The sequence below is a fragment of the Amblyomma americanum genome, chromosome 10, assembly GCF_052857255.1.
Source record: "Amblyomma americanum isolate KBUSLIRL-KWMA chromosome 10, ASM5285725v1, whole genome shotgun sequence".
NCBI classification, from domain to species: domain Eukaryota; kingdom Metazoa; phylum Arthropoda; class Arachnida; order Ixodida; family Ixodidae; genus Amblyomma; species Amblyomma americanum.
In genome coordinates, this window is record NC_135506.1 from 83,868,828 (window position 1) to 83,920,211 (window position 51,384).

The 51,384-nt window shown below is 46.9% G+C and overlaps 1 protein-coding gene across 1 annotated transcript; it reads left to right on the top strand.

Annotated features, from left to right (window-relative positions):
- The first annotated feature begins 1,244 nt into the window (after positions 1-1,244).
- Positions 1,245-19,100, top strand: LOC144108488 (uncharacterized). The gene is made up of 3 exons (XM_077641709.1): positions 1,245-1,313; positions 8,482-8,637; positions 18,861-19,100. Exons 1-3 carry the CDS (start codon positions 1,245-1,247, stop codon positions 19,098-19,100), a joined length of 465 nt encoding a protein of 154 aa, XP_077497835.1.
- The last annotated feature ends 32,284 nt before the right edge of the window (positions 19,101-51,384 follow it).

A 51,384-nucleotide genomic window follows, 5' to 3' on the forward strand; every position in this document is an offset into this window, starting at 1 on the left:
CCATCATTTCTTCTCTCCCTCAGACCCTTTACCACAAACGGCTACCTCCCGTTTCTTTTGCTAATCACTGCATTACATTCGTATGCATAGCGCCCCCTCGTTTTCCTTAATATCCTCCTGTCAGTTAAAAACTAACTGGCCTAACAACCTTGCATTCTTTAGCAACTCTCAACGGTGAGCTATTTGTAATCGTACAGTGAAACTTAGCGGACTCTACTGCCGAAGAGGTGTGCAAGAAACAGGAGCCAGGAAGATATTATAGCAGGCGACTCAATAGTTTTCTTCAGGCGGAGGCCCAACATCATATGGACATGAAAATGCGTTTTCAATGCGGAAACAAGTTTATACAAAAAATGGGGGAAAATCTGCGAATTTTGCTTCTGAAGTTTTTAACCAGTCGTTAAGAACGTCCTATAGCAGAAAGAGATTAGCTGCTCTGCGCAGCGTTTAACGCTCGCATACGGGGCGCAGACGGCGCTTACACCCAGAATGACTCAGTCACTGGACGTTTCTTTTTTTTTCTTTTGCACATAACAACTCCTCATGCTCGTTAAGGCAAGGAAATTCTTGAGGAAAAGCCAGATTTACAAAGTTCAGTGCATTGTGTGGGGAAGGAGTAATGCGCCGTAAGCTGGACCGGAAAATGCAGTGATTTTATACTTACGCTACTCAATATTTACTTCTCTTTGTGACTGACTGAATCTACACCACGCCTACCTTTGCTTCTGGTGACTGCGTACAGCCAAGCGGCAAAAGAGGTGTGTCGTCTAGCCTATTACAAAAATCAAAACCGAGCTAGACGAACTTCGGCAGGAATGAAATTACTATAACATGCCTGCCCAGCTGGATTTTATAGTGCGAGAATCAACCAGCTGGAAATTGAATTCACGATGCCGTCTGCGTTCTTGAGACTGAACACTACATACAAGCGCTGACAATAAGAAAGGAACAGCGAGCACCTTTCGCTGTTTTTCGCTTATGCGCCTGTGGGCCTGTTAGTCTCTGAAAGTTTGGAAGCCAAATTTTTGAAAGCCCTTTGTTTCAAAGTGGTACCATTAATACAATTTGATCCACAGCCCTTCATCTTGCTTCTGACTTGACTGCTGTGCCTGTCTTGAGGATCTTTTCAGCCTGCTACCTTGCCGCATAATCTAGTAACTCTGCACTACGGAATATTGCCTGAAATTTAACCCGTAACTGCTCCAATGCCAGGTCTGGAGCGCGTGGTGATTGACTGCGGCCTCATGCTGGAAAAGACGCCCGGCCGGATCCTGGAGGTTCTGTGGTCGTCCGTCACCCCAATGCTGCTGACGGCAAGAGATAGGATTTTCCTCATTAAATATGCATATATAATATACCAGTTGTTTCGCGTAACTTAAACAAAGGATTTTTAAAAAGTGGAGTACCGGAGCTAAGTGAAACTAACGACATTTTGTGTCCGGTCGTGTGGCGTTCCTCGGATTACGTTTTTAATTCCGCTTGAATAGTTGATGAATTTGACAAATACAATATTATACATTAAACAGAAATTTTCTGATATTCACTTTAGGAGGTTCAGAGAGAATGGATCAAGTTTTTTGTAGCAGCGTACTATCTGCCGCAAGTTTGCGGGACCTGCAATGCGTGGCGGAGCTAAGCAAAACTGCACTGCTGCACCATCTGCGCCATAGAGCGTGGTGTCGAGGCTCACGGCACGCCTGCGGCTGCAGTACTCGTGAGTGAGGCTCGACACCATGCTCTGTGGCGGCAGATGGCGCAGCAGTGCAATTTTGCTTAGCTCCGCCACGCATCGCAGGTCCCGCAAACTTTTGCGGCCGACTGTACCTCGTACGTGGTTCTTTTTCTCGACATTTCAAGAAAGCCCGCGATATATTCAAAAAAGAAAACAGGTGACTGCGTTCACGCGCTGCCATATTCGAGCGCTTTAAACCGTATTTTCAACGAACGAAACGTGCTCGCTGACGATGCCTCAGTGAGCGGCCGCCGCTCATTTCGAAGGGCTGCAAAGTTATAAAAATGACGGAATAAAAACGAAGGCTACCTTCACATACGCCACTTTACTGCTTTTACTTCCTTTTTGGCTTTTATATGCAATGGCTGAGTAGAAACTCCGTCCGAATCGGTTGTCGGTGGCGTGCATGTCACTTATCGCAGATCACGGTACGCGCTTTCCGCTTTCACAAAGAATGTGCCGACGCACTTTCGAGACTATGCTGAGAGCCGCGTCGGCCAGTCACTCAGAGGCGTTAGCGCGCACGCTTCGTTCGCTGAGGACACGCTGCGCTACAATAGGACACTGGGATAGCTAGACTCGTCCAGTCGACAATGGAAGACACTGCAAGAGCGGCCTAATGAGGTTTTTTTTCATAATTAGCGGGCTTCCTTCAAATGCTGGAAAAAAGAACCACTCAAAACATACGTTGCCAAAAAATATTAGATTAATTGCTTCGTAACCCCATCTAAAATTTAACGAACTGCATGCGATGCTTAAGTGACTATGAAAATTTTTCTTTAATAATCTACGCTAAATACCTATTTACACGAAATTTAACATTCACTCGCAGGAGTACCACAAAGCGGGAAACCACATGTCGTTGTTTTCACCCAGCTCCGGTGCGCCACTTTTCTTAATCCTTGGTTCAGCTTGTGTAAAATACCCCGCATATTGAGCCTTACATTTTTGGCTTGCGTTTCGTTCCTAATTTCACTTCAAATTCGGGTGAAAATTATGCTCTCAAAAAGAAAAACTTCCACAATTTGCGGTATCGCGGTTGGTGTTCTTGCAGTAAGCATAATTGACTTAATTAAGACCCATTATAGGCACTTGTTCCACACCGTTGAACATTCGCATTGGCTATCTGCGACACTTCTGATTGGAGCATGGGAAATAAGAAAGGATCCACGAGGCCGCAATTAACTATACCCGTTTCCAACCTTTGACATGACACTGGGCGATAATACGGCTCGCCGTAATGAACGCAACAATTTGTCCTGCAGTGCAGGAAGGGAAGAAATTTCTCGAGTGTGTTTGATGCTTTTGCTTTGATGTCACGGGAACAATCCCACCTTCAAAATTCAGTGAAGGTACGAGTATCATTCTGCTATTGTTTTTGCCGCCCGTACGCCTAATCAACGTGGATATTTTGGCATGAAAGCGGCCCAAATCTGCACAACTTTTCTTTGTGTGCCGAAACACATCAGTCGGTATCCTTCCACATGCCTCTACATGTCGATACGTCTGGCTCATCTGCTTTTGAACGGATCGTGATTGAAAAAATTTGATGAAAGGTCGTCGCGGTTGCTCAGTGGTTATGCCGCTCGGCTTTTGTCAGGAAAGATGAGGGCTCGATCCCGAATGCGGCGGTCGCACTTCGATGGAGGCGAAATGCTAAAGCCGGTGTACTGTGCGATGTCACTGCACGTTAGCCAGATGGTTAAAGTTATCCAGAGCCCTCCACTACGACGTCCCTCATAGCCTGGGTACGTTCAACGTCATTCGATTAAATTTTGATAGTGTTTAAAGACCGCATTGTGTTTATGGATGCTTTACAGCATTTTCTAACACAAGAAATTAAGTAGCTAATAAGCGCTGCCTTCCTAACGACGACGGAAAATGTGAAACTCCGCGGGTGAACCAAAACCGTACTCACCTGTCAATGTTCCAGTTGCCGTTCTCACCGAAAAAACACGTTTTCAGAAATGGAACCACATTTGTTTTCATCACGTGCTTTCGCGACCATCGTCGCATTAGTTGTTCAATGTTGCTGTCATCTACATACAGAAAGCGAATATATGCAGGAATCCCAAATTTTTCTTCGCATTTTTATATACCATGTGCAACCTCTGCAATATCAAGCAATGTGGAACCAACGCTTTTCATTACTATCATCAGCCCATCCAAGCTCAATGCAGTGCAAAGGTTTCTCGAATATCTCTCCAATCAACTCTTTCCGTTGCCAGCTGGGGGTCACCCTCTTTCCTCAGGCTACTTAATCTGATCTGCCGACCTAACCTTATGCCACCTTCTGCTACGCTTGCCTTCTGGAATCCATTCCGTTACTATTAATGCCCATCATTTTTCGTGTCATCGCATTATATTCGCTGCCCAAGCCCATTTATTCCTCTTGGTTTCGACTAGGATGTCATTAACCCGCTTTTTTTCTCTGAACCACTGTGCCTTCTTCCAGTTTTGAACATTGCACCTATTGAGATTCTCTTTTTTTGGCCGAAAAGCATTCGGTGCTGAAAAAATACAATTTGCATACCTCGCCACTTATATCCCTGGTCTTTGCGACAGGTGCGATGTATCTGAAGCGTTATGGGTGCCTTCCTCTCGTTTGAGAGTAACAGCCAGTTTTTTTTATTACATTTTTGTCGAGGGATGCGATTCTTTAGTGACCAAGCTGCAGATTCGGCCAGGACTATAAGTGGTATTACCTACACAGAAGACGTTGTGGGGAGCTGCCCTGCAGCCCCCTGAGTTTGCTTTCCCGCGAGGCACCGTGCAGCGGCAGTCTCACCTCGAGGCTGAGCGCATTCCCTTGTCAGTTAAATTAACTGGCAAGAGAGGGCGCCAGCATCGCCGCGTGGGAGACTGACGAAGCCCGCCCGCGGGAGAGGGGGTATGGGGGCTTCGGCGGGGATCGTCGGCGCGGGCGGACGTGTCGCTCGCGGCTCCGCTCTTCGCCGGCGGGGCGAGGAAGCGACGGGGAGACAGGCTCCCGTACTCGTCCCGTCCGGCCTTCGGAGTACATATCCCTTGCCCTAGCGCGGGCGAACACTCGCTCGGAACCTTGCTGGTGAGTCGGACGTCCTCGATTCATTAGTGTACCTTGTTGCTAGCTGGCGTTATTGTTTCTGTAGCAATAAATGCCTGTTTGTGTCAGCCAATGTGTCGTTCCTTTGTTCCCTCAGAGCAAGGCCCGCCGTGGTCGGTGAGCGCTTGGTAGCGTACGCGATCACGGGGTGGGGTCCGGGCGGCTTTGAACCGTGTCAGCCGCGATTGAGTGGGGAGAACGTACTTATCTCCCCAAATCAAACCCCACATCTGGCAGACCAACGTGGGGCCTGCTCTTGAAACATTTACCGACTGTCGGTTCGGTTCGAGGAACGCTCTTTGTCCGGACTTGGCAAGTGCTAGGCCTGGAGTGAATTTTGATCGCTAGGGCCTGCGGCATGCTTTCTTGAGTGCGAGGTGTATTGCGCTGCAGCATGTTTGCACTTTTCGACATATTCAGCACATTTTTTCCCTGGATATTCTTCGCGAGAATCACTTGGTCCGCATCGAGGGAGCGCGAGGCCTAGCGCCCGCGGAGTCGCCGAGCCCGAAGCGAGTGAGTACGGAAGCCGCGTGGGTGGTCCGAGTTTCTGTATATATTTTCTCTACTATCTCTTTTTCGACTCTGGGAGCCGGGCGGCCTGGGGCCACGGGTGCCGCTACGAGCTCGCTGGTATTGCAGCTCGGCACCGGGCGCTCCGACACCGCCGATACGGTGGGCGTCGACCGCTCAGAAGCTGATTTCTGCAGTGAGCGGGGTAGGACCAACCCACAAAGCTGACGTCTCCTCGCGGCTGCGCGCACATAACCCGTTTCGGGTCTTTGTCGTGGTCACAGTCATTGTCGGAGGGGTAGTTAGGCCTGAGGCTTTTCGGAGCTGCCTGCACCACGTAAAAGAGACACGATCACCGGACCGTGTCGTTGAGAGGGGGTCACTTTGCTGCCCACTCGTATTTGTTTTTGTAACCTCGCACGATCTGAGCAGTCTCGTTCATCTCAAGAAAGGGCTTTGTTCACTCGAACTTTGCGTTTGCACAGCCGCCGACACGTTTTGCTACCGAGTTAGGCATTGTCCCACGAGGCTCTCGCGGATGCCGTTTCCTCTCCCGTGACCTACGTTAAAGGCACGCCGAGAACGTTTCGGCAATTTTGCAGATCCGGTGGAGCCACCCAGGCTTGCTGTCCAGTGCACATCGTCTGCTGCCACCTGCTGCGACGGAGCGGCCTGTATCCTGTTCGCCGCATCCATCCGGGGCAGCTGTGGCGAGACCCGTCAGGAGTCACCTCCGTCTGCTGCTGCTGCCCTGGCGACTACTGCAGAATCATGGCCTGCAGTTTTCCCACCGGCCTTCGATTCGCGGGCCTGCGGACACGGTAGTCCGCGGGCCGTGCGAGTCGTCCCAGCGGAGACCTTCACGCCACCTTCGGAATACCTCGGAAGTCTGCGTGTACGCTGTCGGCGTGACCTCCGCTGCATGACGTGCCTCAATGACATGAAGACCAGGAGACTTCTCCATAGCATGTACTTTCAGACGCGTGGGTCTATTTGAGGTTGGGGGGATGTGAGGACCTGCCCTGGAGCCCCCTGAGTTTGCTTTCCCGCGAGGCACCATGCAGCGGCAGTCTCACCTCGAGTCTGAGCGCATTCCCTTGTCAGTTACATTAACTGGCAAGAGAGGGCGCCAGCATCGCTGCGCGGGAGATTGCCAAAGCCCGCGCGCGGGAGAGGGGACATGGGGGCTTCGGCTGGGATCGTCGGCGCGGGCGGACGTGTCGCTCGCGGCTCGGCTCTTCGCCGGAGGGGGAGGAAGCGACGGGGAGACAGGCTCCCGTACTCGTCCCGTCCGGCCTTCGGAGGATATATCCCTTGCCCTAGCGCGGGCGAACATTCGCTCGGAACCTTGCTGGTGAGTCAGACGTCCTCGATTCATTAGCATACCTTGTTGCTAGCTGGCGTTATTGTTTCTGTAGCAATAAATGCCTGTTTGTGTCAGCCAATGTGTCGTTCCTTTGTTCCCTCAGAGCAAGGCCCGCCGTGGTCGGCGAGCGCTCGGTAGCGTACGCGATCACGGGGTGGGGTCCAGGCGTCTTTGAACCGTGTCAGCCGCGATTGAATGGGGAGAACGTACTTATCTCCCCAAATCAAATCCCCACAACGTATAATACAGCGCTGGACGTGGGCATCAGAAGCCCATCAAGGTTGTGGGAGCTTGCATGTAGGGCCAGTGCCAGTATTACGCGCTTCCGCGCTGGTAAATAAATCTAAAAGCCGGATTTGCAGCATTTAATATGATTTATTCAATTTGTTCATTTACTGTAACGGCTATTGCGGTCCTCACGAGAAAAGGGGGGGGGGAGTTGCCTAACTGGAAAGAACGTGTACTTGAACGAGCATTTGCACATAGGAAAAAATGATACAGCACAATGGAGCACTCTGTGGTAGAAAACCACATAATTGAATGGATGTTTCATAGCCATATCCTATTAAAGTAACCATTAAAAACATGTGGGACACTTAGCACGCCTGAAGTGTGGAATGCAAGAGCACTATAGATCAACACCAATGCTGTTTTGGTGCGTTCTGCCTTCTCTTCATTCCTTTTTTTCTTCCCTTTCTTGATTCTTCAGTGGGAGGCTGTGATGAGGCGACCAGGTCACGCGACCTCTCTCTTCAAATCAATAACCAACCTCCGAGTCAAATGGGCAGATTGTTCACGACGAAATGGGCAGGTTTATTTATTTATTTCAATACCTTCAAACCGCCCGTCGGACATTGGTGTAGCGGGGCTTAAAAGTAAAGTGTTCTTTAAAAGCACTGCTGCACTTACCAACACAGTCAATGTTGCAAAGGAGTACTGAAGCAAGAAACACCTCATATGCATAGAGATATGGATACATGCATGTAAAAGTTTTAACACAAGCATTTTAGGAGTCATATGAAACACCGCATGCAAAAACATTCGACGAACAAAACATGGTGCAAATTTTTTAACTGCCGGTCGTTTACGGTTCGCAGGTGTGTTTTAAAAGCATTTGGAAAGTCACTCCTCAAAATGACTATTCTGTTTGGACGGCTGTTCTATTCGCTTATTGTGCGTGCAAAGGAAGATGACTTGAACAAAGGAGTTCGACAAGCTATTTCTCTAATTTTGCGACTATGGTCGCTTCTTTTTTAAATGTATTTTGGAGGTTTTGAGGCAACCGTCCCGGTCAAAGCCAATATTTTCATTTAAAATATCGTCTAAAATGTTATCCCGAAGACGGCGCGACGGAATTGTAAGGAATCCCAGTCAAGCTGTCTTTTTAACCTACTTACACTGTTGCCGTGATCGCGACAGTTCAAAACGAAACATGCTGCGCAATTCTGTATGCCTTCAAGTTTCTTAAGAACATTTTTTGATAGTTCCCTCCCACCTGGAGCATATTACAAGGCCGAACGCACATTTAAGACCGGATGTAAGGAAGTCAACTGACCTCTCAACTCAGTGGGCTAGTTGCCACCTGCCAGGGTGGGCAGATTGTGATCATCTAACAAGGTCACGCGGCCTCTTTCAACCGATCAGCGCATTTCGTGTCACAAGCTGCAATTCTTGCGGAATGTGGACTCTAATGTTACAGTATTAAAATGCATTAGGTCAAGCATGTTAGCGTAGAACCTGAGCAAGTTTTTGTGGCATCATGAGGCCACGGCGTGATCTGCGCAGATCTGTCTGCTGGTGGGCCTGCTGTTCCAGCCGAGTCCCACGTTCCGCGACTACGAGTATTCAATGCCGGCCAGGATCATCGCAGAAGCTGTGGCGTTCGTGGGACTGACATTCGTGCCCTCCTATGCGTACACCGTTCTGGCAGCCAACGCTTTCGTGAGTACATGGTGGATGTTAGATTGTTCTTAACGCGTTGACTCAAACATCGCTTTTCTGTTTCGTGGAATGTGCACAATGATATTTGGCTTCTCTAAACGGGCACCAAAGAAACAAGAACTCAACATGTAGTTGCCTTTAATTGCAGTTAACGCTTTCGTTCCACTCTAGTACTATAGCGCACACCGGAGTGTTGATATTTGCACTATTTTTAAACACTTGTTGGTTCTTGTATTTCATTGGCTCCCGCTTTCCGTTTGAATTTGTTTCTGTTAAGGCGAAAGCCTTTAATGGCTCATGCTCGCGATCCTGTCCGTCCGTTACGCTCTTCAGCAACTCGATGAGAAAAAAAAATCTTTCTGCACGATGGGATTGCAACCACCATCCTTCCGTTCAACAGCCGAGCGTGCTAACGACTACGCTACTTTATGCCAACGCACATTTAGTTCTCCTTGTCTAGGACCCTGGAGAGTGTTTGCAGAAAGACGTCCAATCAGTCGCTTGACTCCCACACGCCCTCCAGTATCTCTAGGTTTTAAGAGTCGCAAACAATTGTGTACTTAATTAACATCTTAACCACACATCAGTGACACAAGGAACGACACTGTGCTAAAGGCTTTCGCCTCACCGCACTTTAGGTCAACAAAGTGACCTGAATTTTTTTGCGATTTTCTCTTAATTTTGTAGTTATTTTCTTTATTACCTGGTTTTTAATCTTTGCATTTTCCTCCCTCCCTTCTATCTAGCTCAGTGCAGTTGCGGCCAGTGGCAGGTTTATTTTTTTTGTGTCTAGGAATGTAAATTTTTAATAGCATAGTTCGAATGCACATGCGTCGAAGTACAGAGTAAAAATTGAAAATTTTTACATATCTGCCCTAGACACCATTTCAACCTTTCATCAGGTTTGTATTTTTTGTGCTATTCACGCAGACGTATTAATGGGTAAGCACTAATCCGATAGATGCCATCCCCGAGAAAAAATTAGATATCACTGTGGCTATCTGCATTAGATGAATGCGAAACCGTTGACGCCTCCTCGACACCCGTCACCTTTCAAATTTGGCGCCATGGATGCTTTCCCGTCCATTTTATTCTTCATATTTTTCCATTTCCTTAATTACTCACCTTAACTTAACCAGGTTTACCCTGATTGTACCCTCTTTTCATACGAGGAGGAGTTAAACTTTATTAAAGAAAAGGTCTTTGGCGCGGGTTGGGGTGACGTTCCCCTCCCCGCGGTGGCACCTCTTCTAGGTCGGACGCTAGGTGGCCGACCGACGATGTCGCTCGGCGACCTCTTCGGCCCGCTCCGTGACTCGGAGTTGAACCTCTGGGTCCGAGCTGAGCCGCGCGGCCTCACACTGCGATTGGGTAGAGAGCTACATACTGTTCGTCGGCTTGTCTTGAGGACATGAGTATAGCATGTGGGGTGTGTCTGCCTTATGGAGCCCACAGAGAGAACAGATGGGGCTGAACTGCTCTGGGAACCATATGGAGTGCATGTACAGATTAAAGAAAGTGTTTGTTTGGAGCTGCCGCCAACTGACTTGTTGTGTTTTACTTAGAGATCTATGTGGGTCTGGGAAGATTTGTCTTTCTTTCTTGAAGTGGGTCGTAATTTCGTTGTAGGTCGTCATTCGCTCCTTGGCCGACCTGAGCTCTGGGTAACGCACCTCCCGGTTAACTACGAATCCTCGGTCAAATTGGAGCGCCGCCTCGTTTCCAGGATGGCCCGAATGGGCGGGGACCCAGATCAATGTGATCTGGCGGGTATTGGAGATTTTTTGTAATATATTGATGGCTGCTGAGTGGGCCTTTCCTTTGCAAAAATTTCGAATTGCGGTTTTAGAGTCGGTGATGATGTATTTGGCAGTGCTGGAGGTAATTGCTAAAGATATGGCAGCTTCTTCGGCCTCCTCCGGAAATTTTGTTTTATCGATTGTCGCCGATACGACGGGAGAACCTCGATGATCGACAACTGCCAGGAAAAAGGCTTATCTGTCCGCATGTTCTGCCACGTCCACATGCGCCGTGTCTTTCTGAACTGAAAATATTTCGTGAAGTTTTTGTGCCCTAGCCTTTTTTCTGTCTGTATCACAGTGTGGATGCATGTTTTTGGGCAGAGGATGAACTATTGAGTGTTCGTGCACGGGTCTTGGAATTGGCAAGGTGTGTGCACGGATTCGTTCATATTGTATTCCTGCCTTCTTTAGGATGAAACGTCCCGTTTCAGTGCCTGATAGTCTTTCGTATTGTGCGGTGAGGTGTGCTTCCATCATTTCCGCTAAGGTGTTATGAATTCCTAACTGTATTAGTTTTTCATTTGGGTCATGACGAGGGAGGTTCAGCGCAATTTTGTAGGATTGTCGAATTAGAGAATCCACTTCGTCCCTTTCTCTGACAGTGAGGGTGACGTATGGTGTGGAGTAGATGACTCTGCTAAGAATGAAGGCCTGGATTAGTTTCCTGGTCTCGGCTTCTTTAACTCCTCCTCGCCTATTCGCGATGCGTCTGATGAGGAACGAGATTTGGTTGACGGTGTTTCTGAGCTTCTTAATTAGTGTGTCGTTTTTTCGGTTTGACTGCATCAGCATTCCCAAGAGCCTTAGTGTTTCCACTTCTGAAATGGCTGCCCCTTCCGCGTATATTTTGATCTCAGGCGCTTTATTTTTTTTTTTGACGCTTTGGGTGTAGGATGAGGAGTTCAGATTTTTGGGGGGAACACGCGAGTCCCGCGGCTTGTGCCTCTTCAACTACTACATCTGCCGCTTGTTGTAGCGTATCTTGTATCGTACCGATACTCCCTTTGGTGGTCCAAAGGGTGATATCGTCCGCGTACAAGGAGTGTTCTAGGTCTGGAATTTTGGCGAGTTCGCGTGCCATTTTGATGAGGGTTATATTGAATAAGAAGGGGGAGAGGACCAATCCTTGCGGCGTTCCTCTGTCTCATAAAGTGAAGGTGTCGGATTTGATTGTGCCAATTTGAATTTTAGCCGTTCTATCGGAGAGACAGTCCTTGATGTAGTTAAACGTTTTTTCGCCTACATTCAACGGTGAAAGAGAATCTAGGATTGCTTTGTGTTTGACGTTATCAAATGCTTTGGTTAAATCTAGAGCTAGGATTGCCCTTGTGCTCCTTTCTTGCTCCTGAGATAGGACCTCAGTTGCTAGTCTGAGCATCGTATCCTGTGTTGATAAATATGGTCTAAAGCCGACCATAGTGTTTGGATATAAATTCTCTTTGTGCATGTGAGACTGCAGTCTGTCGAGTATGACGTGCTCAATCATTTTTCCTAAGCAAGAAGTAAGCGATATAGGTCTGAGATTTTTGAGCCCGAGCTTTTTGCCCGGTTTTGGTATGAATTTAACGATGGCGTGTTTCCAAGACGTTGGGAGTTTTCCTTCCCTCCAACATCCGTTCGCAAAGTCCGTGAGGGCTGTGATGGAAGCGTCGTCTTGGTTTCTGAGTGTCGTATTGTTAATGCAGTCCTCTCCTGGAACTGATGTCGTGCGTATCTTAAGGAGGGCTGCTCTTATTTCCGCCATTGTTATCTCAGCGTCCAGGATGGGGTTAGTTTGTCCTTTATAATCGGGTAGGGACTGCGTCTCTCGGGTTGTGCAGAAGTATTTCTGCTGGAGCGTGTTTATAATATCTTGATCCGTGCCTGGGTCTGTATTTCGAATTTTGGTGATTTCCTTTTGAGTTGTAGCTTTGTTCGATTCCGGATCAAGGAGATGCCGCAGAAGATTCTACGTCTCTCTCGTGCTTAGATTGCCATTTATATTTTCGCAGATATGGTTTCACCGCTGTCTCGCGAGTTCTGCGGAGTGGTGTTGAATATCTTCCGTGAGTGTGACTATCCTATTTCTAAGCTTTTTGTTGTATTTTTGCTTAAGCCATCTTTTTTCTAGGCTTTGTCTTGCCTCCCACATGTGTGTGAGGCGGCTGTCATTCATACACCTAGGTCATGCACTACGTCTTTAGTGGCCTTTCCCACGTCTGATAGGAGGGTTTGTGTCCACTGTGCTAGGTCTGCGATCGGTTCCTGATTTTGGTCACGCATCGTCCTAAATTTGTTCCAGTCAGTGATTCTGTTTTTTCTGGGTTGAGGTTTGGCATTGCCAATGACGATTTTTGACATTATGATATAATGGTCACTTCCTAGATTTTTTCTGGTGTTGCTCCAGCTTAAGTCTGGGAGATTTTTGCCCATCGTGAGGTCTGGACACGTGTCCCTGTTCACGCTGTTGCCTATCCTGGTAAGCTGCATGGGGTCCGTATATTGGGTTAGCCCTCTTTGCTGGATAAAATCCATTAGGGCCGGGCCTTTCCTGGATATTGTTGCGTGTCCCCATTGCGCGTGTTGAGCGTTGAAGTCGCCCACAATGAGGATTGGGTTTTGGCCTGCAATTTGTAGGGCTTTGAGTATAGCGGCTTTCGCTGGTACAGCCTGTGCCCTGGGGTGGCTGTATGCGTTAAGTATGAACAGAGAAGAGGAGTTTCTTTTGCTAGGTAGAATTTCGATTAATATACAATCGAGCTCTACGTCTGCAATCTCGTGGTTAACCACGGTAAGGTTTCTATGTACCATTGTAGTGGTTAATGGCTGTTCTGCGATGTGACATGGCAGAACTGCCCGGTACCCTGGCAGTTTTAGTCGAGACATTCTGGGTTCTTGGATCGCAATTACGTCAGGTTTTTCGGATTGTGATTGGATGTGTAACTGCAGATGTGCTTTTTTGTTGCGCATAGACCTGCAGTTCCGCTGCCAAATTGTTGTGGTTTTAGGATTGGCCATTTTGCTGGGATTGATCGATTGGCGCCCCTTGAGCTGACGGGGGAAGGCGATGTAAAATTTCCTGTAAAACGGTGTCGAGTACTCCAAACTTGTGATTTACATCCTGTATGTGTTGTTCGAGGCTTTGTGTTAAATTGTCAACTCTTTGCGTTAGATTATCGAGTTTCTGGCTGTGCTCTTCCACTTTTTTTCGAGTTTTGGGACTCTATCTTCCAGTGAGGTATTTCTTACGTCAGCTACTGCTTGTTTTTTGCGAGGTGTTTCTTCCTTGCTTACTATGCTTACTGTTGTTTCGACTGATGCGGCCACAGTAGTTTCCATTTCTATGACCTCCGGCATTGGGAGTGGTTTTGGAAGAGGGTCCTTAGATTTTTCAGGGGCTTTTAGTTTATTATTTTCCTGTTCCAAGTGTTTAATGCGGTCCGTGAGCATTCGAATGTGGTGGAGTGCCTGATCGAGTTTAGACTGTAATGACTGCAGCTCCGTCCCCTTTCCGTGGGAGGCCACTCCGCCCAGCTCACCTGTTTCGGTCCGGGACTCTGAGTCCGGCTGCTGGTGCCGTTGCCACCTCCGCTGCGACTGCTGCTGCGTCCGCTGTCCAAGGACTGGAAGGAGCTCGAGCGGTCCTTCCTTCGGGTGGATGGTGGGTCGTCGCAGGTCCGGGATTTGGATCTTGACTGGTGCTCCGATGTTTTCGTTTGGGGTCGTTGAAATCGTTTCTTGCAACTTTTATCGCCTGTGCGGTGCCCTCCTCCGCAGACAATGCAAACTGGGTCGCTGATTTCTTCCTTTAGGTGCTGGTTGCCGCAGTACGGGCACCGTTGTTGCGGTGGCTCCGGACATACGTCTCTTCTGTGTCCGACTCTTCTGTAGTTCGTGCACGCCTATACTCTCGGATTGAAGGGGTAGACTGGGTACAGGACTCCGAGGTAGACGATGCTATCTGGTAGTTCGTCCGCGTCGAAGTGGAGCAGAAGGGACTTCGATGTTCTTCCCATGGTTCGTGCTTGTATGATGTCGGGGTTTCTTTTGCGCAATTATGTCATCATTTCTCGGGGAAATTCGCCATCGTAAGCCCGATAGATGATGCCTTGCAGGGCCCTGTCCGGAGGGGCGATGTACGACGTCATGACGATGTCTTTGCCTTCTAACTTGATTTGCTTGACTGCGACGTAGCGTAGTGCGTTTGCCTACACCGGCGTCGATATGGTGAAAACATTTTTTGCAGAATTTGTTCGAGATTGGTCTTGATCAGCCTCGGTCGCGGTGATGCCGTTCGCTGTCGCGATCGCGTGCCTGATAGACTTCTCGGTGTAGCGCGTGAAGTCGACGCCACCCGTTGGTCTGTTTATGATTTTATAGTCCTCCTCCGGGAGTCTAGGAAGCGGTTTCTTAGGATGCAGTGGAGGGAGAGGTTGCGCCTGCGGCTTCTCGGTCTGCTTATTTGGCTTCTGAGCTGTTGACGACTCAGCTTTGGGGTTCTTATTGCGGTAGGAAACAGTCGTTTTCCAATCGATCGTATTGAATTCGACTGGGGAGGCGTTAGTTCCAACTACGGCGTACTCCATGACTGCCGCCGAGGCGTTCGCGCCGCGCTAGGCCTGGCGTTCGGGTAAGTTAGGGCGCCGGGGCGACGCTGGCTTGAGACCGTCGGAGCTCGGTCGCCCGAGCTCCGATTTGCTTAAAAGAAGTCTTGAAAGGTGCCTTATACACTCACGCTTCTTGTCCGTGTGTCGGCGTCGACGTATCCTGGTGTTTTCGTTTGCAGCAGGTGCTCGAACGCGGAGCCAAAACGAAGCACATGCGTCGCCGTTGGCCCCCTAGCGGGCAATCTCCTCTTTTCATATAAATCATTCGTTTTTGGCCTTCAAATTTGGCGCCATGGTTGCTTTCCATACACTTACTATATATCCGTCCAGCCTATTCAACCGTCCTTGACATTTTGTAAGTAATTAACTAATTATAATATGCAAATCAGACTTTTCGTTCGATTAATTATCACAAACCGAAAACATTTAATCTCATTTCAAACTTCATGTTCACTTCCTTGCCTATTTTTGCGCTAAATTGCCGTCCACGGCTGTTTTACCATCCACTTACTATATCGACGCTGCGCTACTGCGTGGTTTTTGCATTATTGGCTCTAATTAAATAACTAATCATCCTATTCAAATCAACTTTTCTTGCGCAGCATCCTCACATTGACCTCTATCGAGCACAACCATTCGTTTTATAATACCTCTTCTGTGAACGTCGCAGTCGGCGCGGACACGTTTTGGTGATACGACCCTGCCGACATAGCCTAGAAAGGCTTTCGCATTAAAATCATCTTTTTCGCGCTGTCTGTTCACCTAGCACAAGCTCTCTGTCCCGCGGCACTGCCCGCTCATCGTCGGCTTCTATACGTATCAAAAATCCGTGCTTTCGCACTGATTCGAATGTAGTAAACATTCTCCCTAGGCCTTTTTTGGCTAAGGTTATTCTAGCTACACGACATAGCAGCTAGAGAATTTCAGAAAATACCTTACAGCTGCAAACCGGCATGCATGACTCGTCTAGGCCTTTAGTGTTACTAGGGAGAACGCAGCTGAATCACAAGTTGGAACACAAAGTCGATCAATGCCACGAATGCTTACCAACCGGTGTTCCATTTATTCAGGTGTTGTATCAACACAAACATCTCTTAGAAGTCTGAGATATTGTTTGTGACCATTCCCTTCTGTTTTCTTCAGTTCGAACTCCTGCATTCGTGCGACAGAAATTTAGGAACAATTTCTTTCAGTCCAATTTTATTGTGAGCTAGTGAAGAAAAACATTCTCGTCTGAAAGGCGACAGACGCTATCGGCTCAGAACAGCCGACCAGCGTCACTACTATAGTTCTCTTGTCGCTGAGATCAAGATCATAGGAAAGCGTTGCCGAAAGCCGCTGGAAGCTTATTACTCTGGCAAGAGTGCGCGTTCTTAGTTCTTGGTGATTTCGGAAGTATACCTGATTAATACATAGACATTGCAGGAGTGACTCCCTGTTGCCAATTTCCGAGGCGCAAAACGTTTTTGTCAATCGCCACTCTCCCTATTATCGGCGGCTGGTTCCTAAATTGCCAATGATTCCAGGGCTTCACAGCTCACTTTTTGTTTACACAATATTGAAATTTATTCAGCGAATAGTATACAAACGAAATACAAACGAATTCTTTTTTTTTAGTTTAAAGCTGTAAAGGGCGTTTGGCACACATTCCAATCAATCCACGTGTGCTTAAGATTGCGGCAGCAAGGTCGTGTTGCGCACAGCCGGTTTAGATCTCCTCCGCTCGGAGACCCTTGATTGCTTGCTCGGCCATGAGAACGAGATTCGTATTTCAGGAAATCGGGACAGTGATATCACTTTACTACTGTCTTGTTAAAATTCACCGATTATTATGTGGAGAGGAATTGCGAAAGGCAATGAAAATTTTTGATAGCCAGCTGGCTAGTTAATGAGTCCATGCAGCTTTATTCATCCTACCGAGACAATAGAATCCGGGATAAAACTTTCTTTCAAATTAGAACCTTATCTTTCAATATCCTGGTCAGAATTCGATTAAAAGAGGCTGAATTATAGTTACTGTGTTGTGGTAAATAAGGCAGCCTGCTGGAATATTCCCGCAATATTTTCAGTGGTAAGAGCGCCTGTGGCCCCATGGAGCAGAATCTCTTTCTATAGTTGTGTTCAACTACTCGGCGCATGTCGTAGCCAGTGCCTGCGGAATGAAGGGACTCTGTCATAGGACGCGTTCACGGGCGAAACTTTTAGGCCTTTGTACAAAATGATAATGATAATAATGTTAATAATAACGTTCTTGCGCCAAATATAAACAAAATGCACAAACTGCCGGCACGCCTAAACCTCATAGGGCTTGAGCGGCAGAGCCCGACAGGCAACAGAACTGTGCATATATATAAACATTACATGTCAATACAAAGAAAACATGACAGAGCATTAATTTAGTCCAGTGACAAAAATAAATAAATAAATAAAAAGGCACAGAAAAATTGCGTATTTAACACCACTCCTATGCGGTCCACCGCTAAAGAAAAGAATGCAGCACGGCAAAACTAACATCCATGCAATTGGAAATGCAAAAGAAAATTTCTTCCAACAGATGCGTTGAAGTGACAGATCACCATTACTATCTCGGTGTAGTTCGCTATGCCAGTCGATTCTTATGTCCACAAGCAGTTATAGCATTTTTGCACGCACAATAATCTTAACGACAGATAACCTTAGTACGACTGCGCTTTCATAAGGTATTCAAAGTTTTGTAGTTCTGAGCTGCCTCTGTTGTCACTACAGAGCTGGCAATGTTGTAAGAGCTGCAAACTGGGTGGGCAGGACGACCAACGTAGGGGTACGAATTTTTGAACAGACCCTGTCTTATTTTTGAACGCACTCTGTTTCAAAACAGCTCAGTAATGGCCAGGAAATGAAAATTTTGAGTACAAGATGGAAACCTCCACAATGCTGTTAGAAGACGCTGCCCTGAAGGAATCTGATAGTTCATTTTTCATAAAAAGTATACATTGTGCAAATTTAAAATGAGCTGATCTGGCGGTTCTCGGAACGCCTAAAAACTATAAAACTGTACACGTGTATTCGAGACATGTGATGCACGAGCAGCAATTTTTTATAATGTAAGTATAAGCCCGTTGAAAATTTCTATTGTATGTTGTAGAGGTACCTGTTATTTAAAGTGGAATCCTTTAATTAAGCGTTCTGCATTTTTAGCATCCCGCGTCTTCACTTGACTTTCATAACTGCGACCAGAAATGCAATTTTCAGCAATGTTCTAGAAATCTCTCGTCATCACGCGCCTAATAAAAAAAATGGCTGGGGCGCAACGTGGCTTGAACCTAGTAATACTAGCGAAAGCGCTGTTAGGCATGGTCTCCACGATCTCATATCGAATGTCAAGGTCAAATCAATGGTCATGGTTAGATACCCGATTTCATAGATATATTGGTCACGTGGTCTTACTGCCATAGCTTGGGGCATACCACCACACAGTTAAGTTTGGTTTGAGCTTGTGAGGCATTGAAGGTTATTGTCTCATCCACATCAAAATCGGAAGCTAGCTGCACCCCGAGGTGTAGAGCTCACGCTTTAAAATATTGACATTTGTGCAGGTTTTATTGCACGCGATATGCTTGACATCACAATGTGAAGTGAAGAACTTTCCGTCGCCATTTTATAGAGCGATGTTTTCTACAGCGCGCCACTGTGACTCTCTTCAATAAAAAACATCCAGTCGAAATAAAAGCAGAATTAAACGCAGTTGTATTCAATGTTTTCAATTCATTCATTATTGTGGATGTTTTATTTCACCGTTTCGGACTGGGTATTTCCGGTTTGCGAGATAAACGGATGATGTCGGTGGATCCCGCAGAAACTGGAGGTGATGAAGGCACATGCGTCGAGGTGGCGTCCGGCTGACCCACAGTTCGCGCGCGAGTACAAGAACCGGCTCGTGGCGCGGGGTTTGATCGTACGCCAACATCGCCACGAAGCGGTCGTCCAGCGACGGGGTCACAGCCGGGCCCACGGGCGCCTTCGTCGTGCACACCGACAGACCCACCGGCTCGGAACAGCGCCCTGGGGAGCAACTGCTGCTCCGGCCCCCAAATGAGGAGCAGAGGACCGTGGGCGTTGCTTTGAACGCAACCGCCCCATGCGCCACCAAACCGCGTGCGTGGTGTGCACCTGTGGTGCTATATGACTGCTTGAGGGCGTGCAAGCTGAGATTAAGAATTGCCAGTACACGCCACACTTAAAGTGTTCACTCTTAACGTCTACACACTTCTTTTAAACCTCTTACTCTCTTTTCCTTCTCAGACACATTTAATATGTTTTACTAATTAAATTTATTATTTCTATAATGAATCATGAACCGACTACAAATCTATTAATATATTTTAGACCGCACGATTTAGTTCCCCACCGAAACATTTGTTTAAAACTTCGTACGTTAAAATATATCATATATTAGCCCGAGTGTTTAACAGCATGCAATTTATACAGGTAACGAGCGCTACACTTCTTAAGGTTCAGTTTTCTAGAAGTGTTGCCAGACACACTGGTCGCTGCAAATTTGCATATAATTTTTATAAACTACCTGTCTTATGTTTATACCATCACTTAACGTCTTCACTGGCTATTCTGTAATTTATCGAGCAATGGCTTCCAGCTTCCATGTACCCTTTGCCGTATGACTTTAAGGGAATCACCAACTCGACAAGCTCCTGGAAGGGAAGGAATAAAGGAGGGAGTGAAAGAAGAAAGGGAGGTAGAGGTGCCGCAGTAGCAGAAGTCTATATCGTGGTATATGACTTTCGCTACAATGCGTATGCTAGCACCCCGTTTCGGGGAGGAAAAGGCTGTTTCCTCCATTTGCCTATCGCTCGTTTCCCCATTTACCTGTTGCAGGAGCTCGATGCCTTTGGCCGCCAAAGCCAAGGTCGCGAGATCAAATCCTGGCTGATACAGCTCCATTTTTTTGGCGGCGGTGGTAGATAGATAGATAAAGAGGAGGAGGGAAAGACAGGGATGTTAACCAGAAAGGGGTTCCGGTTGGCTACGCTGCACTGGGTAAGAAAGATTAGGGGGCTAAAGGTAGGCAGAGAGAAGGGGAAAAAGGCATAACACACACACACACGCACAACGCTGTCACAATTTGTCACTCAATCCAGTCGCTCTCAAGTAGGCAAAGAGTGCCTTGTATGCCTTGAGGGCAGTCGACTGCTGTGGCCACGGACCGAGGAGCTTTTGCTCTGTTAATGGGCGAGGATCGAGGCGGTCCAGGGCACAACACAGTGTATGTCTTGCACTCGCAAATGCAGGGCACTCACAGAGAAGATGAGCGATGGTCTCCTCACAACCGCAGCTTTCACAGGCAGGACTGTCGGCCATCCCCATCCGGAAAGCATAGTGGTTGGTAAAAGCAACGCCGATCCATAAATGGCATAACAATGTTGCGTCGCGACGTGCCAAGTTACGTGAAAGACGAAGGCGCAGTCCAGGGTCCAGTGCCTTGAGGCGGAGGTTGCAAAAATCGCCCGTGTTCCACGCTAAAATTGTGAGCTCCAGCGCCAAAGGGCGAAGCCCATACGCTGCGTCAGGTCTTGATATTGGGGTCCTCACTGGAAGTCCGTCGTTGTGAGCCGAACGCGCAGCCGCATCGGCCTGGTGATTAGCGTTAATACCACAGTGTCCTGGCAGCCATTGAAAAATGATGCCATGACCTTTGGAAACGGTGCCGTGGTACAGAAGACGGATCTCAGCAACAAGTTCTTCCTGCGACCCGCGGCGTAGCGCAGCTTGCAGGGCTTGAAGGGTTGCTTTAGAGTCGGTGAAAACCGTCCAGTCATGTGGAGGTTCCTGACTGATGAACTCTACCACAGCCCGTAAGGCTGCGAGTTCCGCACCAGTTGAAGATGTTGGATAGGTCATCTTCACTTTAATGAAGATGGATCTGGCCGGTATCACCACCGACCCTGCAGAACTGGTCGAGTGAACTGATCCATCTGTGTAAACATGTATGCGGTAACTGTGGTAAGAATGCAGGTGATTCAATGTCAGTTGTTTGAGAGTGGGTAGCGATACACCAGCTTTCTTCGTAATTCCAGGAATATAGAGGTGAACCCGAGGTTTATGAAGACTCCATAAGGGTGAGCACGGTCTTGACGCAGGGGTGAACTCCGATGGAAGATATGCGCGATGAGCTTCAATGACTTTGGCGAATGCAGTACGGGGCCTAATTATTGGGAGTGTTGCGAGGTGATCGCAGGGAACTCGTGTGAGGTGCCGAATATGTGTTCTCATGGTGTCAACTGCAATGTATGTAGTAACAGGATGTTCCCGGGCAACAAGACAGTTGCTGCTGTTGATGCACATTTAGGCAGTCCAAGGCAGATACGGAGAGCTTGCGATTGCACACTTTGAAGAGTCTTGATATTTGTCTTTCTAATGAAACTGAATATCGGAAGACTGTATCGCATGTAGCCCAGAAATAGGGAACGGTACAGTTGCAGCATAGAGCGCACTGATGCGCCCCAGGACTTTCCCCCGAGGAAGGAGAGGACGTGGACAATCGCAATTAGTCTCTTTCTCATGTCGTAGACATGTGGACTCCACGAGAGGTTCCTGTCGATGACAACACCAAGGAATCTGTTTATTCTCTCATAGGGAATGGCTTCACCATTAATGCGAATGGTGTAGCGTGACATAATTTTGCGTGTGAACGCCACAAGTGAACACTTTTCGGTCAAAATGTTCAGGCTCTGCAAGCGAAGATAAGATGTCAATATCGATGCCGCCTTTTGAAGTCTTCCACGAACTTGAGCACGTGTCACCCCTGATGCCCAAATACAGATGTCGTCTGCATATACCGAGATCTGAGCAGATTGTGTCAATACGTCTACCAGGCCGATGAGAGCAAGGTTGAAGAGAACTGGGCTCAGCACTCCACCCTGAGGGACTCCGCGCGAATTTCGGTGTAAGGACGTTGGTCTGTCCGCAGCCAGGACAAAAAACGACCTCTCTGATAAATAGCAGCGTATCCAGCTGAACGTGCGGCCTCGGATCTCAGCAGCTTCCATTGCGTCCAAAATGGCCTGATGCGTTACGTTGTCGTACGCGTCCTTGATATCCAAAAACAATGCCACGGTCAATCTTTTCAAACATTTGCTGTGGTGCACCGACGTTACAAGGTCAAGCACATTGTCGATAGAAGAGCGGCCCCGTCGGAACCCAGACATGAAGGTTGGATAAATCTGATATCGCTCCAAGTACCATGCCACGCGTGTGAGCAGCATTTTTTCCATGACTTTGCCGATGCAGCTGGCGAGTGCAATTGGACGGTATGAAGAAAGGTCGAGCGGTGATTTCCCCGGCTTAAGAAGTGGAACCAGACGACTTGTCTTCCAATCATGAGGAACTATGCCAGCAGTCCAAGACTTGTTATAAGTGTCCAAAAGAGCCCGTCGAGTTTCATTGCCAAGGTTGGCAAGTGCGGAGTCCGTCACGCCATCAGGCTCTGGTGATGATGACCTACTACAACAAGCCAGCGCAGCATCAAGTTCTTCCATGGAGAATAGTGCATCCATCCGAGAATCCCGTGAGGGTGGAACATCGTTGCCGTGCAGCGTTGCGCGTGGATTCGGAGTGTCTGTTATTCTTGCGAAGAAATCTTCAGCTACCTCAACCGCACTGCGCATTTGGTGGAGCGCTACGGATTTGAACGGGTAGCGCTGTTGAGGGTACGTGACAAAGACCCCGAATTACACTCCAAACACGTGTCAAAGGCTTTCGTGGATCAAGTGTTTGGCAAAATGTCCTCCACCGTTGTGTTTGCAGTGCCTGAATTCTGCGCTGAATCTTCTTCTGTTTGCCCCTAGCATCTCTTAGGTCTAGGCGCGACTTTGGACGTCGGTATCTGCGCTCTGCCCTGCGCCGTTGTGATCGCAGTCGCTGCAATTCGAAGTCGAAATCGGTGTAGTTAGCGACAGGGTTAAAGGGTCAGGTGGCGTGTTCCATGGCCTCCTTAATTTTTTGTTCAAGACCGGTAGAGAAGCCCACTGAGCAATCAGCCTCCATAAGTAATTTAAAAACTGTCCAGTCAATGCACTGCTTACACGTGGCTGGGGAAAATGTGGAATGGCCGGTAATAATCATATAGGTTGGGGATATGGTAGCTGCCATGGGTTTCTACATCCGAAAACCACCGGACGCTGTTGTTAAGGCACTTTGAAACGAAAGTCAAGTCCAAGCAGCTGCTATAAGTCACCCCTCGTATATAGGTCGGGCTTCCGTCATTCAGGCACAGGAGGTCATGGTCAGAGGCGAATGACACAAGCTGTCTTCCCCTAACGTCCATCCTAACGCCTCGCCACATGGTGTGATGAGCATTGAAGTCACCCATAATAACCCACGGAGCAGGTGTAGCTTCCATCAAACCACTCAACCTTCTGGCGTCGAAACGACTTGATATCGCCAAGTACACCGCCAGTAGCGTAAACATCAGGTCACGGCTCTTCACTGTCAGGCAAACGTACTGATTGTCTTCGTTCGGAGGAACCGAATGCTGCACATATGTAAGTTCCCGTCGAATGTAGACGATGACTTTGCTGGATCTGTTGCACGTAGGTGATGAAAATGCCTCGTAACCCGATATTCGCAAAATTGCCGGGGTCTTCGGTTCACAAATCACAAGAATGGGGAAGTGATTCTCGTAGACGTAGTGCCGTAAATCGGAAATCCGGGACTGGAGCCCACGAGCATTCCATTGGAAAATGAAACCTTGCTTTACTTGCTTTTGAAAAGACAGGTGCGAAAGAGCCATGATGCCGTCTACTGTAGAGCCGCAAGAACTGGATGTAGCGCGTCCAGCACTTGAAGTGCGCTATGTGCTGCTGGCGTGTGTAGGCTGGAAAGCAAAGCACACATGGCATTCATTAGTGTCGTGAGCATTGCAATCACTTGCATATCTGGGCCATGGCCTTGATCGTGCCTGTTGGCTGGATCAGTCGTAGGCGCTGCAAACTGCCCTGAGTGCGCGAACATCCCTGACGCAGTAGGCGTAGAAGGCTTTGGCAGTGGTGGCCAAGTTGCATCTGAGGCAGCAGGTTCAGCCTCACCAAACGCCGGGCTCCCTTGATTTGGTACGGTTTTCGGTGGAGGCAGACAAGCTGCAGTAGGGTTTTGGGCATTATTGTCAAATGTGACTGCTTTCTTTGACTACCTTCGGTGGGGCGAACGACGTCGTCGCACTTTTTCGGCGGCTTGTTTGTGCGTAGAATGGTCTCGCACCATATGCTTCAGTACCGCCCGCTCGGTCATTAGACGGGGGCAGTCTTTCCAGGAAGAGTCATGAGGGCCGTGGCAGTTGGCGCACTTCAAGGTAGTCGCGCGGCAAACATCACCGCTGTGTGACTCGGAGAATCGTGGGCACACGATGAAGTTGATGCAGACGCCGCTCACGTGGCCGATCCTCATGCACTTCCTGCATTGAAGTGGCTTAGGCACAAAAGGTCGAACTGGATGACGAAAGTGCCCAATCTTCACGTACGATGGTATGCAGTAACCCTTGAAGGTCAGCATGATGCATGGAGATCTGCCTAACCGCTGAACTTGAATGATGGAAATGCCGTCGGTTGCCGGCTTGATCAACATGGGTAAATCTGCATCACAGATGGCGATATCGACGTTGTAGATTACGCCAGCCTTAGTGCCGCTGTCCTGGAGAATAAGGGGGCGTACACTGATGTTGCCGAGTTTTGTGATTGCGGTTAAATTCTCTAGTGAACTTCGCTCCACCACATCAATGGCAATGACGTTTTTGAACTGGTTGATTCTGACATCTTTTATGCCTCCCGGTACAAGGCTCTCCAGATAAATAGAGATGGCTTGCCTGTTCAGTAGGTTCATGTTGTCCGTTGAGTTCAACGGCACAAACAAGGCTGTATGCGCTGAGGAACTTCGCGCCGTGATGATCATTGGCGTTCTTGATGAGGACACCGTTGACGTGCTCGATGAGTACGATTCGGCTTGTCGACGCAGTCTGCGCTTGGCCTTCTTGCCAACAACCGGTATAAAACCGTCGTCAGCCGAGGATGAGGAGTCTTCACTTGGCACTGTTGTGCCCGGACAATTAGCCCGGACTCCACATTTTCAAGATGGACAATTTCTCCTACAAGCGCCCTTGGACAAGCCGGGTGCTGCGCCGCAAGGCAACAGCGCCCTAACACTCCCAGGACAAGCTATGATGCTGCGCCGCTAGGCAGCGCGCCTTATGGAGAAGCATCGGCGAGCAACATGTCCAAACGTGTTGCAGCATTGCTAGACAGCCAGGCGCCGGTTCCCTTTCCCCCTGGGAGTCACCGCGCACGGCAAACTTGAAGCGGGTGGCCAACACGGTCGCTGGTTGGACCTCTCGGACGGCTGTCAAGTGCTGGATTTTAATTGGTCCGTTTGTGTGTCGACCGTTTCTCGGGGCTATATAAGCCCCAACGCTGCCGCCTGGAGAGGACTCCGGACTCCGATCTTCTGAGCTCGTGCTTAGTGTGCCGCTCCCGAGTGGAGTATGATGTGTGACGCGTTGGAGCCTCGCCGGACGTCGCCGTGCGAGAACTGTCGCGTTTGCTGCTAGCTCTCGGCCCCTGTGCTGATCTTGTCCTGTATAATGCTCTGTACATAATGTATAAAATCCCTTTCGTTGTTCTCACCGACGCCTGACTCGGAGTCTTCGCTACCGACTGAGAGCTTGCGACGCTCTGTTACAAAACGGGTGGCGAGCGTTACGGGACCACCTCAAAGTCACAACAGTGCCCTGGCTGCTCGAGTCACTCTGGCGGTGCAGGCGCTTCCTCTGGGCGGCTGCTGCCGACCCACCGGATTCCAATAGAGGCACATCAGCCTCCACTTCCATCGCCGTGGAAAAAATGGAGCGGCGCCTCCCTGATAGCACAAATTACCAAAAAACTGCACAGACGTGAAGGCAGCGTTCTGATACAGAACAACTTCCGGCGGCGGTGGTAAATCTCTGTTGCATGCACTGGGGCGGAATTTAGAGGAGAGTGGATGGTTTCAGCGCTCTTCTGCCTGGGTGGTAGTCCTCATACCGCGACACCATTGGCTGTTGCCGCTGCCTGCGTTCTTTGTACCTGAACCCTCTGGGAGTCCAGGTCCAAGCAAACGAACAAGGTCGCCCCCCAGTCCTGTATCGTTGGCTGATTTGCGGATTTTTCTGGCAGGCCCAACCATATGATATGCTATGTAGAAATGTTAGCGCAAAAATAAGAGACAATCACAAGAAAGGTGGACAAGACAACGCGCTACAGACAACTGATTTTTTATTGAAAGAAAACACATAATATATAGATTCACCGTCACACCACCTATCAGCTGCAGCAAACGTCAGAAAGATGAGTAGGGTCATAAAAGCGATAAATAAAACTCCAAAAAACAAGACAGTTAAAAACGATAGGCTCGAAGAAAGCACATTACCAGGCATGACACGTGGTGTAAAGGGCCAAAGAAACATGACTGATTTGGATCTGAAAGAATGACGACCAACCAAAAAGCATTAAAACCGTAAAATTCCGAAAAAAGAACGTGAGACAGGGAAACCATGGAAACAGAGAAAGCTATATGTGGACGTCTTGGAGGTGAGTGCAAGCGCCTTCTTGGCGGTAAACTACATAAGCACTCGTGCACTGTGCAACTCATTTTGCCCTTTAAATAACCTGAGGTAGTGTAAGCTAACCTGGAGCCGTCCATTGCTGCATCACACACAGCAGGCATGCAAAACCACAGTTTATCCAGACTAATCCGAAGCCCTCCGCTGCACCATGACACAAAGCTCTCATGCAGCTTCGGGACATTAAACTTCATTTGAGGCCCGTCTTAATTTTATTTTTAACTCACAGGAGGCGAGTTCAATGGCCAGATTCCTCCAGAGGCTGCACATGTCCATACTGCTGCTTTTTTACACCGCGGAACAGATGCTCAGGAATCTCAGTGAAGCAAATAGGACAGAACTTCAGGAACAAACACATGATAGAAACAAAGGATTAATTCCGTATGTTGGTGCGACTTCGCTGTTTTTAAAAAAAGAAAGGAGCTTAAGAGCCAAGATCACAATTTTATGCTCTACAGAGGCTTGCCAAAGAATTTTTAGACTAGTGAGGGTAACCTTCACAGAATCTGTCTGGCAAGCAGTACCGTTACAGGTTTTTAAAATTTGTTTGAAATCTATGCTGCATGTTTAATTATCCTGTGGCATAGCAGTTGTTGGAAAAGAGCGGGCAGTAAAACTAGTTAAAGATTTAGGTCAGTGACAAAGCAAAATAAAGGAATAATGGTCATCTTGGCCTCCACTCAGGAGCTGCACAGATCTTCTGTCTGGAAAGTTTTCAGAAGCGTTGGAGATTGAAGATGTGGGCACTCCTATGTCAGCTGTACCGCTGTTTCAAATTGGCCGAAGAGCATTCAAACCTTTCTAAAACCTTGTACAATGTGTGAAGTTTCTCTGCAGAGGACTTTTGGTGGTTCTACTGCGTTTCTCTGTATATACAACACAAATGCTCCCACTATTCTGCCGCAGACAAGTTATAAACTAGGTCGGCGCGTTTAGGTGAGCCTGCTACTTCACCTTGTTCTGTCTGGCTTTCGAAGTTCATGTACAAAGAAAGTCTGATTCGTATCGTACGGTGTGAAAAATCCCCCTTTAAAGTCGTGCAGAGTAAACGAAGTGATGTAGTGAAAGATTATTTCCATCCTGAGTTCATCTCCTGCATAATTAAGAGCAGCGCACAACGATGATGTATTCTTCATGCAATAATTCTTGTTTATTGCAGCGCCTATGCACTAAAACAAGTGGCAAAGATTCAGGGTGAATAATAAGCAGTTGCTACACCGGCCTCCAGTGGCTTCCAGCTGGCTCATGGCTTGCTGGATTTGATTAACATTCAATATCGAGCAGGCCGTGAACCAGCTGCAGGCCTCTGAACGCGAGTGTGAAAAGATTGGTTGATATTCCGGGCGAAGCTCTCAAGTTTACAATAATAAAGAGGAGGGGTATCCAAGACAAAGCCGCATTAATACAGCTTGTCATCGGTTACCGGGGCAATGCCGGTGGATGGTTAGACAGAGGTCTCAAAGTGATTGGTTCTTACTTGGGCTGGCATTCGCACATAATATCGGGCCACTTACGAAACAATTCAAATTCGGTATCGGCTGTGCATAGGCTCGTGCTCGGCCCTACGTTGGGAAGAAAAACACCTGTGGCTGCGGAGCACATCCAAAAGCGACGTGACCGCGGCGTGCGAAGACCCAGCTTCTATTGCCCACGTTTGAAGCTGGTCCGAAAAAGTTGCTGTCCTCGTCATCACTTTTGTGATCTGCTTCACAATCACAAAAGTGTACAACTGCGGTATCTTACCGGTACTCGCCAACGGGGCAGAAACGTAGAGGCTCACGAAAAAGGGTAAGCTTAAGATAAGGACAACGCAGCGAGCCATGGAAAGAAAAATATTTATTGTAACCTTAAGAGCCCGGAAGCGGGCAGATTGGGTGAGGGAACAAACGCGGGTTAATGACATCCTAGCCGAAATCGAGATCAAGAAAGGGGCTTGGGCAGGACATAGAATGCGAAGGAAAGATAAGCGCTGTTCCTTACGGGTAACGGAGTGGATTCCAAGAGAAAGTACGCGTAGCAGGGGCGGCAGAAAGTTAGGTGTACGAATGAGATTAAGAATTTTTCAGGCATACGGGGATGCAGCTGGCAAAAGACAGGGTTAATTGGAAATACATGGGAGAGGCCTTTGCTCTGAAGATGGTTTAGTCAGGCTGATGATGATGATGACGACGACGATGATGATGATTATCAACCTGAGGGCAAAGGTCCTTATGATGGCAATAAGTGTTTAAATCTACAAAAATCGATGAGGTCCCAGGGTGCCCGTCTTCACTTCTGGGGCCACGACTCGGCACGTCCTCAGTGTCCGGCGCCAAACATTCGGTCCCACATACATCACGCCGTAGGTGGTTGCAGTGCTCGGACATTGGATCTGCACCAGCTTCGGCCCACGCAGGGAGCTGCAGGCTAACCTCAACGCGTCTTTTCCTTCTTCGAATAACTTTCTGCCCATGACTATCGGCTGACCTTGTGCAAATCTACAAATGCATCGTCCACTTTTTCGAGAACTATCGATCCTGCCACAACGCGCACGTGCAAGTCGCTTACTTGCATCGGCGTTACAGTGAACTTTAATATTTGATCACTGTACCGGCGTTGCGGATGCAGACTTTGGCTTGTCTTAAATGCGAATTGCCTACACACTGTAATGACGATGATGCTGATGTGCTCATAATGCAGTGTAGATTCTGTTCTGTTGGAGTAAAAGAAGCCTTCACTGGTTTGTTTTTTTTTCTTTTTCGCCTTATGCGAATAGATTTCCTGGTAGATTCTGGCCTTTGTAGTAAAAGAAGCCTTCACTAATTTTTATTTTTCGCCTTTATGTAAATAGATATATTCTGCTCTCGGTCTTTGATCCTTTTGTTTTAATAGGTCTGATTTATACTGTTATGCCTGAGTAGGGAAGGAAGACGCTGTTTTACTGTTTCTTTTTGCCCTGAAATTAAGCGAGTGGCATTCCCGCCCATTTCTAATGCGTACCACCACATACTGCCTGGATGGAAAAGTGTGTCGCATTCATTCGGGTGTCACAGTTTACTGTCACGTACACAGCATACACATCGTTGTACAGAGAATAGGTCAGAACTGACAGAAAACAAAGACCGCACGAATTGAGAATAATTGTACATTCATGCGTCCATCCTATTGAAAACAGTCCAGCCCAATTCCCTGTACAAAGAACACTAACCTACCAGCCCCCATCCTCGACGTGTATAATGCGCGTGGCGAAATCGCCTCGGCAAAACCTTTGCTCATTACTTACATTGCGATATGGTAATGTATGGTATAAAATCTAGATTCCCATGCATCTTAAGTTGGTAATAATGGAGTAATTACTCATTTGCATCTAGCCAAGCACAAACATACGGCTATAAAAGAAGGTTATCGTACAACTTTCTCAACAACTTCTCAGTTAAGTTCGTTCCGGTCGGGGTTGGAAGACGGGATCACCACTTCACCGGAGCTGTCGGTCCAAAAACTGAGCTAACCAGGGCGGAAAGCTTATGGTGAGGCGAGTGTGAATTACAGATGTAAGACAAGAAAAGACGTCAACTGTTGGCAGCTGCGCTAATTTCGGCGAATAGGCTTAATTTCACAGAAATGGCTCAGATTCTTCGAAAGCGTGGGCCGCTTTGGAGTCTAGTTTCGACTCCACGGCTAGGACCGCGGCGGTACCCCTAGAATTCACTCAGCTTTCTCTGCCAGTGGAGCGGAAGTTACGAAGTCGAAACGCGCCCTGACTTCTTACGCGCGCTTTCTAGAAGGCATATGTGTAACACAACCGCCAACCTAGAGCCTTATGAAGTCAAGAAAAACTTTTTTTTATTGCATCTTGCATCTTGAAAACCCCAAAATTCACTGTAGACAGTGAAAATTTACAGGATGCGTCTCTGAGGAAAATAATACATTGGTTGGGCGCCTGACCCACAGACATGACTGGAATGTTTTGGGAAAAGTGGCCACGAGAGCTTTCGGCATGCATGTTCTCAGAAAAAAAATAGCAGTGGCTTATTTCAGCTGTGGCAAGATATACGTAGCCAGAGCTGCAGTTCCCCCCTTGTTACGCATGTTGTCTAGCTTGCTGCTGTGACAAAAATAGCAGTGGCTTATTTCAGCTGTGGCAAGATATACGTAGCCAGAGCTGCAGTTCCCCCCTTGTTACGCATGTTGTCTAGCTTGCTGCTGTGACTGTAATGTTAAGGAATAAAGAAGTATTCGGTAAAACACACTGTTTATTCATTCTTTTGACAGATATAAACACTGCCTATGATCAGTAAAGTAACACGCAGTTGTCTCAATGCTGCCTACACAGTATTTAGAATGGTTGGTTTCTCTCAGACACAACAAGGTCGATGGTAGTGCCTCACTGTGTAGTCGGAATGCGAGGATCGCAGGCTAAATTAAAACCAAACTTCTCTTTTATGTATCGACTAGGCGAATCTTGTTCTCTATAGAAATCACCACACCGAGTCATATCACCTCAGCTTTTATGCACAAAGCCGCATCCACACGGCCCCACGTGCGACCATGGTGACGGCCGAGCTCTGACGTCATGCGCCTCACACCAGCTGCCCTGCTACGCTTGCCGCGCATGCGCATTCACTCTCGGCGCCAGCGGTCCTAGTCGGGCGGGCACGGCTTCTCGCGCAGCGGTGGCGGCGAACTCTGACTTAATGCGCCGCGCTCTTCCTGCTCCTCTCCAGTTTCGCTAATGCACACTGACGGCCTCCCCTGATCATGGCGAAATGCTCGACTTGATAGCGTAGTGTAGCTCTCGCTACAAAATTACAGTTGCGCCGCCGCACGACAGCTGGCGCCCAGTATTAGCTATAATGACGCGTGATCGTTTCAAGGTACCTTCAGACATTTCACGCGATTAGCGTACGTCGCTAGATCCAAATAATTTTTGCCGCATAGCCGCAACCCGTACCCAGATACTTTTTGTGGCCGATGGTAGAACTCCATCCGCTGATGCGAGCGGAATGAGTGGCAATTGTTGCTACAAAAAATTGATTATTTTTTTAAAACACATGCATCCCGTAAACGTCTGCCGCCGATATCGCAAGGTTCTAGCCACGTATGAGAATCGTTCTCAATGCTGAAAGGAACCTTCCGTCGCTTTGCAGAGAGAAGTGGGCATCCCGCACCCCGACCCCGCCCACACTACTAAAGTGTGTCTCTTATCGGGGCAGCGGTTAGGAACGTCGGTCAGGTGATGCGCGGTCGCCGCTACATGGGGTGGGAATTCCTTCCGACGTGATTACGTCACAGACGGCATCCTTCATCAGTTTCCACAGCTGAAGCGTAAGTAGAAAGAATGAACGCGACTTCCTTATTACGTATTACATATTAGCGAGGCAATCAGCTATAGAGGCCTTTGCATATTCTTTCTTTTCATTACTGCGGCATCAATAACTATGTGCACTCATCCATGCAGGCCTGTGTTACAGTCTTGTGTGAATCGCGAATCGTAAACTTACGTTCTTCGCCTTGCTGCTCTTCCCATAAGGCCGGCTCTTCGGGCAAATACGGACCGCCACTTCCATGAGCCTCCCATTGTTCCAGAAGGATATATTCGGGCGCAGGCGGGCGTTCGCTCTGAGCCTCCTGCGGTCAGGTGACATGCGTATATACTGATTGTTATAGTGAAGTCTTACATTATATAAAAGAAAAAATGCGATCATAAACGATTTTCTGCCCAAATGTGCTTTTGTCTAGAATTGCTGGATATATATATATATATATATATATATATATATATATATATATATATATATATATATATATATATATATATATATATATATATATATATATATATATATATATAGATAGATAGATAGATAGATAGATAGATAGATAGATAGATAGATAGATAGATAGATAGATAGATAGATAGATAGATAGATAGATAGATAGATAGATAGATAGATAGATAGATAGATAGATAGATAGATAGATAGATAGATAGATAGATAGATAGATAGATAGATAGATAGATAGATAGATAGATAGATAGATAGATAGATAGATAGATAGATAGATAGATAGATAGATAGATAGATAGATAGATAGATAGATAGATAGATAGATAGATAGATAGATAGATAGATAGATAGATAGATAGATAGATAGATAGATAGATAGATAGATAGATAGATAGATAGATAGATAGATAGATAGATAGATAGATAGATAGATAGATAGATAGATAGATAGATAGATAGATAGATAGATAGATAGATAGATAGATAGATAGATAGATAGATAGATAGATAGATAGATAGATAGATAGATAGATAGATAGATAGATAGATAGATAGATAGATAGATAGATAGATAGATAGATAGATAGATAGATAGATAGATAGATAGATAGATAGATAGATAGATAGATAGATAGATAGATAGATAGATAGATAGATAGATAGATAGATAGATAGATAGATAGATAGATAGATAGATAGATAGATAGATAGATAGATAGATAGATAGATAGATAGATAGATAGATAGATAGATAGATAGATAGATAGATAGATAGATAGATAGATAGATAGATAGATAGATAGATAGATAGATAGATAGATAGATAGATAGATAGATAGATAGATAGATAGATAGATAGATAGATAGATAGATAGATAGATAGATAGATAGATAGATAGATAGATAGATAGATAGATAGATAGATAGATAGATAGATAGATAGATAGATAGATAGATAGATAGATAGATAGATAGATAGATAGATAGATAGATAGATAGATAGATAGATAGATAGATAGATAGATAGATAGATAGATAGATAGATAGATAGATAGATAGATAGATAGATAGATAGATAGATAGATAGATAGATAGATAGATAGATAGATAGATAGATAGATAGATAGATAGATAGATAGATAGATAGATAGATAGATAGATAGATAGATAGATAGATAGATAGATAGATAGATAGATAGATAGATAGATAGATAGATAGATAGATAGATAGATAGATAGATAGATAGATAGATAGATAGATAGATAGATAGATAGATAGATAGATAGATAGATAGATAGATAGATAGATAGATAGATAGATAGATAGATAGATAGATAGATAGATAGATAGAACTTTTATTCATGTCAATTGCCAGACAACATAAATCAGGCCTACCAAAGCCTCAAAGGGCTTGAGTGGCAGCGCCTGGCAGACAGCGAACGTTGGCAAAACAAAGGAAAATAGAGACGTTGCAATGAACTTTGCAAAAAAGAAAAAGGTCACCAAACATAGTGAAACAAATATATAACTATTACAACATCAAGAGAGATTACAGTAATTTGAAATTAATACAGTAAATAGATGAAATAACTACGGGGCAGGAAGCAGCGCGGAGACATACCGCAAAGTTTTTTTCAGGGTGTATTTAGTTTTCATGCGGAGTACAGTAGGTGGCAAGCTATTGAAACAGGCAGGTACATAGTAATGGCGTGTGCGCTTTCCGTACCGGGTTGAGGAGCGAGGAATGCAATAGCGGTATTTTGGTCTTAAATCCCGAGCAGGAACATATGGAACGGTGAACTGACTGTACCAGAAGTGTTTTAGCACAATAGTTTCTGTTAATAAAGAGTTAAAACTTGGAAGCTTTAGTCTTCTAAAAATATCAATGTCATTACCAATGGACAGGTCGTAAGCAATATTCTTTAGAAGCAAACGCAAAAGCGAATTCACCCTGTGTTGCCAGCGAACCGTGCAATGACCATAAACAGTAATTCCGTACCTAAGTACACTATAGGCTAAAGCATGTGCAACACATTTACGGACAGAAAAAGGCATAAAATATCTGATGTTATACAGGACACACGATACAGCACGAAGCCTTTGGCAAACAAAAGAAAGGTGCGAGTTCCAAGAGAGATCGCTGTCGAAGATCAGGCCAAGATATTTGACCGAATGCGCATATTTTACTGGTACACAGTTGCAATTAAAACAAGAGGAAGTATGCAAATAAACAGGGTCAGTCAATTCAACTTGTTTTAATGGGTTATGAAAACAGATCAGTTTTGTTTTAGAAGTATTAACATTAATAAGATTAAACTTAAACCAGTCCATGACTTTAATAGCTGCTATCTGTAGTGCTGTAACAGCATCAGTGTATTTCTTTGCACATGCAACAATAACAGTGTCATCAGCATACTGAAACAGCAAAGGTGGCACACTGGTAGCAAGGTCGTTAACGTAAAGATTGAATAATAAAGGACTCAATATAGAACCCTGCGGGACTCCAGAGGTAATTGCCGTGAAATCGCTATGGAATCTTGAAATCGACACATATTGGCGCCTATCTTGTAAAAAGTTAGTAAGCAGTTCTAAAAACGAACCTCGAAATCCCAGCGCAAAAAGTTTATCAAGCAAAAGAACGTGGCAGATGCTATCAAAAGCCTTGCTTACGTCCAGAAAAAGAGAACATGCGACTTGATTCTTATCAAAAGCTGAATTTAGCACGTCAGAGAATTCTTCAAGAAGAACCGTTGTTCCTTTTCCAGCTATAAAGCCGTACTGACAAGGTGATAGAACACTGTGCGTATTCAAAAAATTCGTCATGGTGAGTAATAGATGCTTCTCAAAAATTTGGCCAATGCATGGTAGAATAGAGATAGGTCGGTAATTACTCATAATGTTGCTGGAGCCACCCTTGTACAAAGGTATAACTTTAGCAGTTTTCATTGAAGCAGGTATTATACCAGTAGAAATGATAGTGTTAAGGATAACTAGTAGAACACCTTTAATCACTTCAAAGTTTCTGCACAATTCAGAAATCGTGAGGCCGTCATGACCAGGAGATTTGCTACGTTTAAGACTGAAATGTATACACCTTAAATCACTTTCAGTAAAATCAGGAAGGAAAGCAGATTCCATCACACTGAGAGGCATAGGACAGTCGATTGCTGAATGGTATGGTATGGTATATATATATATATATATATATATATATATATATATATATATATATATATATATATATATATATATATATATTTATATATTATTAAAACTGTCTTCGGAAAAAAATCAATCTACGGCGTCTCTGTTCGAACTTGGTGCCAAATGTTCGAAAACTACACGAAAACTTAAGAGCGCTATCGAATTGTCTAGAATCATTTTGAAGATGTACGACTTGACTCGCTCACGGACTCAAAAACAAGGTAATCTGATCAGCTGTCTGAATACTTCGGATATCCGCGAGTCTCTACCGAAGTGAAATATTCGATGCACCGAGGCCGCACTAAGCGATGCTAATTACAGTTAACCATTACACGGTAAACTTAAAAATAGCGAGCAAATTTTCTATAACAGCCCCAGTTAATAATTTATCGCGCTCGTTTCATGCCGACCGCCAACATTGCCGACATGACTGTTTAGAAGTGATCTCTGTAGCTAACAAATCCATTTTTTATATCACTTAGTTTACCCACGAACATCTGGTAATTTGCGTCGTCTCTTCTGTCGTCCGCAATGTCGACCGGCACGCTTAATTTTTTCACGAGTTTACGTTAGGCGCAAATACGCAGGCCGGAACGCCGGTTTGTCTGAAGACGGTCGCTGCCTCACCTGTCACACAGACGATCGAAAAGAGGCTAAAGGCATTGAATATTCGCGCGCAGAATGTGCAGGCGCAGCAGCCAACACTTGGCGTTGGATATGCCACTGCGACGCATTCGCTACGGTAGCAGAAGGCTAACGAAAGACCCCGGGATCCTGTCATGGTGAGCTTACCGCCTTAAAGAAGATGTTGAAGCTCAAAACACCCATCCGCCGAAATTGTTGTGCAACATACTGAAGCATGACTCTTGAACATTGATCAGGAAGTTCAAACTGGACGTCTTCAGACCTTATGGAATGGGTTTGACCCACACAATTTTGTAAGCAAGCGCCGCGGTGGCTCAGTAGATATAGCGTATCGGCGGATGACCCAAAACACGTGGGTTCGATCCAGGCCGCGGTGGTCGAATTTAGTGGAAGGTGAAATTATAAATGCCCGTATACTGTGCGATGTCAGCGCACGTAAAGAATCCCAGGTGGTTGAAATTTCTGGAGCGCTTCACTACGGTGTCTCTCAATCCCTCAGTCTCCTTGAGACGTTAAACCCCAATAAAACTAAAATAAAAGAAAATTTATTAAGCTTTAAACACCAGCGAAGACCATCAGGTTTGACCATGCAATGCACTTCAAGGTAAAAGAGTGTGTAGACGGAATGTTTTCCTCACCTGGTTGAGCTCGACAACCATAGGTTCATCTTCTCCACTGGCAACACCTTGGAAGAAATGCATGAGGACATCAATAAGGTGTGGCGAAAACTACAGACGCCAATTCTAAATGTGAGATGGATACACGAAGCTGCTTTGCACAAAACACCCCCGTGAATTTATGAGCTCTAATTAGAAACTTCGTCCCTTCGTGTTATGCACGCGTCAAGCGCACCACTATCTGTTCGGTCGAGGTCGTTGCAAGTTTACGGAGCCTGATCTTTCATTCCTATAGCTCGGACGTTAGGGTGGGATTTGTTAGTTTTCAAAGCGTGCCTTCCTGTGGTAATTTTAATTCGATGACATTAGAAGCCCAATCGAAATAAAATGCGTCTTCAGTCATGAAGTTCGCTGGCTGGGTGAAAGTGGTGTCACCGGGCCAGATATTGGCATTGGTTGGACAGAAGTGACGTCCCCACACTAGAAATTACGCCACTGCTGGTAAAGGCATCATCTAACGCTATCGCATTATCAACCCTGTGTGATTAGGGGTCGCTGTGAACTATTTCTTTACAGAATGCTGCAGACATCTTTGCCGCGTCCAGGAAGGGAGGGCACAGAACAGAAAAAATTGTTTACATCTGCCATCACAGCAAGCCTTTGAGAAAAGACCAGATCCACAAACCATGCCAGACACACGCACTCCTCAAGGCTCGATGATGTCACCCCTCCTATTCAACATCATCATGAAAGCGGTCGCCAGGGCATTACAGTCTATACAAAACATTGCATTGACCCTATGTTCCGACGACATCCCTGCGTCGACAAGAACAATCCCTCGAACAAGCCGCCGGCTGCGTAGAGCATATCGCCAGGCAATGCGGCGCACAGTGCTCTCCACAGAAGTCCGAAGGAATCCGCATGAAAGAATACAATGACCGCACCCAAGAACCAATCCAAATTTTAGTTCCAGGGGCAGAAATCAGAGAAGTCCCAGTCATCAGAATCTAGCTTCAGTCCGACCGCAGAGCAGTACACGCCATCAAACTTCTGACCAAATCAACCACCGAAGTATCGAGAATGATCGGCCGCGTAGCAAGAACATGGAAGGGAATGCGGAAAGAGGACACTATGCGACCCGTACAAGCGCTGACCATCAGCAGAGTTTCGTGCAACCTCCCCAACTTACCGCACCTCATAGGGGAACGCAAGGGAATCGACGCCATATACCATTCAGCAATCAGGAATGTGCTAGGCCTCTCGCCGTACACCGCCACTAATAAACTCGACGCGTTGGGCGTCCACAACACTTTTGAAGAAATTCAAGAGGCCGTTCTTCTATCCGAAAGAGAATACCTGGTCACAAAAGAAACAGGCAGACAAATCATACGAAGAGTCGAATACCCGGCCGACTTATATAGAGTCATCTACAACCATCATTCCACTCACAAATAGAGCTCACATAGACGCAGCTACAATACCCAAGAACATGCCCACCCACTCCCATGAAGACCGAAAAACAGTCATAATGCATTACATACGATGAATCACAGGTAAGAGCTGTAGGGAAGTCTACGTAGACGAAGTCCTATATCCCTCTTTACCAGAGAACGCAGCTGTAGCTACCGTAGAAAAACCCAACTACCAGGAACTCGTCACCCTTTCCATACAGAACTGCACTATACTGGAGGAAGAAGTGGCTGCGATATCGCTGGCTTTACAGTACGGGAATGCTAACGGTCGGTTCTGCAACACCGTGACCGAATGACAGGCGGCTTGAAGGCTGGTACTTGCAAGCACAATAAAGAAAAGATTGCTCCTGCTAGCCACGGGCCACCCCGAGTCAAATACATCTATCAAAGATAACTTGCACCCTCGCATCATCGGGCTTGGTAGGGAATGAGGTCGTGGTTGGCCTAGCTCGATGCTACACAAACCGAGCGGGCAAGTTCTTTATTTACGCAATATCCGCGATCTTAAAGAGATTATATCTTTCACAATACGCGCATCTGTTCGAAATCAGTGACGATATGGCATCTAAACTCGCATTTCACGTCCTGCCAGTTTCCTCTCATGGCTGGCTCTTGAGGCTGACGAGGCCCTCTGCATCCTGGAGCTTCCCATGGGTTTGGAAGCGACGACGCGGAATTCACCATCGGGATATTGCACCTGTTCTCCATAGTGGCTGGAAATACCTGAAAATAATGCAGTTATATGGAGTGGCGGGAAACAATTTTGATAGGTTTTGCTTCAAGAGACCCAAAATACTGATCGCTGAAAGGTGAATGCTCACAGCGTGGCATGCTAGTTAGTGCCTGTTATACTTGTGGCCCAGGCAGAGGCTCTTTATTTTTATTCTTTATTATGCCTCACTATAATTTATGAGCTAGGAAACTATGTCTGTTATAACCAGTGGCAGAGGCGGGGACCCTTTTTTTAAATTTCGTTCTTAGTCCAAAAATAAATTTTGCTGTGGGGCACTGAGGGGACGGAGCTTTGACTGTGCTTCTTTCTCGGGGCATTCTTCATCAGATTCGGGCCGGTGTAGTTTCGACTACTAGGTATTGTAGTGGTGCAACGCCAGTGGTTAGAGTGGGACTGCCGGATAACACTCTGTACGGTTGCAAATCCCCAGGAGAGGCTGCAGTGGCCTCTCCATGAAATTGTCGTCCTGACGACGCCCGTAGCCCCTGTGCGGGGGCAGGTGCGAAGGGTTACGGGCTGGGCATGTGGAATCCGTCTCAAAAGCAGAGCGGCGTCTTGAAACTGAATACGCCAAATTAAGCCGCATGACCTTCCTCGCGGTACGAAGGGCTCACCACTAACCGCGGACGCGTTGGTTTCCGATTATAAAGAGCTCGGTGCCACGTGGGGGCATGCACCTGGGTGAGCCATGCCTGGGTTTTGGGGAAGTCCCCTTTAGACCCGAAGACGGGAAAAGTGACAGTTAGTAGCCAAATCGGGAGGCCAATAATCCCCGGAGCTCGAGAAAGCCCGGTGGTCAGTACCAATAAGTGTTAATAGACCTGACGAAATCGCACAACGATACCGAGCCTTCTGAACGCCCAGGCAAAAAGACCTTGTGGTAGCGCGAGGTTTGAGCTCTAAGCTGTTGCAGCTTGGAGGCAGGAGTTTCACAGACTATGTCATGGTGTGATGGTCGATAGTGCGACGCCATTCAAAAACCGTGAAAGGATTCCCACTGCAAGCGATTACCTTAGAGTGAGGGCAGACACACCGAACTACCGGGCGAAAATTGTCATCTTAGTAAAGTTGGAAGGTCAGGGTTCCGAAACCTGGCTTGGGGGAGGAGATTTCAGTCACGCCCCCGTTAGATTACCCTGCCTTGAACGGTCGGAGAACGCGGGAACGTTCACTACGGCATTCAAGTACGCTTGCAGGCCGAGGGCAGCGCTATTGGTTGAAGTTTGAGCACTCGCCCTCTGAGCATGCCTGGAAAGGGGCTCAAAGGCATCAGAAATACGTCAAAAATTTCGCGGTCCCCATTCCCTCCTAAGTCTCATAGCCCTATCCCTATATCCTATTTCCGTATCGCATCCTTTCTTGCTAATTCCTAGGGTAGATTAGGGAAGTTCACCAGACCCGCTCCACAAGCTCTGGGTCGCTTCAGCAGATCTCACCCTCCTCTATTTTTCCATCTTAGGGTGGCCAAAATTACAATTGCCGTTGGACCTCTTGTGTATTAAAATTGAATCGAGGCTGTTGTACGAAATAGGGGAGGCTGGGGCTATTCTTTTCATTCTTTTATTTCGCCTCACCCTATTTGTATGTTCTAGAGTATTTCTCCCCAAAACAATAAATGTTTGAAGTTTTCTGCAGTGTGCAGTACTGCAGTGTGCAGCTCTGCAGTACTCTTTCAGGTTTGTTGAACCGCGCTGCAATTTACCAGGCCACCTTCGAATATCAGGAAGGAAATCATGCATTACCGTTTGAGGTTGAGACAACGAATAAAAAATGGAGGGGACACATAATCTCCGCTTTAAGGGTATTACACGATGCGTTAATGAGTTAATGCCCATTAATGCTGAATTACTAATTGTCGACTCCACATTCATAGACCCCTGGGAGTCCGCATGCCACACTTGGCGCAGCTGTGCACCAGTGATTTGGTCTGCTGGGAGCTGCCATCGGTGGGGCTTGTGCGACACAGGTTGTTGTTCCCGAGGTGCCGCTTACGACCGATGTTTTAATTCAGCTGCCAGTTGCCACGGTGGTCAGTTTGCTCACAATCCAGTGGGCTGGTTGTGATGACGCCATACGCTCACGTGACCTAGGTGGTCCATCTACGTCTGCTTCACCGAAGATCTTTTTTTTTGTTTACAATGCCGACGTCAACGGTGTCTGATTTTGAGTACAAAGAGAACCTTAATGCTACCGAATTAAAAATGGTCACACGAGCTCTGGAGGCCTGGTCGAAGAACAGGCCTACTCTTGTGATAGTTTAGAGTACCTATAGTGCGCGAGGAAGATTTAGGAAAACGCTAGTCGCGGCGATATTAACGGCCACGTGCGAAGAATGCAGCGAGGATCGGGCAGAGGTTCCACACGTGAGTTCGGTGCAACTGTGTTGCATAAGAGCATCAAGAGTTGCATAGCGGCCCTTTTGAAGCGAGAGCTCTACTACGCTATGTTTCGCCAAGGTCATCGGGTGTTGCATTTTGACCTTCAGCAGGAGCAGCGCCGGAGGTGTGGCTTTGACGTCAGATCTCGTGACTCTCAGCAGCTTCACCCGCCGCGCCACTGCTCCGACCACGTTGCGCCGACCGCCGCTTTGCCAGATGTGGTCATGTGATTATGCCCGTGACTCGGCGTTCGCTTAAGAAGGCTACGCCGCTCGAAATGGTTGAGAACGCGACTTACAGTGTGCTTGAAACGCCTGCCAAGCGTTTGAAGCGTCTAATCAACCACGTTTAGAAAAGTTAAACCACTGGCAATTTTTTATGGCGTGTTCTTACTTCAAACACTGAAAGTAACCTAAAATAGGATGACGAGGTGTTAAGCTCCTTTCTTTCATTGAAGGATTTATTTATTTCGGCAAGAATGGTTTTATTTTTCCCAGATTCACAATACTAGTTTGCGACAAACTGCCTCTGGCATAAACAAAACCTCTGTCTACAAGAAGTATACGGAGCCAGCTACTTGAAACACAGTCACGTTGCGGCTCGTTTACTCTCGTTCTACTTTGTAACCCTGTGCTTCACATGGGCAGGTAGGAAAAATGCCTCTTTACGGTGCTGTGACTCTAAGAGACCGCAGACGGTATGCGCGAGCGATACCTCGCAGAATGAAGACTACGTAACGAGCAAGGCTACCGACACAGCGCTTATCTAAAAAAATTGTGGTCAAAACTAATTCATTCATTAATATATTCGGACATACATGGATAGTAGAGTATGTAGATGAGGGGACATATTGTACAGGGAACATACTGTTGGGAACATTCACCCCATACATGGTCAGAATACTGCTTAATGCAGGGCTGAAGTCCTTTGCATCGCTAGTTAAATGCAAGCCTTAATCGTTGTCACACTTCCATAACACAGGGCATATCATGCCAAGGCCGGTCTCGAGGGGAGCGCGCGCTCTGTCTTACGGCCTCAGCAAGAGGGGCAGTTGCGGCCTATCGCCGCATCTCTCCGGGGGCGCTGCGAGCCAACCCTCTCCGCTCGAAGGGAGCCGCTGAAATGTTCGCTGGAGGCAGCCTCGGCGCGCGCTGGTTCCGAGGCCTTGCACTTGTTACTGAACAGCTGCTCTCAAACATTAGATTGGAAGTTGGAACAGATGGATCTCAAAACATTGAAGTTGGCATGCAATGATGGCCCATAGCTAGGCTGCATTATTTGGGACTGACTCGAGTATAAGTGAAGCATGGCATTTCAGTAAAAAACAGGATAAGGAAACATTTATTTTCATCTCAAAGGCCGGCACAGTCTCTGTCGGTACTTAAAAATGTATTCTAACCATAATATAGCATTTGCCGCTCCAATGCGTTCAAACGCATCTGTTCAATCTGTTCGCACTGCACGAAACAATACATCAGACAGATCATTTGCTCTTTGAAGCAACGTTTCACATACTTAAAAGAACTTACACCAATAACAGGAACTGCTTGTAATGAATTATACAACATTGTCGTGCGACTGACAGTTCCGACTGATTCTGTTCAGAGCCTGAAATGTTTTCGCGTTGGTTTGTGGATAAACCCAGACGGCTTGTCATTTTGGTCTGTCAACTTATTTGTGTAATTGACGAGAATTCGGAGAAACTTTTCCGAGATCAGATGTGCTAAGCGTTTGGCGTGGCTTCTGTCAACTCCTTCCGGGCAGCATAGGAGGGGAGAATCTTCAAGATGTGGCTCAACGATTAGTTGTAAGGTTTCAAGAATATTCGACCGTGGAAGATCCTTGAACGCCTTTTCAAAAAACGTCGAAATAATTTCCAAGATAGCTAGATATTCTGGCTTTGGATAGTGAAGTTCACCATTCTCCTGGGCACGCAGAAGTTTGTAAAGGGGGCTGCTAGTCTTGTTCGTCCTCACAAGCATAACGCAAGCGTCACACCCAAGATCACTGATAAGTTTGGCAATATAGCCGCCTACGTACACCAAGCCTGAATAATCAACAGACGCAGGCGGCGCTGGAAGATGTGCTCGCAGAGCTTTCAATTCTTCAACTAAATCTTGCGGAACAAAGGCGGCCGCTTCTTCAGCGTCTTCACCTTAATTAGTGGCTTCTTTCGATGGCAGTGCTTTTTTCTTTACAATGTGATCCAAATCTGCTGTAACGGCTCTTGCGTCCATCGCGTCGTTACCTCCGCACATAAAGCGCAATTTTCCGAACAATGCCTCGACAGGATCACTGTTGAACTTTCTAGTGAGAACGTAGTTGACGCCTCTTCTCAGTAGAAATGTAGTTACCTCCACTGTGGTTTTCGTGGTGAAAAGTAGGGCACTGTACGTTTCCTCTGTGAAGTTCCCAACGCCAGTGGCGATGGAACAGTCTTGAATATTCTTCACGTAGCTGCAAAACTCAGTTTGTAGCCACAGTAGTGGGACATCGTCTTCCTTGGAGATGGGCATTTTGCAGTCACTTCCCTTGTATATCGTATCATGAATGTCGAACCATTTCTACATCACTTTCACGAACTTAATCGTAGATGTACTCCCTTCCGGCCGACAAAGTTTCCATTTTTGTGCGCGTGACGCCATGAAGTGGGACGCCGGGTGGTTGTGGGGGTGAGAATGTACACGCGGGAGTACACCTGAAGTGACCTCTCCGAAACTGATCCGCCTCAGTCCTTGTTTTACATGGTTGTGGCACTACAACTGTTCCAAAAGTTTCCCAAACGCCACTGCCCTCAACAGATTTCTAGAGTGATTGCGACACTGATCGCCATTCAGTTCGGAGCCTTTCAGGGTACAAGTTGGCACCAATTACGGTTGTCCCAGCAGCGGTGGGGCGATGAACGCCCGGAAATTTTCTTTAGTTTAGTCGCTACCATGCCAATGGGCGGGTCACTGTAGCGCACAACGTTGCACGGATGTTGGTCCTGTGTCCTCTCTCAAGAGTGGCCGTGTGCACGCTATTCATGGCAGGGGGACGAGTGGGAGGCGTCCACCGGAAAGTGAATATTATTTAGCTCGGTTTACCCGCCTTTAAGTCCGGTAAAGTTACTATGTTATAAAGCAGTACAGTATTTCTCGGTCAGCTTCGGGTGTAGTCTGCTCTGGAGCAGTGTACAAATCAAGGAATTCTGCAGCCGTTACGCTAGGCCACCATTATGAGGCGCAAGTATCCAGATTAACCCGAACTGCACCGCGGTACTGCACGTAACGTAAGATAAGCTGAACATCAGGCTAGGGGAAAGCTTCTGCCCATTTGAAAACCTGTGGGCATCCGGCGGCACTGGGGACCGAACCTCCCACCACCCGCATGCGAGGCCGATGCTCCAAGCACAGGTGCTTACGGGACGTTTAGTGGCTATCGGTTTAGGCATTTTTTTTCCTTTTTCGAAAATGAGGCGTTTGATTTTTCAGGAGGCACTTTTCAGAGGACATTTCTTTCGGGCACTTTTTGGACGGAGACGTCTTTTCCAATGTGAAGGCTAGCGAATTGCGATGCAACGTGCGACGTAAACATGACTCAGGTATACACTTCGGAAAGCCTTCGGCTTGTGCTGGCTTGGAAAACGCTGGCTGCAAGACGAGCTTGTGAGTTTCAGTATATACGTTTGACACCCTGCACCCTTTTGCACAGCTTATTTTGGAAAGCAAGTCGCGGTGCTCAAGGATGGCTAAAAATTGAATGAGGTCACTTAAGACTGCTTACGTAAAGTAATGTGAAAGAATGGAAATTTTAGAACGAGAGTTTTTTTCCCACGGCGCCTGTAGCCATTGCATTTTTTCATTTTTTTTAATGTGGTCATTAAAACTTTTTGATACATAACATTTTATTTTTATTTTAGCTAATGACGCACCAATGAAAAATTACTAATCGCTCAATACTAAGTAACTGCTATGAGTATATGCATTATAGTAATTATGCTATTGATGACCTAATAGTGTGACAGATTTCGCAGACGGACGGACGGTCAACGATGAGCCATTGAAGGCTTTCGCCTTAATAGCGGTGACATGTCTTAGAGCTACAACTGCAGTGCCGTTGTTTTTAGCACCATTAATGTGACGCAGAGGGAAAGGAGCCCAAACAGCAGAGTAATATAAGCCGTGAGCGGAAAAGCACCAGCTCTGATGCGTAGTTTTACCGTCGGCACGTGCGTCTGCGCGACGCACATGACACAGAAATCATTCAACTCGCTTTATAGAGCCTCTTTCACGTACGTATATGGTTCACCTCAATAGCCTTGTGCCATTGCCAATGTATCAACCTCCAAAAGAATATTGGCCGTAATCTATACGCTAATATTCGAAACCTTTTATCAGCAGAACACCTACTCATAGACGCCTTCCCTTCCATCTACAGCGCAGCAGCTTTATAGATAAGTAGTGTGGTGTAGCTCATTGGTTATTGGTCTCGACTAATGTGAAGGAGCCTTCAGCCGTCTCAAAATTTTCCGTCTTTCCGGAAAGGGCCGGTTTGCGACATTTTTCATGTAATGGCATATGAAGCAAAATATCTGTGATCGGCATCCCAAAACTGAGTTCATGCAAGCTCATAACTTGTGAAATCGCTCCAGGAGTGCGTCAGGTGCTTGATCTTCCTTGTTTGATCTCTTCGGACTTCCAAAGTCGCCGCTTTAGATTAAAGCATGTTTTCTGGAATTAGAACACAGTACCGTACACCGACTCAGGGCACCTTATATTGGTCGCAAGACTCTCTCTAAGACGCAAACCAGTGGGTGAACAACATTAGCTGCAGAAGAATGTCGCATAGCTGCTTGTAACTTCCGCACCCGCACATGTGTCACGTTTTGCAGGCTCTGTTAGCTTATCTCTGCTCAGACGGCGGAACACATGGTACTGATTTACGAGGGCATGCTGAAATTTAAGAGGCTCGTCGGCCTCAAAAAGCCCTGGTAACTTGACGCGAATACAAGTCCGAAAATGGTTCGCTGTGCCCCGGATAACACATCTCGTATCTCAATCTTATTCTGGTTCACCAATTTCTTTGCAGCAAACATCAATTGGTCAGGCTTACATTTATTCATGAGTCGAGCCTGCAGGTGACCCATGCAAATAAATATACACCGCAGAAATAGGGACCACCATTTCTGTACGCTGGCAAAGGAAACAAGTGGCCATTGCCAAGAACTGATATTGAACGTTGAAGAAAACGTTGGCATATATGCCAACGTTTTCGTCTGTCATTTCGCCAAAGAAGACTCCATAAAACGCGAGTAATCTGAAGACAGCCTTGCTAAGGTTCCTGACCATGCTAAGCATGTTTCGGCATGCAAATAAAAGAATAGAAAACAAAACATGAATAGAGCTCTGCATTTTACGGGAAAATAAAAAAAAAAACAAGAATGACAATCAAGGGAGACGTGCTGACCAAGATGGGCTGTTTATTGCCTCGAGAAATCCGGAATTTATAAATTACCTAGGTCTGTTTTCGTAACCAATAAATACGTGCTGGTTAATGGAAGTGGGGACATAACAAAAAATACAAACAAAGAATACATCCCATGAGCGCTTCTAAGGATATACTTATATGATGGGATTTCTAGAAGAAATATAGTCAGTCGTAACTAGCGTGTAAGCCTGGAGTATCGTGTCTGGTTATTTTCCTTTTTTATTTTTGCAAACAGTACATTTTGCACAATAAGTACAGTTGAAACTATTTGGCCCACTTGACTAGTAGTCTTATAATCAAACGTGACACTGTAGTATTCATTTATTCTTTCCGCAGTGTTCTATCCATTTGTGTTATGGCTCCATGCCATGCAGCAGTTTCTGTCTGTGCTTTTTCCTAAACAGCTGGCTAACGCTACTTCACATGCACTTTCTTTTCCTGTGTGCTGTGTATTTGTGCGCTTCATCTACTCATGATGAAGCGCATGCTATGCTATGAACCAACTTGCCTGCTTTGAACCAACTTGCCCAAGAACGTTTTTTGTCTAACAATTAACAATCTCTGCTTTTTAAGCACTCGCTATACGCCACTCATTTGGAATCCATGGATCGTTAAGAGGGTACTTTATAGGCGCCAATAACTCTCCGGAAGATTCCCCTAACAAAATTTTAAATGTAAGAAACGACACCATCAGGGCCAGGGGCTGTCGGTTGAAGGCGGGACACAGTTTGCGAGAGCTCAGTGATTTTGACCTCTTCGAAATCTTCCAATGTGCTGACAAATCTCGAAAGAGAAGGAAGAGCCGAAAACAGATGCTGAAGGCCCCAGCCTATCTCTTCTAAAGACTGAACAGGTTCCGAGGGAGTCTGATCTGGGGAGGCTGCGTTCTTCGCGGTCGGGGTTAGATTCCTGGATGTTAGGTAATTAAATAAAGCATGCCTATTACCAGATTTAGAAAGAAATTCGGTGAGTTGAGTATCGTACAACTCTTTTGCAGAGGTTAAGGTGCGCTTAAACGTAGTTGGAACGACCTTATAATCGGCCCAGTGTTTGGGGCGCTGATTGTGTAGAAGTTTCTTCCATGCAGCGTTTCAGCGCCTATACTCTCGTCAGCGTACTGAAGGAATTTTATGTCACGGTTGTCATGTAAGCGCCAAGCCAGCGGGATTAAAGCAATATTAAATAATGTCGGCGACAATACTGATCCCTGGAGCACGTCGCAGAGAGGAACAAATTATCCGACCACTTCGCCGCTGATGCATATAGCAAATTTTCTGCCTTCCAAAAATGATTGGACAAAACTACGCACTCTCAGAGGGAGATGAAGCATTTCAATGGAGTTCAGAATGGCTGCATGACTGATGTTGTCATATGCCTTTTCAATGTCAATTGCTAAAACAGTACGCACATTGCGGCTGCGGGTAGATGACAAAACTGCAGATGCTAAGACAGCCAACCCGTCCTCTGTACCAATATATGGACGAAAGCCGATTTGTGCTGGGTGATAAAAACCGTGCTGCTCTAGCCACCATGACAGTCGTGTGGCTAGCATTTTCTCCGCAAGCTTGCACTGCGTAGGAGATAAGGAGATATTTCGCAAGTTGGCAAGGTCCGTCGGAGGCTTTCCTGGATTCGGGATAGGAATCACGACAGCGGATTTCCAGCTCTCGGGCACTACGCCCTCCGACCATACTTTGTTTATGGTGTCTAGTAGTTGAGGGAGTGCAGCGCTACTCAGGTTCTTGTACACCTCGTACTGAATATTGTCCGAGCCGGGCGCTGTTTTCCGTTTCGCATCATCTATCGCAGCCAGCAACTCAGGCATAGAGAATGGACACGCAATTCCATCTACGTCGACATCAGGCGGTGATATACATGCGCTTGGATGCCTGCCATATTTAAACTAGCAGATGAAGAAGGCACAGTATCGTATTTCGGGAAGAACTTTCGCGCTGCTTCTTTGGCGAAATCATCTGGCGACAAGTTAGCCGCGAAGCATGTGGTTGCCGCTGCGTCAGTCGTAGGACGACCGCGTTCCATTGTACGGAATGTTCGCCAGAGAGAGGCATTAGAGGATTTTGCAGAAAATTTTTCGCACCACACATGCCACTGCCGCCGAGAGAGGTCACGTTCATATGTGCGTGCCTTAGCTGTAAGATAGTGCAATCGCATACGTGCCTGCGATGAATTAGGGTCTCTGGTAGCAGCCAGCTCGGCTTGACGGCGTGCCGCCCACAAGTTAAGAAGGCCGAGGTCTGGTGCCGGTCGACCAACATCAGTCCAGGTGGTAGTTGTAGCACTGTTGAGCGCTGTTTGTATGCGCTCGACAAGGATTGGCGAAGAATCTGAGGAGAGATTGTCCATACAGAAGCGAAAACTGTTCCAGTTGATTACAGAACATTTGTTGCATAAAGGTCGGAAATGTGAGGTGTGAAGACCGATGATGATAGGGTGATGATCATTTTCCCAGCAGTCTGGCTCCATGTGCCAGGAGGGAGTACCCAGGCTCGACCACCAGGTCAAGTCTGGAGCATAGGAAACACTGCGAGTTTGACGCACTGGCAGTGTTGCTGTCCCAGGATGGTTGAGCAGCACAAATTGTTCATTCGTGAAGGCTTCCCGCAAACGCCTGCCACGAGGGCTCGAAGTAGGTTACCCTCAATCCTGGTGGGGGGCGTTAAAGTCGCCTCCGACTAAAATCGACACCCGGGATACTGCCGACGGACACTTGTTAACCAGCCAAGATGAATACGGGAGGAAGCACCACCGGCTGGTATAACGTAAAATGAAACGACCACAACGGTTCCCTTCTAAAACTTCGCAGCCACTGCCACTACCTCTTTATACGACGTGCACCAGTTTCCGAGAGCAAGACGTACGTGCGGAAATTGTGAGTCCACATACACCGCCGCCTTTCCCGTGGGAGCAGCAGTTTGCACACGACGGTCTATCATTGAAGGAGACATGTAAACACTCAAGCCTGGAATCGATGGCAAGGCGTTTGTTTCCTGTAGGAACATGGCCCATACCTGGAGGTTGTGATTCTGTAGTTGGGTCTTGAGCTCTCCCGCCTTCGTGGAAATGCCTCTGCAGTTCCACTGCAGCACACCAGCACGACTGGAACTTGCCATTTCTAGTTACTATCCCAAGCGCTGTAGAATCGCAGGTGTCAGGTTGGACAACTGGTTGACCATAAACCGGAGCAAAGAAGTCGCAGAGTTGTCCAGTGGCATTGCGGTAATATGAGAAGAGGCGGCAGGAAATTACATTGGTGAGCGGCAGGGAGGCGATGTTGCGGAGTCATTGATAGATGTGGCGGATGATTCCGCTGCCCGTCTACGTCGAGCGAGCAGTTCACGGTGTTGCCGGAGCTGGGTGTCCTTCGCTAAAAGACGTGCTATTTGCTCGTCGACTGCGGCCATATCGTCCTGCGGTAGTTCAGGCACACTGTGCTGGTTTGTTGGCTTTTTCTGGAGGTGCTCCTTTCGCGCGGTATTGTTAGAAGGCTGCTGAGCTGAGGGATCATGCGAGGTGTGCTCAAGGAGCTCCGGCCACTCGTCGTCATCTCACTGGAGAGCTGCGAACCGATTGGATGTCTGCAATGAAGTTATACTGTCATGTATTGGCTTGCCTGTAGTCATTTGACGAAGAGCCTTTTGTGTTGCCTTTTGTTTTCTCGTAAAGCTTGGAGATGTTATCTCGTGGTCGTCGGATTTGCAAAGGCCGCATCGGTAAGCCACTTTTCCTTCCGATGTACTCTCGCCGGCAGCATCGAAGGGGCGGGATCTGCGCATATGCCCAGTACGGAAGCAGTGTTAGCAATAAACCACACTCGGTTTATATGGCCGAGCCCGTAAAATACAGTAATAATAGTACAGGTGGGCTGGTAGTGTCAGAGGTCCTTGGAAGGTGACTATGCAAGAGCGCCCCTTTCCCATGCGTCGGGCCTAGATGACACGGTGCCTAGGACAGTATAGCTCACTCTGGAAGGCAGATTGATCCTCATTGATATCGACGTTGTAGACGACGCAGCGCTGCAAGACAGAGCCTTCAACTAAATACGCTTGTACTGGCACTGAGATTTCGCTTGTCAGTGAAATACTGGTGAGCGTTTGCAGTCGTTCTACGGCAGTCAGAGTCGGAAGCCACACTGCAATTGTGTTAGACTTGGTCCTGGCTGTGAAGCCCCGAAAACCTTTGGTTCCGAGGCACGCGTCCAAGTTAGCTTGTAAAATCTTGTTCGGTATATCCGTGAGGCTTTAGTTGCCCAGTGATTTAATGGCCACTTTGTAAGAAGATGACCCGGGTGTAGGCTCCACCGAGTCCTCGATCGTAAGACAAGTGCACTTACCTTGGGAGCCATCACTTGCCGAAGATGGAATCGGTTGGCTGTCGTTTGAGGGACGCTTGTGGGTTGCGCGAGGGCACTTT

Excerpts from the sequence above, each read along its gene's own strand:
- LOC144108488 (XM_077641709.1), top strand. The coding sequence starts at position 1,245 with ATGCTGGAAAAGACGCCCGGCCGGATCCTGGAGGTTCTGTGGTCGTCC. Across the intron at positions 1,314-8,481 it reads TCACCCCAATGCTGCTGACG|ATCTGTCTGCTGGTGGGCCT; the intron begins GCAAGAGATAGG and ends TGATCTGCGCAG. Across the intron at positions 8,638-18,860 it reads TTCTGGCAGCCAACGCTTTC|AAACTGGAGGTGATGAAGGC; the intron begins GTGAGTACATGG and ends TGGATCCCGCAG.